At 32.7% G+C, this 72,089-nt stretch overlaps 1 protein-coding gene and 1 pseudogene across 1 annotated transcript; both read left to right on the top strand.

Moving 5' to 3' along the window:
• Nucleotides 1-30,479: 30,479 nt before the first annotated feature.
• Nucleotides 30,480-34,475, top strand: LOC120176254 (annotated as a pseudogene).
• A 3,824-nt stretch (nucleotides 34,476-38,299) lies between these two features.
• On the top strand, nucleotides 38,300-39,619 carry LOC120176201 (casparian strip membrane protein 6-like). Its single transcript, XM_039182673.1, has 3 exons — nucleotides 38,300-38,511; nucleotides 38,600-38,726; nucleotides 39,383-39,619. The coding sequence occupies exons 1-3, from the start codon at nucleotides 38,300-38,302 to the stop codon at nucleotides 39,617-39,619; spliced, it is 576 nt and encodes a 191-aa protein (XP_039038604.1).
• The last annotated feature ends 32,470 nt before the right edge of the window (nucleotides 39,620-72,089 follow it).

The raw sequence follows: 72,089 nt of genomic DNA, 5'->3' as shown, positions 1-72,089 counted from the left end.
ATGACTGTGTGATAGATTATCACCCGAGTAAAGGAAATGTTGTAGTAGATGCCTTAAGGAGAAAGTCGATGGTAGAGTTACGAGCCCTCTTAGCACGTTTAAGTTTAACCAGTGAAGGTAGGTTGTTAGCAGAGTTGTGAGTTGAACCAGAGTTGGTAGGCGAGACCCAAGAGATTATAGAGTTTAGACAATCAGTTAAGGGCTCAAATTGAGTTGGTTCGCTAGAACGAGGCCTCTGGTTTTAAGTTGCGTGACGGAGATGTTTTGTATTTCGAGGGTCATTTTGCGTACCCAAAGGCTCTCACTTACATAATAAGATTCTCCACGAGGCGTATTGCAGTGTACTTTCACTTTACCTAGGCAGTAACAAGATGTATCAAATGCTTCGTCAGTTGTATTGGTGACTAGGAATGAAAATAAAGTGTTAGAGTCTATTGCTAGATTTCTAGTGTGTCGGCAGGTTAAAATGGAACACTAGGTTCCCTCAAGGTTACTCCAACCTATTTAGATACCTCAGTGGAAATATGACAGGGTAACCATGGACATTGTGATCAGGTTACCAATGATCAGATATAGACATGATGTAGTATGAGTCATAGTAGAACGTTTGACCAAATCAATTCATTTTCTCCCAATCGAGATGGATTATATCTTAGAAAGGTAAGCTCAGTTGTACATCCGTGAGATAGTTAGGTTGCACATGGTACTAGATTCCATTATATCAAACATAGATCATCGATTCATTTCCTGCTTCTAAAACACACTTCATGAATCCTTAGGCACCAAACTACATTTCAACACAACTTTTCATCCTCAAACAAATGGCTAGGCAGAGCAAGTTATTCAAATATAAGAGGACATGCTCAAGTGTACCATTATAAACCTTGATGGTATTTATGAGGACCACTTGCCTTTAGTGGAGTTTGCCTACAACAATAGTTTTCATTTAATTATTCAGATGGCTTCGTATGATGCCTTGTATGTGTTTGAATGTATGACTCTGCTAAGTTGGACAAAACTCAGTGAGGGTAACATAATAGGTCCAAACTAGATAAGAGAAATATAAGAGAAAGTTTGATAGATTTAGAATCGGCTAAAAGAGACTTTAGAAAAGCAGATGTCTTATGCAAACTTGAAGCATAAAGATATTAAGTTCGCAGTAGGGGATAAATGTTGGAACAGTCGGCGTACCCCATGACGTAGTGAAAAAAATAATTCGATGGTTTCACCAGTGATCCAAGTACGAAATATTGAAATCAAGATAAAGAGATGAAAATTTTCACCTTTGGTTCCTTGAATAGTAGCAAAGAAGAAGCAATCACAAGTGGTTCGAATCGCAAAGCCTCCATGAAATCACACCTCAACCTCTACTTGGTTCACCCGGTTGAGAGCAAAAATTTTACTTTTCCCAAAACTCTTTTGAGAAAACGTGTAAATTATAAGAAGAAGAGAGAAACGAACTCTAGGCTAATCTTTTCCCTTTATAATATTGTTGCTCTAACACTTATGGTTTTATTAATTAATTAAAAGAAAATAATGACATTAATTATATTTCTTTTAATATCTATTTAGCATATACGGGATAATTAAAATCATATATATATATATATACTAATCTTAATTATATATATTTTATTTTAAGTACAATAAAATTGTACACGTGTAATTTATTATAATTTGCTCAACTTAACCCTTGGGTGTGACCCTTTAGGTTCCTATAACATTAGTAGTAATATTAGATCCATTCTAACACTACAAACAATGAGTGACATCTAGCAATATATCATTGTCATCTAAGTTACAAGAAATCATGATATAACATAACATCTTCGTTACCAACTCTATTATGTATTATATCATTTTGTCCTTTATATCTAGAATAGGCACAACACAAATGGTTAAGGATGATGCAATACAGGAGAACATATTTCACACCCGGTGCCACGTGAATGATTAAGTTTGTTTCATGATTATATATGAAGGAAGTCATACAAACGTGGCAAGCATTATCATAGTTGAAAAGCTTGGGTTAAAGACTATCAAGCATCCTAAACCATACAAGTTACAATGGCTGAATGAGGAAGGATAACTCAACGTGAACAAATAGGTGATGGTTTCTTTTTCAATTGGAAGATATAAAGATGAAGTATTATGTGATGTAGTGTCAATGCATGCAAGTCATCTACTTCTTGGAAGGTTTTGGCAGTATGGTAAATGTACTATACATGATGTTTTACAAATCAATATTCTTTCAATCATGAGGCAAGATAATCATCCTTACACCTTTGACACCCAAGCAAGTTCAATACAGCCAATGAAGCCAAGTGTTGAAGCCATGAGGAAAGGAAAAACAATAACAAATGTGAAGGAATTAGCCCAAAAAACAAGTGCTTATACAACTAAATGCTTGATTCGAGAGTGTCTTTTAGCAAGTATGATTATTGAAGGCAAACTTTCTAACCAAGAGTATGCAGAATTTTCTTTTGACTTGCAGGTTATTCCAAATGAGACAATTGGTCGGATTGAAGAACTAAAGGACGTGTCTATTGGATGTTTAAGGGAAATGTCTATTGAGTTTCCAAGGGATACAAATATTCATGATTCAAAGGATATGACTCTAGAAATACCAAATAATGTGACTATTAGAAGTCCAAAGGATATGTTCGGTCAAAGAATCATGACTCTTGAATTAAATGACATAATTATTGACTATCTAAAGGATATGAACAAGGAGTATAATTTTAATGTACTTATGATTGATAATTCCCTTACTTATAGAAAACTCTTTTATTTTCATGACATGGACATTCAAAACACTTATTTAACAGACCTGACTTTTAAGAGGAATATTTTCATAAAGGACACTAGAGGGAAGCCACTTTTCGATTTGAAGACAAATCACCTCAAAGAAGGGGGGTTATATGATACAAACTAGCAACCAAGGCAATATTCCATCTCCAACCTTTCATCAAAATCACGAGGGAGTTTTCTATACCTTATTCAATTCTTACTTTGCATTCATTGTTTTTATATTCGTTATATATATATATCATTCACTATGTTATTGATATATTAATATATTTACATTTTATTTATAGTTATAATAATAATCTTTAATTCATTATTAATATAACCTATAGTCCACATCTTTATATTATATACATTGCTAGTTTATATTAGTTCATATACTTAAATTAATTATTATGTTTCTTTTAGGTTCTAACATCTACAGCAACTTAGGAGCTGAATTTGAGTTATACAAAGGACAAAGAGCTGGGAAAACTTACATAGCATTATTCAGGAGAACATGAAGATCAAATGGTGAAAAGTTGTTTGTTGCCAAGTGAGCTCATAGCTGGATTGAGCTGAAGATTTAAGCTAGAAGGAGACTTCAATTTAGCTGGGACATTGCACCAACATGATTTATGACCAAAGGACATCATATTTGTGAAAAGTTAATTTTTCTCAACTCGTGCCTTTTCACGAAGAGGTGCCTTTTTGTGTCATACAATTTCATGAGGAGCTGCCACATGAACCAACACATTAAGGAGCATCAATGGTCAGCTCACTCACCTTGCAACCTACCTATTCATAAAGAGATGCCATCCAAACATCATGACCATTCATAAAAGTGCTTCCATGGAATGATGCCATTGAAGAGAGTTGTGCATTAGTGAAGTCGATTAGGTTAAAAGATGCTTAAATTGTAAAAATATATGAGGAAGACAAGGTGCATATTCATCCAAGTCACACACGTAATGCACAATGAGGAGTTTGGGGCCAAAGTGAAAGAGCACAAGTTTTTTTGGTCAAACCAGATGCATCCACCCTTAGCCAAATCATCATCATTTAGTTACTTAAAACATATAATATCCCTAAAGAGAATTTGATTCTAAAAATCACACCAAAATGTCTAACTTGTTTTTAAACTCATTCAATGCTTCAAATCTCTTATTTACTACTTTGACAAGTAAATTCTACCAATAAACATCAATAAACACTCATATATCAGCATATAACATTTCCTTAAGCTTACCTATTACTTAAGGTTGCAAGAACCAAACAAAATCAACCGAAAACATGAGCTAAATGAAGATTACCTTAAACCATGGAGGAGCACTCTAACTCACGGGAAGAAGAAGAAGAGAAAATAAGTGTTTCCCATTTCCTGTTTTCTTAAATCCCTAATTTAAATGGGTTTTAAATTCATTTCACCTAAAAGATAAAAATGCCCTTTCAATAAACTATCTCTTACAAATTGGTCTTACTTAATTTATTTCTTATACTTTACCAATTCCTCTATTTAGTATTCCAAATTTTTAATTCCTTTCAAAATAATCACTAACTTATTATTTGGGGTATTACACGTAACGCCCTGAATTTTAGGTTAGAAGTTTTAGACCAACCAGAGATGGACCTTGAATAAATCACTTAGCTTGTAGTAAACTTTGACCTAAGTTTGAGTGGATTTAGGCTTGTATTGATCCCAATTGGACTTAAAAATGATATTTTTAAATTATAACCAAAGCTTAAGGAACCCAGAAAGTAATTTTACCAAATTTTAAAATAAAAGTTGAATCACCGTTAAGGTTTGATGATATCACGTTTTGCCCTCCTCTTTTTCTTCTCATTCACTTTGTCTCCTTCCATTCCCAAAACCATCATCTTCTTCCTTAGTAAGCTAGTAAAAAGTGATAGATTGGTGTCCTTGCAATCCTAGTTTGACATTTTAAAGGTAAGAATCATAACAACTATCTCCAAAGTTTCATTTCAGGCCTTTCCTTACAAGTTTTGGTTATGGTAACTAAATATGGGTTTTATGGGGGGTTCCTTGGATATTTTAATATGTTTTTGTTTTAGATATTTTAAGCCCTAGGGAGTGTTCTCAAACCCTTCTTGACCTCTAAATCAAGCTAGCAGCTCAAGCCTTTGATTTTTTTCTAGTGAAAGATAATGGAGAAAGATCCAAGGCTAGGAGAAAAGAGAATCTCACCCTTGGTTGAGTGAAGCAGTTTCCAGCAACTTAGGATCTCAAGGTAACTCGCTTCTAACTCACCTCTACCACATGTATATCAGTAGATAAGTTTTGTTAGGTGCATGAGTTATGAAGCATGCCTATGGTAGATTACATCTTTTGATGTTCTTCAGTATGTGAAAAGCCCTTTTATGATCCTTGAATCATACATAAAACTTTAATAATAATTACGAGCCATAATAGGGTCTTTGGGGTAGAAAATTAGCATTTTTCGTGTCCAAAATAGGGTATTTTAAAGGCACGAGTCTAAGTACTAGAAGAATTGTACCAATACTGTTTGTCACATAGTTTAAACAAGGGGATTTTAGGTTAAGAGTATCGATACTCCTTCATTGGGTATCAATATGATCGAGTACTGATACTCTCAGTAGGAGTATCGATACTAGGATCACATAGCAGATTCTAGTAGCCTTGTTTGGTATCGATACTAATGGAAATACTGATACCAAAGGTAGAGTATCGATACTCCCAGTAGGGTTATTGATACTGAGACATTTTTCAAAACATTGAACCTAAATTCGGTATTGATACACAGGTCAGTATCATTACTCAACCAGGACTATCGATATTATCTTCCATCATTGGTATATAACAGTAAGTAGGTATCGATACCAAAATATAGGTATCGATACTGAAAGATCATTAGCAGTACCAACAGATAGTTTTGGATAAATAATCCAATAGTTAAGGGATTAGGATTGAGGGACTCAATAACATCAATATATCAGCAGATAAAACTACAAGTGAGAACAGTAAATAATTTTAGAATAGCTAGAAATAATAATAGCTATGACTATATAAAACTAGCCTTGTTTAATGCTTGAGAATCAGCCAGGACACCTTAGTCTTTTTAGTAGAACACGAAAGTCAGTTGGATATCCTAGTTAGTGCTATCGAGACGTTTCTCTGCCCTGGCGACGGAGAGTGCAAATAGTACACCCCACACGGTGTAACTATTCTCGAAAAAGTAAGTTCTTATCCTCCATGAATCAGATTAAACACCAAATTATAGAGTCACCACCAATCTTTTAATTTGGTGAGATTGGTCACCAAAATGTCATATTATTTTAATAAAAATCCTAAGAATAATATTAAAATAATACAACTCGGGTCTGCTCACCAGAAAAAATGAGTTTGGGAGTCAGGTACGTATGGGAAAGAATTAGCATTCCCACAATGCCCAAAATTGGTACCGGTATTTATTAACTAAATGTCTCTGCAGTAATTTATGAACTTGTTTTTTAAATTAAATAACTTAATATAAATACTAAATATTTAATATGAATATTATTAATGCTATAATAATATTTAATATTATAACTATATATATCAAATTATATATTATCATAATATATAAAAGTATATTAATATTATAATTAGTCTTAAAATAATAAATAGTAATTAAAATATAACATAGTAGGATTAATTAATCCTATTTCGAAATAATATTAAAGTTGTGTACTAATAATGTAATTTTTTCTGAATTATTATAAGGGACTAAAATATAAACTAATAATATTTAAGGGACTAAATATACAATTTATACTAAATATATATATAAACATGAGCAAGGACTAATATACAAATTAATAAAATATATGAACTAAATTAAAAAATGTAGGAACCTGATTTCGTGACCAAATTGTGAGATTACAAAGACAGAGGGACCACGTGTATAATTTTCCCATCCTCGAATTACACAGACACCCCCACCTTGAAAAGACGTAGTTTCAATTTGGGTATAAATACCCTTTAACCCAACCTTTAAGCCTTCTTTCTCTCATTTTCTAAATTTGCTTCTCTCTCTAAGGAAAGAGAAGCTCTCCCTTCTCTCTAAACTCCTTCACCAGAGGGAGAACCTGTCACCGGCCGGCCACCGTCGACCACTATTTTGACCACCGCCGGTCACTATTTCGGCCACCGGAAAATATAAAAATACCTAAAATCGTAGATCGAAACAAACTCTTTCCGAAACCGCCTCATTTCTTCCTAAAACCCCACTAATCGTAGTAGATCTAGGAATTTACCTTCGGTGAAATAGAGTTTCTGACGAGGTTGAAGACTTTGATGAAGGTGTTAAGTCTCTCGGCCTCTTCTACTTATTTTTTTCCTTTCTCGTAGGTTGTTTTCTATTTGTTTCTTTTGTTTCGGCTTTCCTTTGTTTTATCTCTCTATTGTTGTTTGGTTTCCTGTTGTTGTTGTTATGGTTGTTTACAAGAACGAGGCTATTTATAGCCCTCGTTGAAGCACCCTTCGGACTGGTTAAAGAGAAGTACCCCCGTGAGTCACCAAGGCTATGGTAGTGACTCACCTAGGGGTGGTGAGGTGTACGGCTCTCGTTGATTTTCTAGAGTCTTCCATAGGAGGTGGTGGCACCGTGGCAGCAGGTGATTCGAGGCGTTGGAGGTGGCGGCCGAAATCATAGCCCTAGGGTTATGATACTCTAGGGTTTCATCTAGATGAGCTGTGGTCCGTTGGATCTCTCCAGATCCAATTGTGATGGTTGCCGGCGGTTGCTGGAGAAGCATGGGAAACCCTAGATGGTTCTTGGGGTTTTCGGGCATGTTGGATTGTTGGGTCTGAACCGGACTATTTGGGACTTAGTTATGTTGTAATTGGGCCTTTAGATCTTCATTTGTAACGGGGCCCCAATTTTGTAATATTTGTAATATAATAATATAATAATACTAATATAATAATAATATAGTAATATAATAATAATAATAATAATACCGAACGAAAATGACCGTTGACACTACCCCTCTTTGCTTATTTTTGTGTTAACAAGAATAAAGCAAAGATAAAAAGACAAGAAATTTTCGTCTTACTGACTTATTATTATTAGAAAATCAAAATCATCCTACCCTAAGGTTTTACAGATGACCCGGACGTTTTACAAATCACCTGGAGGATTTAATTTTCTAAAACATTAAATGAGAAACTTTGAAAATCACTTTCTCATTTTTCATGCAAAAACATCATATCCTGAGGTTTTACAAATGACCCGAAGGATTTACAAATTCTTGGAAATAGTTTACTAAGTAAGAAACTTCTTACTTTTCAAAAATTTCATTTTTGGAAAAAAATGAATGAGAAACGTTGAAAATTGCTTTCTCATATTTCAAGACAACTTGTTGGTTTGGGCATGCCCCAAAAATAATGCTTCTTCTATGGATTGCGTTCATCTATTCTTCAAGTGTTTGCCTCTCCAAACATGACTCTTGTATTTGTGATTTGGATTCTACATTATACTCATAAGGTATCTTGTCCATGCATCTTTGTGAAAATGTATGTATGCAATCAAATGTATCAATATAATGAATGATAAATAATGTCCTTATGAATGCATGAGTTGATTCAAAGTGACAAATTTCATCTTCTTTTGTCTCCAAAGTTTGATCCTCTACCACTTGATCATTCCTTTCCATTTTTGAATAACCATATGGTCAACTTGTATCTTTGTATCTTCTTTTATCTTTAAGAAGAACTGTTTCATTTATGAGACTCTTGCCATACTTAGAATTATGACCTTGTTGTCTCATTTCTCTTGATAACACCAGTTGTCCTTACCTGAACTTGTGTAGAAATCTGATAAAGCTTTCGTCTTTGAAAAGAGAATATATTATCTTTGAAAAGAGAATCTATCATCTTTGCAGAATGTAAATATGAATATGCTAAATCTAACAAAGATTAATCAGGATATCAACCACGTCTGTTCTGATTTGACTCTTTAAATACTTCACAAGAAGGATTCATCCTAATTTTTTTCATGTCTCCACATCTAATCGGATCTCGAACAAGGTTATTCAAACCATATCATGTTCAGATGTTTGACCCATCGTTTAATCTTAGTTGGCTCCACTAGTTTCTTATTGTTAAAGTTCCAACGCTCCTTCGTGGAAAGAAATCTTCATCACTTCTAAATTAATAATATCACATGATCGCAACATTGGTTCAGCACCATAATCAATGGTTCGTAAAACATTTGACAACACATTCATCATTTCCTGTGGTTTCTGCCTATATTTCTCCACCATGGAACTCTTTGCATGATGTTTGAAGCTTTTGTATGATGTCACAATGATACTTCAAGTAAGATGAGATTAGGGTCTAGCATGCCCCAGCATTTGCTTCTTGTTGATATGAGTCTTCAAATATCCTACTTAGATCATTTTTGTCTAAAATGGGCCTTCAGCATGCCCCATATAGATCATTTCTGACTGAAATGGGCCTTCAGCATACCCCAACATTCCAATTTGTATTGTTTACTCTTTGATTAGAATCTCGTGATTCCCTCGTGATCCAACTTTGATAATGCCCTATCGTGGATACTCATGGCTTGATTCGTGTAAATCTCTTGATCTTGAATGTTATCATTCCAGTGTTACTAAACAACAATGTTGTTAAGTAACTTGAAGGATTCTTTTCATGTTGTCACAAACTTAAGAAGTGATCGATTCTTCTAACAGAAATGTTTGAGATACGTGCCTCTTCTAAATGAGATGATTATCTTGTTGAAATTTTGCCTTTTTTGCTATGCAATGAGATATGTGCCTTTCTTTCAAATGAGGCGATCATCTTTATCTTAACTGGTTGTCACAAAGGAATATTATAAGTCCAACTCCCCAGACTTTTAATTTCTCAGGCCACTTGCTTTCAAGAATGTGAAATATTTCATTATTCTGGCCTTGCTAATTCTTTTTCTCGATAAGAGTAGAATAGGCATCAACTTGCTTCAAGATTCTTTTATCATTTGACACCATCCTGTTTTAAAATGTTCTTCCTCCTTTCTTATCAAAGAATGAAAGAATTTCGTAAAATATTACACCTTACAGGTTCATAATAGAATCAAATCATAAGCATGAATTCAATGAACATCAAAAGAATCAACAACTTTTACTATCTCAGAATTATAGTTCTTTGACAAGTATCAAGATTGAGAGGTTAGTTTCAGGTTAGCTTCCCTATTTTCTATGGTTACATCTAAGTGAAGATGTTACTCCTCTCTCACTCTTTTCTGAACATTGTCACATGCCTAACTTTCTTGACTTGGTATCTTTAACCGGGTGTGTACAAAATGACACAATCTAGTATAACAGTTACTAGATCTTCTAGAGTACCTCCACTTCAATTATCTGAAATCTTTGATTCTATCCAAAGCAGTGTGAAAACATCGGTCTAATAATGAGATTAATGTGTGCACTTGTGTGAAATAGACTATAGTAGGTATTATTTCACTTTCTAATTTAGCTTTATTGACATTAGCCTACATTGGGATAGCTGAAAGGTTTATTTCATAATAAATCTTCGACTTGACAATTATAGTGGAGCAAACATCGAACTGCCAGGTTCCCGAACAATGTCATGTTTTAAACATAATCTATTCATAAATCCAGGGCTTTTGAGTTTCCTCTAGAACCAATTGCCTTAGTGGAATAGCTCAGCTTTTATTGAATACATGACTCTTACTTTTTACAGAGAACCTATTATAGTCTATGTATTAGGTGGAAAAAATCTCATTACCAAATTTCAATTTACTAGCAACTGACTCTAGACTAGATTTGTCAAAGTTTCATCGTCGAATCTCATCAATAGAAAATAATCTAGTTAGCTTTGCAAGGTTACAAAATATGCCCCACGTTGTATGCTTCTGAATATCAATACCAAGCCTTTTGTCTAATTCCTTGCATTGGAGAAGGCTTTCTCAAATTTGTGAAAGGGTAGTGTGTTTGGGATTCATTTCTTCTGAGGTAAGGTCAGGGTCATTTTTTCTAGTATTCAATCTTGATACTTAGTCAAAGATGTATAACTCTAATTGTAAAGAGCTTTTAATCTAATGATACTTAAATAATTTCAAGATTGAAAAATTGATTCAATGCTCATAACCTTAAAAGCAACATTCTTTTATTAAAAAAAGGTGGAGAAGGGAACAAAAACATGTCCAAATAAGATAAAGCTCCATGACTGATGAAATGATCTCTTCTTTGATCAGGATTCCCCATTACTCATCCAATGTGATGACAATTGACTTAACCATGCTTTGATGCCCCACTTGAGTTTGTCATCCATTGTTCCACTAATTCTCGTGTCAATGTCCCTTTGTCAACAAGTATATCTATCTCCTATAATAGTGACCTATAATTTCCAATAGAATGCCCAGGTATCCCTAGGTGGAAATCACAAACACTATCTTGATCATAGATATGAGAAAAAGGGTTTGGTGGAACTTTCATTAGCCTTGATATGATGTATTGACTCTTAATCAAATGAGGGTACATATCTGAGATATAATTTTGGAACACCTCAAAAGTATTTCTTGATCGTGGGATCTTCTTTGGTCGGTTCGAACCAATAATTTCTCCTTTTCTTTTGTGGTTATAGGGACTCTGGATGTGACATTCATTCACATCATCAGCTTTCGCTTTTTGATCAGATGAGCTTTTGGATGTGACTTTTAAGTTTCCTTCTCTGATTACATTTTCAAATCAATTCTCCACTTGCCATAAGATACTTAAATCCATCCTTTGAACTTTCCAACATTAACTCATAAAAAGGAGCTGGAAGGGAATCATGAAACATATATGATATCTCTTCTTTTATCATTGGAGGGTGAACTTGTGCTGCCACATCTCTCCATCTTAAGGCATAATCTTTAAATCTTTCATTAGCTTTCATCCTTATTTCTTGAAGATCCTTACGTTTGGGAGCTAAGTTTTTAACATATCGATATTGTCTCAAAAATGCATCAGCTAAATGAACCCATCTCTTGATCTATTCTCGATCCAAATGATTGTACCATACTACTGTTGGCCCCATAAGACTATCATGGAAGGATTAAATTAACAAATTATTAAAATTTAGGTACCCTTCCATTTTTCTGTAAAACATTTTTAGGTGGACTAAGGGACAACTGGTTCCATCATATTTCTCAAAATCAGGCATCCTTAATTTATAAGGGATAACCAAATTTGGAATCAAACTGAGTTCTCTTGCTTCTAGTTCTTCGTGAGAGATATTAACATTTTTTATAACTCTGAATTATTCCTCCACCTTCTTGAAGTCATCCTCATATTGTGCATAGTTAATGAGGCTATTCTTTGGATTCGAGTGGGATTCCCTAGGGTATGTTATCATCCTCGATGCATTAACCTGAAAACATTGTTGCTTTTTAACATCCATCTCTTCTTCATTATCAATCCTAATTTTCATTACTTGGACCATAGGATTCGATCCATCTTGTAAAGATTCCAATGTTTCATTACTCGTATCTTGATGTACCCCGTCAAATTGTTCTTGCAGCTAATCTTGTGATTCCTCATGAGATTGCCCCATTGTTTCCATGATGATGACACAATAATATGAATGAATGATCTTGGTTTTACTGTTACAAAACCTTTTATGAATTATTTACATGTAATACTTAAACAAATAAATGCAAAAATAAAAAATTAGAACGCAAATGTATGCAAAAGGTATAATTCGAGAGTGATTATCTTAAAACAACTTTTATTGAACACGAAAGTTTCAATACATCAAACAAAACTTTACATATAAGGGATAGCTTTAACTCCTAATTTCTCTATTTCCTTAAAAATCCAAGTTGATTTACACTCGTGCTTAGGTGTAGAGTTGTCAATCTGCTTTAACTCTTGAGTAAAGCCAGCTAAATCAATCAGTTTACAAGCCACATTGCTCGCTTGGGCGGTAACTTCCTTTATGACATTATCCTTTTCTTTCAGCTTATATGTCAATTCCTGAACTTGTAAACAATACTGTTCATTTTTCCTTGTAAGGAAATCTTTACGATCAATAAGCTCTTGTACAAGATCCAAAAATGTCATTAATTTCTTATTTTTGGCTTTAGTGTCTTCTAGTTCAACTTTAATTCCACACTGATGAATACGATATGAATCCTCCATTTTGATTATGACTTTATTCAAAATTTGATTTTCGGTCTGGCATCTTTCCAACTTGATAACGGTTGTATCGCATATTTCTTCTACAACCTGTAGATTATGAAAAAACTTCTTGCCCTAATCTTCATGTTTCTTGCAATTCTTTTTTAATTTAGTGACCCTGTTATCCATTTTTCTGGGATATTTCCCAAACCAAACTTTTGAAAAGCTTGACTGATCCTTTGGAGATCTTCATGCATAGTTTCCATTTCTGCCTTCAATTTATCATTTTCAGATTTCAAATGACGTATTTGAGCCTCATTCTTCAGCGGATTTCCTTCCTTCTAGATGCGCCTACTGATATTCTTATCTTTGAATACCTTTGGTATCGATATACTAGGATAATCAGTGACCAAACTAGATTGATCCTGAATTTCTGAAGTTCGGAAATGACTCTTAAATGATGATGAGTTCTGACTACAGGGTTTCTTTTCATCTCTAGGAACTTTTATAATTATTTCCTTAGGGTCTCCTGACGAATTGTTGGTATGAATGGTGACTGTGCAAAATTTCTTACATTGGTTAAAATTAGAAGTCCCTTGTATATCTGAGATTGCAGGATTAGGTTCATTGAGCTCTTTCTCTTTTTGTGCAGAAGTTTCTTTTTCATTGGTCAAAACAGATATTCTATCCATCATCTTGGACATTTGCTCATTTATCTCTCGTATCTCCTTTTGCTCTTCAACGGACATACGATCTTTGGGCACATAGCTTTCTTCTATCCTTGGATTTTTATCATGATGTAGTTCCCTATCTGTGTTATTGTTTACTTGATCATGAAACCCTTTGTCCATAATGAAATCCTTTGATTTTTGATAATCACTCTTAAATCAATACCTTCTAGTTATGTCATGATTATGCAATGTGAGCAAAAAAAATTAATATAAACAAGTTAAGGCACAATAAAATCCATATAAAAAATCATATTTGTAAATACATCATATCTTCATGCTTTCTAGTTCCAGGCTTTGTTCAGGAAAAATAAACCTAATCACATGATTTCTATTTCGCGTACATTTATTCAAAAATAAAGTAATAATGCGTAAATTAAAAGACTCAACATGCTTTTCCTTGTGTGTTAACCTTACAAAAATTATTTGGGTTAGGTTTCACCTAAACTCCAGTTATAGGTTTGCTATATGTTGAGTTTTGGCTCTAGAGTAAAAGGGTCAACGAAATGTCCTTTGTTGGTGTCCCCTTGGATTGCCAAGCCCTCAATCCCGGTCCATTACAGACTTTCGGATTAAGTTCAATTCAAAGGAACACACTTCCTTATATCCATACGAAGGTGAAAACCACATGAGGAACATAAGGTGTGAGCTCAAAGAATGGTCCCCTATCCCATACGGAGGTGAAAACCACACGAGGGAGTAGTTTCTCATTCACTTAAACAGGATAAGAGTGGGGTTTTAGCTCATGTCATTAATGCAGTGCTCAGTATATGAGGAAAAACATAAAATAATAAATAATATACAATCTATTATTCTATTTTAATGACCCAAAAATTAAATCTATACATATAAAAAATAAAAGTTAGTGAAATAATAATAATAATTAAAACAAAATTAAAAAAAAAATTATTATTTACTGCAAAGATGAATAATTAATAAATTGGTGGTTGGACTCTCATTTTTTTTAAAATTCCCCAACGGAGTCGCCAAGCTGTCGAGACGTTTCTCTGCCCTGGCGACGGAGAGTGCAAATCGTACACCCCAGACGGTGTAACTAGTCTCGAAAAAGTAAGTGCTTATCCTCCATGAATCAGATTAAATGCCAAATTGTAGAGTCTCCACCAATCTTTTAATTTGGTGAAATTGGTCACAAAAATGTCATATTACTTTAATAAAAATTCCTAAGAATAATATTAAAATAATACAACTCGGGTCTGCTTACCAGAAAAATGAGTTCGGGAGTCAGTTACGTATGGGAAAGAATTAGCATTCCCACAACGCCCAAAATTGGTACCAGTATTTATTAATTAAATGTCTTTGTAGTAATTTATAAATTTATTTTTTAAATTAAATAACTTAATATAAATACTAAATATTTAATATAAATATTATTAATGCAATTATAATATTTAATATTATAACTATATAGATCAATTTATATATTATCCTAATATATAAAAGTATACTAATATTATAATTATTCTTAAAATAATAAATAGTAATTAAAATATAACATAGTAGGATTAATTAATCCTATTTCAAAATAATATTAAAGTTGTGTACTAATAATGTATTTTTCCTAAATTATTATAAGGGACTAAAATATAAACTAATAATATTTAAGTGACTAAATATGCAATTTATACTAAACATATATATAAACATGAGCAAGGACTAAAATTTTTAAAACAATGTTCTTACAAAGTAACAACACATTTGAACTTATATTAATAAAATACAAGTACATATTGATGAATTATGTTTGTTATAACAAATTTAAAAAAAATACAAGTATCATCTTTCTTTTTCACAAATAACACAGGTGCTCCACAAGGAAAAACACTGGGTCTGATAAATCCCTTATCCAGCAACTCTGGCTATTGTCCTTTTAATTAGTTTAACTCCGTTGGAGCCATTCTATACGGAGCCATAGAAACAGGTTCAGTACCCGGATAAACCTCTATTCTAAATTCCACTTCGTGATTTGGAGGTAAACCCGGTAACTCTTCCGGAAATACCTCTAAAAATTCCTTAACTGTAGGAATATCCTTTAACACCACTTTTGGTATTCGAGTATCTGCCATATTAGCTAGGAAAGCTACACAGCCTTTTTTCATCATTTTCTTAACTGTCATGGCTGATATCACACTCGAGGGTGATTTCGCATTTTCAGCAATCACTGCTATTTCGGAACCTTTCGCATCCTTCAAAAATAAACTCTTCTTACGAAAATCCACTCATCCATGATGCAAAAACAACCAATCCATGCCCAGAATGATTTCAAATTCATCAAAAGGAAACTCCATTAAGTTTGCTAAGAACGCAACCCCTTGAATCTTAATTGGACATTTTCTACATACTTGAGTTACCCTTGCACTATGTCCAGAGTGGTTTACTGCTATCATTTCACTATAGATTGGTTTTAAAGGAATTTCTCTAGTTTCAATCAACCCGGTACTAATATATGAGAGTGTCGAACCAGGGTCAACTAGAAGAAAAATGGGATCATCGAAAAGATGAAATGTACCTGTTATAATCTTCGGATCATCCTGATAATCTTTAGTCTTTATATTATATACTCGGGCCACTCCCCAAGTTTCTTTTCTCTGGCTAGCCTCATATTGACCGCCTGATTTTCCTCTCCCTCTGCTTCTATTAGGTGCTGCCACAGATCTCTCAGACTGTACGGATTTACCACCATACTTCTTTGGGCAATTTCGAGCAAAGTGACCATATTCACCACAATTGAAACAAGTACCAGAAAGCAACCTACATGCTCCCTCGTGTGACTTGCCACACTTCTGACATAAAGGTTTCTCTCTAAGAGCTCCTTCTAAGCTAACAGCATAGGAATGAGACTGCTTACTTTTCCGCGAAGCTGCAGAATAATCAGTTCTATTTGTGAATTGAGAACCTAAGCCCTTTCCCCTTTTTACATACTGTGCAAATGAAGACGTTCCGATTCTTTTTCCCGCCTGAATACTATGATATGTTGCTAACGTCTCCTCTTGAGCTCTTTCAATGACCTTTGCTCTGTTTATAACCTCTTGTAAACTGGACAAGTTTAAGGCCAACATCATTTCTTTCAACTTAGGCCTCAAACCCTCAATAAACCAATCCCGACGAGATTTGTCATTAGGTACTACCTCTGTAGCATATCGTATAAGTTTTTTGTATTCAGCTTCATACTCATGCAGTTCTCGATCACCTTGTTTCAAGTTTAGAAACTTAAACAACATCGATCTCACAAACTGCTCCCCAATATACTTGTTTTTAAATTCGTCCAGAAAGAACTGCCAGTTCACTTGTTCTGGCGATGCATACATCGTCGTGTTTGTCCACCATACTCGAGATGATCCTCTGAGCAATGATACTTATCCATCTAACTTTTCATGATCGTAGCATTGCAAAATTTCCATCATTACCTTAACGTCATTCAACCATAATTTTGCGTCCATCGGACCTTCACTTTCTTCCCCCTTAAACTCAGGAGCTCACAAACTTTTTAACTCCTTTGGGATTAACATCCTCAGTACTAAAGGAGCAAGAGGGGTTGGAGAAGGTTGAAGTCATGCTAGGATAGCATCTAGAGCTTGCATAGAAGCTCCAAACTCCGGAACAAGCATACCCTGAGGTACCTGTGCGCTTGCATTCTCCGATGAAATCGGATGTTCAATATTCTCTTTGTAACTTTCGCTACCTGATCCATCTCTAATCTCTTGTCCAACCGTTCTTCTCGAATTCGTAGAATCCGACATCTTTAATAACATACATGCAAATATTACTTAAGTTAGTAAGGAGAGACATCTATTATATTTTTTTCTATAACCTATCAGTAATCTTGACATTCTAGTGGCATGTAAACTCTTTTTTACATAAAATACAGTAGATTTTGGCCGAGAATCGGCTAAACCTATAGCTCTGATACCATTAAATGTAACACCCCAACCCGTACCCGACCCAGATACGAGTCCGAGATATCACATTGACTTTTTAAACAACGTTCTTAGAAAGTAACAACACATTTGAACTGATATTAATAAAATACAAGTACATATTGATGAATTATGTTTGTTATAACAAATTTTAAAAAAAAACTTTTTTATGAACAGTAATATCCGTATGAACAGTACCGTGAATAGTTATGAACAATGAACAGTGCATGGATGCACCAAAATGTCGAATCAAAAATGTGTATCGATGCACTGCTACAGTAACTTCGGCAAACATGTATAAAACTCATAAAAATTTAACCGTTCATCACTATACAGTTACCATTTACATAAATACGTTTAAATTTCTTTAAAATAATTTTTTTTATTTAAATCTACTACATGCCGACTAAAATATAACTAAAACAGTTCCTTATGTCATACGGTTACTGATAAGGCGACCTTGATTGAATATCCAAATATCTCCTTACAAGCTGTATTCAACCTACGCGTGAAATAAACAAACGTTAAGTATTACTTAATAAGGCATAAATAATCACGAATAACATTTCTACGTACAAGTAAATTATGATATTTAATCTCCAAGGAATCTTTAATTCCAATGAATATACTACAATCTGCATTATTGATGCCATTAACTCATTTATCAATCATTATTGGAATCCATACATTCTATAGGAAATTCATAAAATTCATGTAAATTCCTTTTAATATTAGCACTCTTAGTGCTCTATCTGGAAAATCATACGCTTAGTATGCTTCCCCTTTCATTTTAGCACACGAAGTGACCTATTTCAAAAATTCATACCATTAGTATGATTTTGCTACCATTTTAGCACATAAAATGCCCTATCTGGAAATCCATATTTTCAATATGATTTCCTTATCATTTAGCACACTAAGTCCTCCATATGAAAATGTATACACTCAGTATGATTTTCTTATCATTTTAGCACACTCAGTGCTACATATGAAAATCTATACACTCAGTATGATTTTCTTATCATTTTAGCACAGAAAGTGCCATTCGGTAATCACTATACATACATCAATAAATTATGTTATTTTAACTATTACCACATGTACGTACATAATTAAATGCACTCACCTGGTTCGCCTTGCCATTATTTCCAATACGCAATTCTGATTACTCAGCTACTTTGTCTTTGCCTTTCGTTTTGCTAGACTCAGGAGCTTGATTTCGATCTACTCAAGCATCCATTAAAGACACATTCAATATCACTTATTAGTATATTGAAATCTTTCATTTCTTAAACTAAAAGAAAGGCTATTTTCATTTATTTATTTAATGTATGCATCGGTACATTTTAGAGTGTATCGATGCATCCTCTCATTGGTGCATCGGTACACAGCCTATGCATCGATGCACTATCTGCATTCAATGTTTATTTATTTAAGTGTGCATCGGTACACTCCTTGTGCATCGATGCACTTTGTCCAGAATTTATATTTTAAGCAAAAAAATCACTTAAGTCCATCTCAAATGCTCCATATTCCAACCCCTTTCATACCCTTAACTCCAATACCTTCATCTAAACTCATTTATATGCATTTACTACATCTTTAACCTCAAGATCTTTTCTTCTACATGAGATTCAAGAATCATACCCAATTTTCAACATGTTCTAAATCCAATTCTAACACTTCATATCTCTTAATTAATTTGAGTCAAATCTACCATAAAACATTCATAAACCTTCATATTTCATCATGTCACTCAAAAAACCCATTTTCTTTGATCTCTAATATCTTATCAATAACTTAGTTTTAATCTCATTTAAACCTTCCTTTAGCTTCTATAATATGCAAAGCTTCAATCCTTATAAAAAATCAAAGGAAATAACCATTAAATTGGAAACTTACCTTTGAGCTGAAGGGGAGAGTTTTCCACGGCAAGAACAGAAGAAGATGAAAGGGTTGACTTCATTTTCCCTTCTTCATCTTATCTCTTATCTTAATTCCCCACTAACTGAATATTAAATTCAATTTAATCCAAATGACCAAAATATCCTTTTAATCATTATTTCTTACAATTTAGTCTAAGCTATGAATTCTATTCATCCTCGTCTTTCACTATTTAATTTAATAAATCCTCGTATTTTTATATCATTTCAATTTAATCCTTCAATAAATTTTTGGGGCGTTACAATTCTCCCCCTTAATAAAATTCCTCCTTGAATTTTAAAGGAGTACCTGAATTAAAAAGATGTGGAAACTGCTTTTCCATATCCTCCTCTCTTTCCCAAGTAGCCTCTTCCACCTTGTGATTCTGCCAAAGCACCTTGACTAGCGGAATCCTTTTGTTACATAATTCATTGATTTCCTTAGCCAAAATTTTTACCCGTTCTTCCTCATAAATCAAGTCTGGTCGAATCTTTATCTCCTCAAGGTTGATAACATGCGAGGGATCTGATTTGTACCTTCTAAGCAATTGATACATGAAAAAAATTATGAATCTTGTCCATGTCCGGAGGTAGGGCCAATTGATAAGCCACGGGTCCGACCTTTTTCAATATCTCGTACTGTCCAATAAATCTCGGACTCAGTTTTCCTTTTCGCCCAAAACGTAATATTTTTTTCAAAGGTGATACTTTCAAAAACACTTTGTCTCCCACTTGATGTTCTATTTGTTTACTTTTCAGATCTGCATAGGACTTCTGTCGATCCGAAGCTGTCTTTAGATTTCTCTGGATAATTTTCAGTTTATCCTCCATATCTTTCATCAAATCTGGCCCAACCAGATCTCGATCTTTTAATTCAAACCAATTTAATGGTGTTATGTATTTTCTCCCATACATAGCTTCATATGGAGCCATCTTAATACTTGATTGATAACTATTGTTACGCAAATTATGTTAAAGGCAAATATTTTTCCCATGATCCCATAAACTCAATTACACATGCCCTCAGCATATCCTCTAGTATCTGAATGGCTCTCTCTGATTGCCCATCTGTCTGCGGATGAAAAGTTGTACTAAAATTCAATCGAGTACCCAATTCCCAATGTAAAGATTTCCAGAATCTTGAGGTGAACCTTGGGTCTCGATCACACACTATTGATATCGGTATTCCATGCAATCTAACTATTTCTTTTATATATATCTCAGCATACTTATACATAGAGTACTCTACTCGAACTGGAATAAAATGAGTTGTTTTGGTCAATCGATCTACAATTACCCATATCGAGTTCTTTTTACCTGGTGACAAAGGTAGCCCCGAAACAAAATCCATTGTAACTCGCTGCCACTTCCATTCAAGAATAGTTATTAGTTGTAGTAATCCGAAAGGTACTTGATATTCAGCTTTCACTTGCTGACATGTCAAACATTTTGCTACATAATCGGTTATAGCTCTTTTTATACCTGGACACCAATAACGACTTTTTAAGTCTTGATACATCTTATTTCCACCGGGATGCATCATCAACGGACTGTAATGTGACTCGTAAAGAATTTCTTTCCTCAATTCCTCATCCTCAGGGATACAAAGTCTTCCTCAATAATATAAACATTTATTATCCCTTATTTCAAAGTCTCTAATTTCCTCATTTTTAACTTGCTTCAACCTCATTAAGCATTTCTTATCTCGACCTTGTAGCTCTTTAATTCGATCTAGAAATATCGGCTTTAATTTTAATTCAGCAATTAAAACACCATCATCATTAAATGACACATGTGTATCTAAAGCCCTTAGAGCTACAAAAGTCTTTAGACTAAGCGCATCTACTACCACATTAGCCTTTCTCGGATGATAGTCAATAACCAAATCATAATCCTTTATGAGCTCAACCCATCTTCGTTGTCTTAAATTCAACTCTTTTTGAGTCAACAAATATTTTAGACTTTTATGGTCCGTGTAAACATGGCAACGCTTACCATACAAATAATGTCACCAAATTTTTAGAGCGAAAACTACTACAGTCAATTATAAATCATGCGTCGAGTAATTTCGCTCATGATTCTACAATTGTCTGGAGGCATAAGCCACAACCTTTCCTTCTTGCATCAACACACAACCCAACCCATTATGGGATGTATCACTATAAACTACATATTCTTTACCCGACTCAGGTTGCACAAGCACTGGAGCCTCGGTTAAAATTTTCTTTAACATCTCAATGCTTTCTTGGCCTTTTTTTGTCCAAACAAATGGCACATCTTTTCGCAACAGTTTGGTTAGACATCGAAAAATTCTTCACAAATCTTCTGTAATAACCCGCAAGTCCTAAGAAACTTCGGACTTCTGTAATATTCTTTGGGGATTGCCAATCTACTATGGCTTGAATCTTCTTATGATCCACTTTAACGCCTTCTGCCGACACTATATGACCGAGAAAAGAAATCTCAGATAACCAAAATTCGTATTTGGACAATTTGGCATATAACTTCTTATCACGAAGTATCTGAAGGACTACTCGAAGATGAGTATCATGATCTTTCTTTGATTTGGAATAAACCAAGATATCATCTAAAAACACTACTACAAATTGATCCAAAAATCGTTGAAACAATCTGTTCATTAAATCCATAAATGATGCAGGAGCATTCGTCAATCCAAACAGCATTACCACAAATTCATAATTTCCGTACCGAGTCTGAAAAGTCGTCTTGGAGATATCCTCTCTTTCTATCTTTAACTGATGATACCCCGATCTTATATTTATCTTTAAGAATACTGATGCGCATTTAATTGATCAAACAAGTCATCAATCCTCAGAAGAGGATACTTATTCTTTATCGTCACCCTATTTAATTGACGATAGTCAATACATAACCTCATAGAACTATCTTTCTTTTTCACAAATAACACAGGTGCTCCCCAAGGATAAACACTGGTATGATAAATCCCTTATCCAGCAACTATTGCTATTGTTCTTTTAATTACTTTAACTTCGTTAGAGCCATTCTATACGGAGCCATAGAAACAAGTTCAGTACCCGGATAAACCTCTATTCTAAATTCCACTTCACGATCTGGAGGTAAACCCGGTAACTCTTCCGGAAATACCTCTAAAAATTCCTTAACTGTAGGAATATCCTTTAACACCACTTTTGGTATTCGAGTATCTGCCACATTAGCTAGGAAAGCTACACAACCTTTTTCCATCATTTTCTTAGTTATCATGGCTGATATCACACTAGAGGGTGATTTCGCTTTTTCAGCAATCACTACTATTTCGAAACCTTTCGCATCCTTAAAAAATAATTGCTTCTTACGATAATCCACCCATCCATGATGCAAAAACAACCAATCCATGCCCAGAATGATTTCAAATTCATCAAAAGGCAACTCCATTAAGTTTGCTAAGAACACAACCCCTTGAATCTTAATTGGACATTTTCTACATACTCGAGTTACCCTTACACTATGCCCCAGAGGGTTTACTACTATCATTTCACTATAGATTGGTTCTAAAGGAATTTCTCTAGTTCTAATCAACCTGGTACTAATATATGAGTGTGTCGAACCAGGGTCAACTAGAATAAAAACAGGATCATTGAAAATATGAAATGTACTTGTTATAATCTTCGGATTATTCCGATCATCTTTAGTCTTTATATTATATACTCCGCCCACACCCCGAGTTTCTTGTCTCTGGCTAGCCTCAGATTGATGGCCTAATTTTTCTCTCCCTCTGCTTCTATTAGGTGCTGCCATAGATCTCTCAGACTGTACGGATTTACCACCATACTTCTTCGGGCAATTCCGAGCAAAGTGACCATATTCACCACAATCGAAACAAGTAACAGAAAGCAACCTACATGCTCCACCGTGTGACTTGCCACACATCTGACATAAAGGTTTCTCTCTAAGTGCTCCTCCTGAGCTAACAGTATAGGAATGGGACTGCTTACTTTTCCGCGAAGTTGTAGAATAATCAGTTCTATTTGTGAATTAAGAACCTGAGCCCTTGCCCCTTTTTACATACTGTGCAAATGAAGACGTTCCAATTCTTTTTCCCATCTGAATACTCTAATCTGTTGCTAATTTCTCCTCTTGAGCTCTTTCAATGACTTTTTCTCTGTTTATAACCTCTTGTAAACTGGACAAGTTTAAGGCCAACATCATTTCTTTCAACTTAGGCCTCAAACCCTCAATAAACTAATCCTGACGAGCTTTTTCATTAGGTACTACCTCTGTAGCATATCGTATAAGTTTTTTGTATTCAGCTTCATACTCATGCACTGCTCGATCGCCTTGTTTCATGTTTAGAAACTTCAACAACATCGATCTCACAAACTGCTCCCCAATATACTTATTTTTAAATTCGTCCAGAAAGAACTGCCAGTTCACTTATTTTGGCGACGCATACATTGTCGTGTTTGTCCACCATACTCAAGTTGATCCTCTGAGCAATGATACTGCTCCACCTAACTTTTCATGATCGGAGCACTACAGACTTTCCATCATTGCCTTAACGTCATTCAACCATAAGTCTGCATCTATCGGACCTTCACTTTCTTCTCCCTTAAACTCAGGAGCTCCCAAACTTTTTAACTCCTTTGGGATTAGCATCCTCGGTACTAAAAGAGCAGGAGGGGTCTGAGAAGGTTGGATTCATGCTAGGATAGCATCTAGAGCTTGCATAAAAGCTCCAAACTCCGGAACAGGCATACCTTGAGGTACTTGTGCGCTTGCATTCTCCGATGGAATCGGATGTTCACTATTCTCTTCATAACTTTCGCTACCTGATCCATCTCTAATGTCTTGTCCAGCCGCTCTTCTCGAATTCGTAGAATCCGACATCTTTTATAACATACATGCAAATATTACTTAAGTTAGTAAGGAGAGACATCTATTATATTTTTTTTCTATAACCTATCACTAACATTGACATTTTAGTGGCATGTAAACTCTTTTTACATCAAATACAATAGATTTTGGCCAAGAATCGGCTAAACCTATAGCTCTGATACCATTAAATGTAACACTCCAACCCGTACCAGACCCGAATACGAATCCGAGATATCACATTGACTTTTTAAAACAACGTTCTTACAAAGTAACAACACATTTCAACTTATATTAATAAATAATATTGATGAATTATGTTTGTTATAACAAATTTAAAAAAAATACTTTTTCATGAACAGTAATATACGTATGAACAGTGCCATGAGCAGTGATGAACAATACCCGTGAAAATTGTACCGATCCACAGCTACAGTAACGTGAACAGTTCATCGATGCACCAAAATTTTGAATAAAAAATGTGTATTGATGCACTGCTACAGTAACTTCGCAAACATGAACAAAACTCATAAAAATTTAACCGTTCATCACTATACAGTTACCATTTACATTAATACATTTAAATTTCTTTAAAAAAAATTATTTAAATCTACTACATGCCGACTAAAATATAACTAAAACAGTTCCTTACATACGGTTACTGATGAGGCAACCTTGATTGAATATCCAAATATCTCCTTACAAGCTGTATTCAACCTACGCATGAAATAAACACACGTTAAGTATTACTTAGTGAGGCATAAATAATCACGAATAACATTTCTACGTACAAGTTATATTATGATATTTAATCTCCAAGGAATCTTTAATTCCAATGAATATACTACAATATGCATTATTGATGCCATTAACTCATTTATCAATCATTATTAGAATCCATACATTCCATAGGAAATTCATAAAATTCATGTAAATTCCTTTTAATATTAGCACTCTTAGTGCTCTATCTGGAAAATCATACGCTTAGTATGCTTCCCTTTTCATTTTAGCACACGAAGTGCCCTATTCAAAAATTCATACCATTAATATGATTTTGTTACCATTTTAGCACATAAAATGCCCTATCTGGAAATCCATATTTTCAATATGATTTCCTTATCATTTAGTACACTCAGTGCTCCATATGAAAATCTATACACTCGGTATGATTTTCTTATCATTTTAGCACACTCAGTGCTCCATATGACAATCTATACAATCAGTATGATTTTCTTATCATTTTAGCACACAAAGTGCCATTCGGTAATCACTATACATACATCAATAAATTTTGTTATTTTAACTATTACCACATATACGTACATAATTAAATGCACTCACCTAGTTCGCCTTGTTATTATTTCCAATACGCAATTATGATTACTCAGCTACTTTGTCTTTACCTTTCATTTTGCTAGAGTCGGGAGCTTGATTTTGATCTACTCAAGCATCCATTAAAGACACATTCAATATCACTTATTAGTATATTGAAATCTTTCATATCTTAAACTAAAAGAAAGGTTATTTTCATTTATTTATTTAATGTATGCATCGGTATGTTTTAGAGTGTATCGATGCATCCTCTCACTGGTGCATCAGTACACAGCCTATGCATCGATGCACTATTTGCATTCGATGTTTATTTATTTAAGTGTGTATTGGTATACTCCTTGTGCATCGATGCACTTTGTCCAGAATTTACATTTTGAGCACGAAAATCACTTAATTCCAGCTCAAATGCTCCATATTCCAACCCCTTTCATACCCTTAACTCCAATACCTTCATCTAAACTAATTTATACGCATTTACTACATCCTTAACCTCAAGATCTTTTCTTCTACATGAGATTCAAGAATCATACCCAATTTTCAACGTGTTCTAAATCCAATTCTAACATTTCATAACTCTTAATTAAGTTGATGACAAGTCAAATCTACCATAAAACATTCATAAACCTTCATACTTCATCATGTCACTCAAAAACCCATTTTCTTTAATCTCTAATATCTCATCAATAACTTAGTTTTAATCTCATTTAAACCTTCCTTTAGCTTCTATAATATACAAAACTTCAATCCCTATAAAAAAATCGAAGGAAATAACCATTAAATTGGAAACTTACCTTTGAGAGGGAGAGTTTTCCACGACAAGAAGAGAATAAGATGAAAGGGTTGACTTCCTATTCCCCTCTTCATCTTATCTCTTATCTTAATTCCCCACTAATTGAATATTAAATTCAATTTAATCCAAATGACCAAAATATCCTTTTAATAATCCTTTCTTACAATTTAGTTTAAGCTATAAATCCTATTCATCCTCGTCTTTCATTATTTAATTTAATAAATCCTCGTATTGTTAAATCATTTCAATTTAATCCATAAATAAATTTTTGGGGCATTATATTTTCCCATCCCTGAATTATACAAACACCCCACCTTGAAACGACGTAGTTTTAATTTGGGTATAAATACCCTTAAAACCCAGCCTTTAAGCCTTCATTATCTCATTTTCTCATTTTGTTTCTCTCTATAAAGAGAGAGAAGCTCTCCCTTCTCTCTAAACTCCCTCACCGGAGGGAGAACCTATCACCGGCAGGCTACCACCGAGCACTATTTCAGCCACCGCCCACTATTTCAACCATCGTCGGTTACTATTCTAGCCACCAAAAAATATAAAAATACCCCAAATCATAGATCGAAACAAACTCTACCCGAAATCTCCCTCCTTTCTTCCTAAAACCCACTAAATGCATTAGATCTAGGCTTTTACCTTCGGTGAAATGGAGTTTTCGACGACGTTGAAGACTTTGATGAAGGTGGTAAGTCTCTCAGCCTCTTCTACTTATTTTTTCCTTTCTCGTAGGTTGTTTGCTATTTGTTTCTTTTTGTTTCGACTTTGCTTCGTTCTATCTCTCTATTGCTTTTTGGTTTCTTGTTGTTTTTGTTGTGGTTGTTTGTAGGAACGAGGCTATTTATAGCCCTCATCGAACCACCCTTCGGACTGGTTAAAGAGGAGTACCCCCGTGAGTCACCAAGGCTATGGCGGTGACTCACCTAGGGGTGGTGAGGTGTACGGCTCTTGGTGATCTTCTGGAGTCTTCCATCGGAGGTGGTGGCGTCGTGGCAGCAGGTGATTGGAGGCGGCGGCCGAAATCATAGCCCTAGGGTTATGATACCCTAGGGTTTCGTCTAGATGAGTTGTGGTCTGTTGGATCTCTCCAGATCCAACGCTGATGGTTGTTGGCGACTACTAGAGAAGCATGGGAAACCCTAGATGGGTCTTGGGCTTTTCGGGCCTGTTGGATTGTTGGGTCTGAACCGGGCTGTTTGGGACTTGGTTCTATTGTAATTGGGCCTTTGGGTCTTCATTTGTAATGGGGCCCCGATTTTGTAATATTTTTAAAATAATAATATTAATATATAATAATAATAATATAGTAATAATAATAATAATAATAAGACCAGACAAAAATGACTGTCGACAAGTGCCAAGGTAATTCAGTACCTGAATGGGTGCAGATACCCCAAGACTCGACGGAGTAAGTTGGCTTAGTGTATGTTCCGATGCAATTCCGATCTCACCCCAGATACACGAGGGTATTTTAGAAAGGTTAAAGAGGTGTGTGAGCTCCAAGACGCAGAACTCTCAACCACAACATGATGCCTACTTAGCAGTTCATGTCAACATTTTCATGTGTTCATACCTATGTTAGTTGCATACTCATATAGTGAATTCATGTAGTATAGTACAATTATTAGTGTGGAATTGAGTTCGTAAGCTCAACGTTTGGAATGTGTTTTCGTGCACAGGTTTTTATAGAGGACCAGTAGTGGAGTATTATTGTCAACAACTATTCCAATCCAACCTAGGCATCAGAGTACGTCTTGAATTATTTTAGAGGGCATGTACTATTGTAGACATGTTTAAATTCAGATATAACTCTATTTTGTCGTAAACTCAGTATTGTATTATTTTGAATGTTTTGGGAGCTCCCCACGTTTATAAACTTATTTATTATGTTTTATTTATTTTACCATGGATGGATTTTTATTAGATGTTTTACAGTTAGTTTTTAAATAAAAATTTTGGGTTAACCACTTCAGTGGTCTTGTGTGATAGTCATACTGGATTAGGGTGTTACACTTAAAGCTTTTTGATTTGGTAAATTTGTTGCCTATTGATTTTATGCATGCATGAGCATTGAGCATGAATGTTTACATATTGTTTGTTATCTCATTTATATTGAAAATATGTTATGATGAACATGTTTTAAAGTTAAAATTAATTTTTTTTTTAGTTTCATTATAATGATTTTTGGTTAAAATATGTCTTTATGTGTTTTAATTTTTTTTACCTTAATTTTGGATGTTTATCCATATGTTCTTTATTGCCTAAGATGCCCCTCTAACAATTGATATCTATGTTGAATGCATTACATTATGCATATAAGTTGTAATGCCTAATTTTTTTATATTGCATAAAGTAGAATATACTTGGATTTATTGAATTTCATGTGTTACTAACATGTTTGTTTATCATTGTTGAAATTTAATATTCTTTAAGTGTTAAAATTTTTGTGTCAATTTTTTTGGAATGTTTTTGTTGTGGGGAAGTTTTTTAATTTTTCAAATGATTTTATATTTCATTTTTTTCTCTTACTTTTCCATTGTTACTTTGAACCTAAGAGTTTGAATTATTTTTATAAAACAAAAAGGAGGAGAAGTATATGTTTGAAAAATTCAATTTCGATAATGAAAAGAGGGGAGCTTAAATATTTTTCCAAAATATTTCTTTTTCATGAAATGTTTTATTAAGAGGGAGTTTTGTCAAAAACCATTTTTCAAATGTTTTGTTATATAAAAAATGAGAGATTATTGAACTTATTATGATATAATAATTTAAGCGCAAAATGTTTTTGGATTTAATTGGATTTGTTCAAAGTTTTCAAAAATAATTCAAAGTCCATAAAACTTGAATTTGAACATAAAACAGTTTTGTAAATTAGTATCGGTTCTGTTCTTATGGTATCGATATTGCGTGAACAATAACGGTATTGTTCTTGCAATACCGATGCCAAAGGTAAGTTAAGTATTGATACTCTCATGGTAGTATCAGTACTACCTATTGTTTTCCGAAGTATTCAAATTCTAGTAAGCAAAATTGGTATTGATACTCTAGGAGTATTAATACTCTTTTACATAATATTATCGATACCATGAAACCCTAGTATCGATATTGGTCAAATCCATCGGTCAATAACGACTATTTAAATATTACAAAGGAAGTACCGATACTCTAAGCCCAAGTACCGATACTCCATATTTTGGATTATTTTGTTTTGTAGAAATTTAATCCCTAATGACTAGAAATAACTACAAACTCATTCTAACATATAAAAATAAGTTAAAGACACTTGAATAAGGTTAAAACACATATCCTAGTAATCAAGATAAAGAGAAAAGCCCTTTCACTCTTTCACTCTTTCACTCTTTCACTCTTTATTGTGAGTTTAATTTTTGTAAACACATATCCTATGAAGTTTTCTTGTTTACCTCTTTTTATCCTTTGTAAAAGGAGATTGATTTTATCTTAACATTTAAAAAGGTAAAGAGTTGTGAAGTCATATAAAGCAAATAAGATATATTCTATCTTTTCAAAAGGTTAATTCACCTCCTCTTAATAATATTTTCGATTGTTTATATAACCTCGTATATCTTAATAGACTAAAATAAATAGGGTAGGTTATGATCATGTGTGAGTGAATTTTCTTTTAATGACTAATTTGAGATAACAAGTTACCACACAAGAACGATAAACGATGAAACCAAATAATTAATAGAAAGCTTAAATTTATGACAATCATAAAAATGAATATGAACACATAGTTAATGTCTATACAGTAAAAATATTAATAAAATCAATTAAACCGTCACACAATCATAGAGATAATGACTATTAAAAAAATATAGAGAGATAATGATGAATGACAAAAAAAATATTAATTTTTAAAGTTGAGCGATCAAATTAAAATTTATATAGAGACCAGTATATGGGAAAGGCTGATAAAAAGCGTAGTTTAACCCAGTTATTTTGACACGGGTAATGAATTTAAGCGAGAAACAAAACCTAAAATCAAAAAATAGGGGAGACGAAAAGACGAACTGAGTATTTTTCTAATATACCGTTGTCATCTCTGATAATCGGTTCTATTCGTCTGGTAAACCCCCATATCTTCCCTATAATCAATTTCCTTTATTTACATTTTAGCATGTTAGTTTCTTTTTTCAAATTTTATGTTTTACCTCGAGAATCTTTTTTTATCAGATCTACGTTTTTCTGCTATTTTTTTATGTTCTCTCTGCATGCATTGTTCGGGAGTGAATTTATGGGTCCTTTTCTGGGTCCAAGTTATTGCATTTGAAGATAGATAGAGTATTATTTTTTTTCCGATTCCAAATTTTTTGGTTAATTTTAGATGATTATTTATATGTATTCTGTTTGAGATTTTGATTTTTATTTGGCTGCTTACCTGTTATACAATCTTTCTGATACTGTTACCCCCATTCATAATGTGTTGTATGTTTATTTTTGGATACGTGATTAGATGTAGATTTTAGTTCGTTATAGAATACAAATTTGTTTGTCAAAGTTGTAATTAGTAGTTTACTTTTGATTTTGTGTTGTTCTATGGATTTGAGAGGTTAACAATTTATTTAGCTTCATTGTTTTGCAATATAGTTTTGCTATTTTCTTTTAACTTTCTTGAAATTTATGAAGAAAAAAAAAGGTAAGATCTCATACAAATGGTTTGAGTTCTATTATTTATTCAAACATTTTCTGTTCTTTTGAAGTAGTTTTCTTTTTCATGCATTTGCTATTAAGCGTTCACAAATGTGAAGTTTTGATTCTTTTAAAATTGCTTTCTTTCACTCGTGTCCGGACATGCCTTTTGCTATCTGTAAGAACTAAGAAGTAAATGGTAAATCCAACAATCAAGCGGTGCTTTATTTTTCATTTTATGAGCTTTAGTTGGTACTTTAGTTTGTTGAATGGTTTGGTCTGTGAGATTGGGTGTTGACATTTTCATGATCAGCTTTGAAACAGGTATTTATTTTGCTGATAATATGGTGGGTCAAAGAAATAGTTATGGGAAGCGGGATCATTCTCAGTCTGTATATTCTGAGCATGGAACAAATAAGAGGAGAAACATAGGTGATGACAGGGAACAATTTGTTATTAATTCAGATGATACCGTTTATCGGTATTTATGCCCTGTAAGAAAGATAGGAAGCATTATTGGTAGGGGTGGGGAGATTGTGAGGCAATTAAGAGTGGACAGTAAATCAAAGATCAGAATTGGTGATATAGTTCCTGGTTCTGAGGAGCGTGTGGTTACTATCTACAGCTCACGGGATGAAACAAATGCCCTTGATGATGACGATAATTTTGTTTCTCCTGCCGAAGATGCTCTATTTCGGGTGCATGACAAAGTTGTTGCAGAAGATTTGCATGGTGATGAAACTGAAAGCCACCAAAATACCGCTAGGCTTCTTGTACCTTCTGATCAGATTGGATGTATCATAGGAAAGGGTGGACAAATTGTTCAGAACATACGCACCGAAACTGGTGCTCAGATTCGCATTCCTAAGGGTGATTTACCGCCTTCCGCCTTGCCCACAGATGAACTTGTACAGGTATTTTACTATATAGTTGAGGTGGTAATTTTGGATAACGCTGATTCATTTAATGTTCCAGTCTCCCCTCTAATAAAAATCTTTGGCCGTTGCCATACGTTGATATGGAGGGTATTTGCAAGATTTTTTCCTAGTGGTCAGAGGCTTTCATCATTTCCTACAATGTTAAATTCAACACTTAAATTTTTAGTCTTGAGATTGATTTTAATTATTATTAATAATTTTGTTGTTGTTGGCTTTAGATATCTGGGGAAGCTTCGGTTGTGAAGAAGGCTTAGCATCAAATTGCATTTCGTCTTCATGAGAATCCTTCACGATCTCAGCACTTGCTTGCTTCTGCCATGTCAAATGCATATCCTGCTGGTGGGGCACTTCTTGGTCCAGCTGCGGGTGCCCCAATTTTACCAATAGCTTCATTGGCGGGTTCTTATGGAGGATACAAAGGTGACAGTGGAGAATGGCCACGCTCATTGTACTCTGCTCCGAGGGATGAAAGATCGTCAAAGGAATTTTCTCTTTGCATAGTTTGTCCAACTGCTAATATTGGTGGTGTAATTGGTAAAGGTGGTGCAATAATCAACCAAATCAGGCAGGAATCGGGTGCAGTCATCAAAGTTGATAGCTCAAGCACTGTTGGAGATGATTGCTTAATAACAATCTCAGCCAAGGAGGTCAGCGTTTAATCTTTGATTATAATTCTCTAAAAATCTATTCTATGCCTTGTGCTAAGCTTGTGATGATGTTTCAAAACTTGGCTGTATTAGTTCTTTGAGGATGCATTTTCACCAACAATTGAAGCTGCTGTGAGGTTGCAACCAAGATGCAGTGAGAAGGTTGAAAGAGACTCCGGAATTTTATCATTATCAACCCGTTTACTTGTGCATACCTCACTTATTGGATGCCTTATTGGTAAAGGAGGATCTATTGTAACTGAGATGAGGAGGACAACAAAAGCTAACATTCGTATTTTGTCAAAGGAAAACCTCCCGAAGGTTGCATCTGAAGATGATGAGATGGTCCAGGTGATGAACCTTTAGTGTTTTGATAGGCTTCTCTTAATCGTTACTTTGTATCTGTTGGTTCATAGTTGTTTTAGGCGATACTTAGAAAGTGAGCTTGTGACTTTCTATTATCAGATTGCTGGAGACCCTGATGTTGCAAAGGATGCCCTTGTACAAATAACAACACGGTTAAGAGCAAATTTGTTTGACAGGGAAGGTGTTGTTTCTCCATTAGTGCCAGTTTTGCCATGTCTCCCTATGCCAACTGAGGGAACAGACACTTTGAGTTACAAAAGTAGAGAGAGCAAGAGGCATGGACGAGGGCATACTTATTCTGGTAGTTTTGGCTCCAGTGACCTAACTCTTAGTGAGAGTTACAATTTAACTCTTTTGAACCTTGTTCCCTTCATTATTTTATTAGTTCTCTTGCAAGTTGTAACTGCTAAGTTGCTCTCGTATTACCACACTGCTAATGAGTAATAACTACTTTTTGTATATTTGTAGATTGGTTGTAATAGCAATGCTTATGGAGCTTATAGAGGTTATTTGTCAGGACGTGGTGGTCCCTCTGGGTGAGAACCTTTTCTTTCCTTAAAAGAACATCTTTGAGATGAGTGAGCATTGCACTTTTTATATATTAGTATTTGAACATGACAGTTTTCTCCAAGGATAACAATGCCAGCCTATAGTTTATCTGTACCCAAGCATGTCTATGACTCTGTTTGATTGATTGTATCTGAATACTCTCTTAGGATTCTTCAATAACCATCCCCTAATTCTCTTACCAGGTTATCCAGCTATACCTCTGTTTCTCGACGCAAAAACTATGGTTACTAGAATTTGGTGATTGGTACGTGCACACACACTATAGTTTTACTTTTGGTAGTGTCGTGTCTATTGCCATTACTTGCAAATCTCTCTGATGTGACCAGTACATACTAGTCTATTGACAGTTTGATAACATAGTCCATCCAATCTTCTCTATTTAGGGTTCTGATGCTCTTGTTTTCCCTTTGTTGCCTATCCATTCCCATTAAAACAGCTGAGATTTACGAAGCCTGAAGCCAGCTTACTGCCTACTTTGATGAAGCCTGCCTAAACTAGAAGACAAGATGAACCAGGGTCCACCCTGATGATGCTACTACTTGGAAGGACCAAATATATGTGGAGATGTTAATTTCTCTTTGAAATTTACCATGTCCATGCCACCAAAAATATCAAGCCCTATTATACGTGCTCTTAAGAACCTTGCTACCTTGTAGTTACCTTTTTGTTTGACCTTTTTTCTTTTTTGTAGTTTCGTTTGTTTACGGGTTCAAACCTTGTTGCTTCTTCCATCCACTGACAGTTGTACCCCGAGTGCTGGGTTTATTATGTCTTCTGCTTTCACTTAATTATCCATTTGTCAGAATTTATGGTTGGATCTTATTCTGAACTTAATCCGTTTACCCTGAAAAGTACTGCCAAAGGCATAATCTGTTTTGCAGGCATTTCATTGATGTGATGATATTAACATCAAAATGGTCCTCGAGTCTTTTGACGGTCATCAACCAATTTCATCTATTGGTATCTGTACTTAAATTGATCATAGAAAAACCATTGAGAACGTATCTAGCAAAAACTTGAGATGAAATACCAATTTTCCCCTCAGCATAATCCTGAGAGAAATGGACTGCCAATGATAGCACTCGATGACTGTTTCCAGTGATATATGCTCTAGGATATTGCTAGTTCAGGGAATTTCAGAGGTGCTTGCAGAATGATTATAGGAAAGGGGAAAGACTAATCTTGTCATCTGCAATTGAGTAAATTTTTGGATTATGGCATGCAACTCGAATAAGAGGAAAAAGCTTGTTTCTTATTGTTGTTTGTAACCCGGAGAATACAGTAGCTGATGGCTCTGTTACCTGGATGTGGGGTGAGGATATGACGTTCGATTGTATCCGACTTGGGTTATGACCAATTCTTTTAAAAGAAGATTTCTATTTATTTGGAGTCTTACGTTATACCATGTCCAAATAGATGTTGATCATTGGTACTTTAGCAAAAATGAAGGGTCACAGTAATGGTAACATCGTCTATCGAAGGTGTCCAAGTAGAACCTTCTGAGAAAGCTATTTTGCATAGCCTGCTAATATTATTGTGTATTACATTTTGTCCATTTCTTAGTGTTTATGAGCAACTGACTTGGTGACAGGTTCTGGGACACATGCCTGCTAAGCTGGAGAGCTTATAAAAACATGGCATTTATCATTGAGAAGTTTAATTAGTATTTGATATATTGGATTGAATGATATATAATATTTATATCACAACGGCAAATATCGTAAACAAGTATTACATTCAAGTAATCCCAACACAATGGGCATCATCTTAGGCTAGATATGCTTGAAAGCAAGAAATATCGAAAGATTTCTCAAGGGAAAATAAAAGGAAACCATAACTTATATCAATTAGTGAAGTTTGAGTAGAGGTGGTGGGTTTGTGCGTTCTGTTTTTCAATTTAGTTTTTAATGAGTTGAGGCTTAATCAATATATGAAATATGTATAATTAATCTACAAGAATGATATATTAGAAGAGATGAAGTGAAATATATATATTTTTGAATTTTTTTCATAAATAATCTTCGAAAAAATGCTAATACTAAGTTTTAAAGTTACGAGGAGTAAATACAAACTATAATTTATGTAAATGATAACCTATGATTCAATATAATTATAAAAAAAATGTATTAATATGATGAATAAACACATTTGATTGATCGATCAATCTATGTTGATTTTCGTTCTTTTATAATTTTTAGATCATGAATTTTGGAGTATTTTCTTTCCTTTGTTTAGAGTCTTCTTTCTTCTCTCTTACAATTATGGGTATGTGTGCTATTAATACTTACAAAAAAAATTATGAAACAATATTACCTTATAATAATAATACATTATTTAAAAAATGTATTGAAATGATTTATCCATTAACTATTAATTAAACCCGCTCAGATGCAATATGATTTCAACACGTTTACGGATGATAAAAGCCTTGGAAAGCAAACTCTATTTTGATCTAAAGAACAAAAAGCTGCCACAGAAGGAAGTGGATTGGTTCAGAGGTTTAATAAAAGCTCCAACCAATGCCAACTCAACTGCCCCAAAAGATACTTTGTCACTCCTCTAACTCGGGATAAGAAGATACCACTTTATGTTGTAATGATAGTGTCTTTGGATTGGTTGATTAGGGTTCTATAGTATCAAATAAAAACATAAAATATGGGAGGCAAGTACAACAGCTTCTATTTGTAGCATTCTTATCATTGCTGCTTTAGTAAGTACGGTCACGTTTTAAAATCACAACCACCCTCCATATGGCTCCCTTGCTGTTCAAACGACTTACCAAAACCACACATTCTTTACAATTTTATATATTCTCTCTCATCTTCCAAAAATAGTTAATCTTATTTAGATTGGTAAATTTGACTCATACTCGATTATCCGAATCGATTTATCTGATCTGAGGCCTAACATAGACCCGAATATGTAACCCGAAATTGATCTCAAATCTGAAATAAACCGAATCGGATCATAATTGACCCAAATTATAATTGAATCGAAAGCAACTCAAATCGAAAGCAATCCGAACGGAAGTTAACCTGAATTTAATTTACCCATATCTGATCCAAATTGAATTTTGACTCAATTTTAACCTGATAATTGAGTCTAAGTGAACGAATAAATTATTATTATTATTATTAATTAGATAACTAGTAGAATGATATATATTTTATACTCATTTTATATTATACAACTAGTTAATCACCACCTTTAATAATAGTTTAATAGTTCAATATAATATTTTATCAGTTAAGATATCATCTCTATATCCATAACTTCTAAATCATTCGAAAATAAGGGGTTTAAAATTAAAGATAAAATCCCCAAATTCTAAGGTTTTTAATTTGGAGAATTTTTGGTGTGTTAGAATGCAGATATAAAATAATATAAAAAAATAAATTAATATATATATATTATATATTTTTTTAAATATTATAAATGATAATAGTTATAATAAAAGTAAAACAAAAATTATAGAGAATTAATACTACAATCAATCCTAAAATTTATTAGGATTTATAAAGTTATTCTTATACTTCCAAATATTATAATTTGATTTTCAATTTTGGATTTTAAAAGTTTCTTGATTCGATTCATTTAAAATTTAAACTAAACTTCTAGCCCCATATTTAAGATGTGATAATATATAGTTTCACAAAATTCCTGAATTACAAGTAATGAAGAGCAACATCGATGACTATGACGACAAAGAGTGATGATTGTTGAAACAAACTGAAATCAATACGAATTGACCTGAAAATCTAAAGGTTGATCCAAACCAAAACTAAACCGAATTGACCCGAAAATCTAAATATTGACCCGAATCGAAACAACAAGACTCGAAACCAACCGATATGATATTAACCCGACCTGAAAACCAACTGATCCGATATTAACCCGACCCGAAAACCAACCGATCCGATTTTGACTTGACCTGAAAACCAACCAATCTAATATTAACCCAACCCGAATTGAATTTCCATAGATATTAACTAAACCTAATCCATATATATCCCGACCCGACCTGAACCCTGAATATAGTCCTAACCCGAAATGACCCGACCCGAACCCGATCCAAATGACCCGATACCCACCTCTAATATTATTCCTCATTTCAACGATATTTGCTCTTCTCATTGCACATTTTAATTGCCTTAATTAGAATCAACTTTGCTTATACCATTCTGGAATATACTTATTATTTTCTTTGATTCTTAATGATTTTATCCAAGGTGAAGCTGGTAGACTGATGGGTCAACAGGGATGAATTGATAGGGTTTTCGCCTTGAAAATTTTAAATTTTTATATAATTTAAGTATTTTCTTTATATATTTTTTTATTAATATTCTGTTTTTGTTCTCAAAATTTTATAAATTCACGCTTACCGTCCTTCGTCGTTTGGTCTAGGACTTCACCTAAATGGTAAAGAGTAAATTACTCCCTCTATAAATTAAAGCAAGGTTTATAACTTCTCCCATGTGTCATGACGCTGCTTACATCACATTTTCAAGACATGCATCTATAAATACCCTCTCCAAGTTCATCAACTTCAACACTTTCAAACTCAAAAACACTTTGAAATCCCAAAGGTAACAAGCAATTTAGCATACCTTCAAAAAAAAAAAAAAAAAATGGCCAAGGCAAATGCTATTGAGCTTGGAGAGGGTCGAAAGTCTCGTGGAGTGAACAAAGGCGTGTCGATACTAAACTTCATTTTCAGAATACTGGCATTCATAGGCACCTTGAGCAGTGCAATTTCAATGGCGACGGCAAACGAAACGCTGCCGTTCTTTACTAGGTTTTTCCGGTTCAGAGCCGAGTACAATGACCTACCAACACTCATGTATGTTCAATCTTTCCTCAAAACATCAATGGCATGCTTGTTTATATCTGTCGGAAATTTCTAACACTCAAGCTATCTATTATGACAGTTTCTTTGTGGTTGCCAATGCCGTTGTAAGCGGCTATCTGCTGCTTTCTCTTCCTTTCTCAATCGTTCTCATCTTAAGGAGCAATGCTCAAAGGGCTAGGATGGTCTTGATGATGTTCTTTGACATGGTAACGATTTTCAGCTTGACAAGCATTTAATTTACATTTTCGTTGCATGTTTCTTCCAGTGTTCAGTGTATTTGTAGGTGTGTCGGATGGTATTTAAGTCGATTGATACTATAAAAATTAAAACATAAATAAAAAGATAAAAGAGTTTGTTTACGTAGTTCAGATTGATCAACAATTTTTTCTCTATGATGCCTTATTCACAGAGAAATTCACTATAATATCGTCGGTACATGAATCCTCAACCTAACTACACATACTACTTGTAGGCGCTTCCTGTATGATATTATCATACTTATTCCCCTTTAACAACCTTCCATAGATCATTTAACACTTGCAACAAATATTTCTCAACAAACTAATATTTGATTCAACACTAAAGCCCTCTCAAATAATATAATAAAAGTACTAGTCGAAACTAGACACTAACAATCATTGATCTTATATTATTTTCCAAACAAAAAAAAATACTTGTAGTTCAAGTAAATTTCACAAGACAAAGTCTTTTATTATCAGTGTATATCATCAAGAATAACCTTGTTACACCTTTATTTGGTTGGTTGAATAAAACACTTTATGATAAACGGGAAAAGTTTCAGTTTTCAAACCAATGGATAATATGTTAATCTGAATTAACATTAAAGCTTGTTGTGGTATAGGCAATGCTGACTCTTTTTGACAGCGGGACTCTTTTGACAGCGGGAGCTTCGGCAGCGGCAGCTATTGTGTACTTAGCACACAAGGGGAATAGCAGGGTGAACTGGCTCGCCATCTGCCAACAATTCAACGCCTTCTGCCAGCGTACTTCGGGTTCTCTGATTGGATCCTTTGCCGGAATCGTCCTTATCGCGCTGCTGATTACATTATCCGGTGTTGCCCTTGCTCGACGTCCTTAGATCCGGTTTGATTTGATGATGGCTTGATTTGCAAAATGTGTATGTATTTGTTTTCAATGGCCTTGCATGTGCCTGTAAGAATCACATCATTATGCGTGGCTTTAGGTTTCCTTGGTTTTTACATGCTGTGGATTATGGATCAGATTTATTGTTGTTACTGAAGTGGATTGAAATCATTGACAAAAACTTTTCAATGGATTTTTACATCCTGTGGAATATTCTGGGTTTGGGGGACCACAATTTAATTCATTTGGTATAAGGGACATCACAACCTAAGAGCGTAACATGCTCCAGCATAAGCCACTAGCCCACAAGTTCCGTTCGGAAAAGAAGAATCACTATTTTTAAACGGAATTTGGATATTCTAATTATATCAACAACAAAAAAATTAACAGTCTTTATGAAGTCTTCATCTACGATATATCATACCACTTGGAAGAAATGTGTTGTAAAACCATTCGAGGCCTTGTGCTTTGTCACCAGTCCATGCAACAAAGAATTCTTATTCTCACTATTTTCAATAGGAATAGCCAACAAGTGTTACTCCTCTAAATGGTAAAAAACCCATGGGTTTGATGACTTGTCCATGTATAGGTTGAGCCAAATTTAGAATGGACTTGTTTAGGTTATATTTCTTTATTTTTTTAAGGTTAAAATAAGGTTATTATGCAATATGGCGGAGAGGATAGTTCACTCTCATTTTCTGAATAGTCTACAATGATTTTAAGGTAACAATATATAGACACCCTGCAAATGTAATTGTTCGAACCTAGAACTTCTTAAGAAAACAACATTTTCTTTTACCACTTGTAACACCCATAGCCCGTAAACATCTAAGAATACGAGTTATATATGTCATACCAAACAGACTAACGATCACTATTCACAGTTGTTTAAAATTTTATTTCCTTTAAAAATTCCTAATTTCAACTTTTAAAACTATTTTTTCTACTTAAAATTATGTATAATTTAAAAACATGATATTTTAACTACTATATATTCAAGCATACTAAAATACTGAGAAACTAAACTAATCAAATTAAAACAGTCCTAATTTATTATTACAGACCATTTAGTCATAAACGAGAAAACATGTTAATCACATAAATATACATGTCACTACTAGTCAAAAGAATCATCGGTGATGTTTTACTGATATTGATATTACAGATGATCTGCACACGATGCTTGGGAAGCTCCTCACAAAACGTTTGTGTCTTAATCAGAACCCAACCTTGAAAATTATCACGCGTTATGTATAACTGAGTGAGGAAGTAATACTAAAGGTGAGAACAAATAAATAAAGTATCAAAATATATAAAATCATTTAAAATAAAACAGTCAAAACTTTCAAAACGTTCAAACCAAATATCTCATGTTGTTTCTTTAATAGGAAACCTGAAAAGAATTATCTGATAATTTTCATAAGATCATAATAAAGCAGATCAAACAAAATAATCAGTCAACATTCCTTTATATTCAGACAATTTTCAAAACTTTCATATTTCATTTTTATAGCCCAGAGTATATTTAAGAGAATATAAGGCACGTGAGTCAGACGAGTGTGCGCAATACAAATCTCAGTGCCATCATCAGAATCGGAACACATAAGCACACACAGTGCTATCACATCAGAAATAACAATATGCACACAAAGTGCATTCAGGTCGGAATATATAAACTAGTGTACACTCCGATACACCATGATATATCAGAATCAGAACATATAATCACTCCACCGCATGGCATGCTAATTATACCTTTGACTCTCAATATAACATACAGTGGGCTTTCAGTTCATTTTGAAATCATTTAAAAAAATCACATCAGAATTAGAAATATATCTAATTCACATTCGTAAAACATGACATTGACAGTTCATACCCAAAATCATTCATTAAACTTATTAAAATATTACATATATATTTCCAAAATCAAAACATAATTCATATCTTTGAAAATTAACAAGGTGAGGTTGACTTATCATAAGTCGTCCTCGATCATTATAAATAAATAAATAAATTGCACTCACCTTTGTCTCACTACAGAACTTGCATACAATAGTCCTAGTCATGAGCTTTGTCCTTTCCTTTCGGTTTGTTCGGATTGCTAGATTTATCGTAGTCTAACAATATTAAATTATAACACAAAATGTTCGAACTACATATTAGTATCGTACTAACATAAGCTGATTTTAACATTCGAAAATCTATAAAATAAAAATCAAGATTAAATCGATATCAACTAAATCACATTTCCATTATAATTTCCAACTTCTCAAAATACTCATCAAATCCATGAATATTTATTTTCATCCTTAACCCTTCATCTTTTGCTAATTTACACAAATAAACTACAAATTATGAATTCCTTTTAGAATTCACATCCATCTTTCCATTTAATTCATAATGGTCATTCACCATTATGATCATTATACATAAATTACTAAAATTCCAGCACTTAAATAAAATACCAAATCAATACTTCAACATTCAAAACATTATAAATTTCAACCCAAACTTTTCTAAACTTTCAATTTTCATCATCTAACTTTATAAATTTGTAATTCAACCCCAACTCAATATTTAATTCAAAATTCAGCATACTAATAAATTTTCCAGCATTCAATAATTTGCCCAAATAATACTTCTACATTTAATAACTTACAAACAAGTCCCCAAGGTTTTGGGACCTTTCAATTTCCACCTCCAAATTTTCCAAATTTGCAATTTGGTTCCAAACAACATTCCAGCTTAATTTCCAGCATTACAAATATAAAAAATCAACATTAAATTCCTCAAATATTACATTCTTACAATAATATCCCACAATTCCAAGAACTTGTAAACTAGCCCTTTTTCACTTCCAAGGTTCCAAATTTATCCAAACCAATCTCCAAATCACATAGAGTATTAATATCATTTCTAATCCATAGGAAAATTTTCAACATTTTCCCCCAATTTTCTTCCTTATGGTCGTATACTTTATCTCACATAGGGAAACTTTTTATTCAATTTCAAACATGAATTCAACCTCCTATTATTAAATTCATGTATTTCCAATCGTCACAACATCGAATTTAATCAAAATCCCATGATTCTCCATAAACCCTAAAATGGACAAATCTTATATACACATGTACAATTAATTCTAATCATTATACATACTTTAGAAATAATAACTAACATCAAAATCATAAAAATCCTTCAACAACTCTTTAAAATCACTAAACTCTTCAAAACCCTAATCATCAAATCTCATCACACAATCATCTTCAGCATGAAATATTTATATCAAATGATATAGAATTTCATGTAGATTAATTCTCTATCTAATAGCTAAATCCAAAAATCAAGTACATTGCTTCAAAAATCAAAATAAAAATCTTACCTATCTTTTCAAGGGAGGTTCGGTCTTGGAGAAGAAAGAAGCTGAAAATGGTTTATCTTGAGTATTCTAGCTTTTAAAAGATAAAAAACATGGCATTTTCTAATTAATTGAATTTAATATTCAATTAATGAAAATTTTCAAAAATACGCTTAATAAATCTTGAAAATTACCAAATGCCATTGTATTATCTTTCACTAAAATATTCCTTGTTCAAAGATGAATCAACTTGGCTTTGACTTTTGAATTTGACCATCCAATTTTCAAAAATTGCATTTTAGTCACTAAAATTCTATTGTTCGATTAAATCTAAAAAATTGCACTGTTCTGAGCCAAATTTATCTGATCTAAAATATGAAAATAATATTTCCAACCATTTTATAACATCCTTCAATTTTTTTGTAAAATTTCGGTTCGATCCGATTATCCGATTTCAATACTGAACTTTACCTCTTTATAACTTTTAACACAAATATCGTACCAAAAATCCGATTCCCACTAAAATATCTGTTTTAATCCAAACTATTCATTTACACGCTAAAATGTATATAACTTTTAAAAATTACAATTTTGATCCTTAAACTTTTCAAAGTTTATACTTTATCCACTAAACTTTCTAAACTTATTTTAGTCACTAGTCAAAATTTGGGGTATTACAATTTCTCCCCCTTAAAGAAAATTTATCCTCAAATTTTCCATACGTATATACATACCTGCATTAAACAGATGAAGAAACTCTTTTTTCGTACCTTCTTCTCGTTCCCAAGTTGATTCTTCAATTTTATGGTTCCACCAAAGAAATTTTACCAGTGGTATCGTCTTATTTCTTAGTTCTTTGACACGATGTGCTAGAATCCTTACTGGCTCCTCTTCGTATGATAAATTCAGCTAAATCTCAAATTCATCCGGTGTAATCATATGCGAAGGATCTGACTGATACCTTCGAAGCATCAATACATGAATTACATTATGAATCTTATCCATCTCTGGAGGTAATGCCAGCTGATAAGCTATTGGTCTAACTTTCTTTATAATCTCGTATGACCCGATGAATCTTGGACTCAATTTCCCTTTGCGCCCGAATCTCATAATCTTTTTCCAAGGTGAAACTTTAAGAAATACTTTATCACCTTCTTGATATTCAATCTTTTTTCTCTTTAAATCAGCATAAGATTTATGTCTATCAGCAGCTATCTTGAGATTATCTTGAATTACTTTCACTTTGTCTTCCACCTCTTTAATCAGCTTTAGACCAATTATATCTCAATCTTTTAGTTCATACCAATTTAGTGGCGTTCGACATTTTCTTCCATACAACGCTTCAAAATGAGCCATTTTGATACTCGATTGATAACTGTTGTTATAAGAAAACTCTGCTGAGGCAAATACTTTTCCCATGATCCTTTGAAATCAATAGCACACGCTCTTAGCATGTATTCAAGTATATGAATAGTTCGCTCAGATTGACCATCTGTTTAAGGATGATAAGCTACGTTGAAATTTAGTTGAGTTCCCCATGCCTCATGCAAAGACTTCCAAAATCTCGAAGTGAATCTCATATCTCCGTCTGAAACTATTGAAATGGGTACTCCATGAAGTTGTACTATTTTTTGACATATAATTAAGCATATTTGTTCATAGAATAATCTTATCAAACTGGGATAAAGTGTGTTGTCTTCGTCAATCTATCCATAATCACCCAGATCGAATTTTTCTCACTAGCTGTCAAAGGTAAACCTGTTATGAAATCCATGGTAACTCATTCCTATTTCCACTGAGGAATGGAGATAGGTTGCAATAACCCCGAAGGTACTTCGTGTTCTGATTTTACCCGCTGACAGGTTAGACATTTAGAAGCAAACTCAATAATAGCTCTTTTCATACATACCCACTAATACCGACTCTTCAAATCTTTATACATTTTATTTCCTCATGGATGAATAGTCAAAGAACTATAATAAGCTTCAGTAAGAAGATCTTTCTTCAGTTCTTCGTCATCTGGTACTCAAATTCGATTCTAATAATACAAACATCCATCAGACTTAATTTCAAAATCTTTCATTTCTCCTTTCTTCAATTGGTCTATTCTATCTAAACACTTTTTTATCCTTATTCTGTATATCTTTAATGTGATCCAATAAGGCAGGTCTCATTCGTAATTCTACAATCAATGCACCATTCTTTTTCATTAATACTTGTGCATATAAAGCTCTCATAGCAACAAAGATGTTTTGGATAAGTGCATCAACTACCACATTAGCCTTCCCTGGATGGTAATCAATAATCACATCACAGTTTTTGAGAAGCTTAATCCATCTTCTTTGCCTTAGGTTTAATTCTTTCTAAGTGAGTAAATATTTTAAACTCTTATGATCTGTATAAATATAACATTGCTCACCATATAAGTAATGACGCCATATATTCAAACCAAACACCACAGTTGCTAATGCCAAATCATGCGTTATATAATTCCGTTTGTGAACCTTTAGCTGCCTTGAAGCATAGACTACCACTTTACTTTCTTGCATTAAAACACATCCCAGACCATTATGGGACGCATCACTATAGATTACATAATCCTTTCTTGACTCTGGCTATACTATTAACGGTGCCTCTGTCAGAATCTTTTTAAGCATATCAAAGCTTTCTTGACATTTTTCAATCCAGGTGAATCGTACATCTTTTCGAAGTAGCTTGGTAAGTGGAGATGCAATTATTGAAAAATTGTTCACAAATCTCTGATAATATCCAACTAACCCCAAGAAACTTTGGACTTCAGAAACATTTTTTCGGAGGTTTCCACTCTACTATCGCTTGTAATTTCTTGGGATCTACTATAATTCCTTCTGCTGAAATCACGTGACCCAAAAAGCGACCACCGATTGCCAAAATTCACATTTTGATAATTTAGCATATAATTTTTTTATCTCATAACGTCTGAAGTATGATACGGAGATGTGCGTCGTGATCTTCCTTAGTATTAGAATACACCAAAATATTATCAATGAACACCACCACAAATTGATCTAAATAAGGGTGAAATACACGATTCATAAAATCCATAAATCCTATTGGAGCATTGGTAAGTCCAAACGACATCACAACAAACTTATAATGACCATATCAGGTACTGAAAGTCATCTTTGGAATATCTTCCTCTTTTATCTTTAGCTGATGATACCCTGATCGAAGATCGATCTTCGAAAATATTGAAGCACCCTTGAGCTGATCAAACATATCATCAATCCTCGGAAGAGGGCATTTATTCTTTACCGTCACTTTATTCAGTTTACGATAATCTATACATAATCGCATCGATCCATCTTTCTTTTTAATAAAAAATAATGGTGCATCCCACGGTGATACACTAGGATTAATAAAACCTCGATCAAGTAGCTCATGTAATTGCGCCTTTAATTATCTGAGTTCCGTTGGAGCCATCCTATACGGAGCCATCCTGTACGGAGCCATTGAAATAGGTGTAGTACCCGGGAAAATATCAATTTTAAACTCTATTTCTCGATCAAGAGGTAATCCGAGTAAATAATCAGAAAATAAATCTGGAAATTCTCTAACTATCGGAATATCCTCCAATCGAGTTTCAAATGTCTAGGTATCAATCACATTTGCTAAGAAAGTTGTACAACCTTTTTCTATCATTTTTGTTGCCATCACTGATGATATCATATTGGGAAAAGATCTTATTTTTTCTCTAATTAGTATTATCTCGATGCCCTCTACATCCTTTATAAATAGTCTCTTCATGCAATAATATACCCAACCATAATGTCGAGATAACCAATATATGCCCAATATAATCTCAAACTCATCAAATGGTAACTTCAAAATATTCACCAGGAATACAACTCCTTGAATCTTGATCAGAATTTTTTTACTAATTTGTGTAACTCTAGCATTATGACCCATTGGATTAACAACTATCATATCACTAGTGATGGGTTCTAACGGAATATTTTTATTTTTAACTAATTCCGAACTAATATAAGAATGCATAGAACCTAGATCAATCAAAACAAATACAGGTTCATCATAAAGATAGAAAGTACATGCTATGATCTCTGGGTCGTCACGATCCTCATTAGTCTGGATGTTATAAATTCTCACTGGAGCACGAACATAGGATAGGGATGATGTCTCTGAATATCCCCTCTCTCTACCTCATCCTCTACCGCCTCTTTGAGACACTGCTATAGACCTTTCGGTCTGTACTGATCTCTCCCCTACTAATGGGCAGTCTATGACAAAATGATCGGTATCTTCGCAATGAAAACAGGCTCCAGTCTTCATTCTACAAACGCCAGGGTAATTTTTTCCACAATACTGACATTGTAACATCTGATCTTGTGATTGAGTTGATCTTCTGGCTACTAAAGTTTTCATCTGAGTTTGTCAGCCTTTTTCTTTTTCTTCTGATCCTTTATGACCAGAAGCACTAATTTCAGATTTATTTTGGTAACGATAATCGGAGCCTCGACCTCTTTTAGACTGAAACGAGAATGATGCTTCTAATCTTTTAGATTATCATCTTCGCTCTATCATATAACTTTCATTTTGTGCCATTTCCAATTTTTTTTTACTTTGATCACCACTTCTTGAAAAGTGGTAAAGTTCGCATCCAACAGAAGTTCCCTGAGTCTGGGTCGGATACCTCAAATAAATTTCTGACATATGTTTATTTTTGTGGGAACCATATTTGAGGCATATCAAGCAAGTTTGATAAACTCACATTCATACTAGTACACAAATTGACCACCTTGAATCAAATTAAAGAAATTCTGCTTCATCTGAGTAATAAACCACTCTATGATATACTTCTTCTGAAATGCTTATAGGAAAAATGGCCATGTGATCTGATATGGAGGAACACGTGTCGTCACTTTCGTCCACCATATACAATAATGGCCTCGTAACAATGAAACTACTCCCTCCAATCTTTCATCTTCAGAACAATAAAGACTGCCCAATATTACTTTCACATCATTCAACCATATATATACCATTACCAGTCCTTTGTTTCCTTTGCCTTTAAATTCTACAACTTCTAAACTTTTTAATTTTTTTGGAATTGATATTCTCGAAACTAGAAAAGAAGGTGGAGGCGGAGGAAGGGGAGGTGCTGCTACCGGCTGATATCGAGCCAGGATAACCTCCAGATCTTGTAAAAACATTCCTTGATCTGGAGCAGGTACTCCATGATGTACCTGCTCTCCTTGTTGTTGAGGTACGTGCTCTACCTCATTACTACTCCCACTACCGATTCCCTCGAGAACCTCTTGTTCGGTGGCCCATCTTATGTCTTCTGAACCCGACTTCTAAACAAAATCACAAATTTACGTTAGTAAGGAGCAATATCATAAATAAAATCATCAAACCATACCAGATCAGTAATTTTGACATCCTATTGGCATGTACACATTTATGATATAACATAGGCTCGGTTTAGGCTGAGAATCGACTAAACCTACAGCTTTGACACCAATAATTGTAACACTCATAGCCCGTAAACTTCTAAGAATATGAGCCATAGATCTCACATCAAACTGACTAATGATCACTATTCATAGTTGCTTAAAATTTTATTTCCTTTAAAACATTCCTAATTTCAAATTTTAAAACTACTTTTTTTACTTAAAATTATGTATCATTTAAAAACATAATATTTTAACTACTATATATTCAGGCATACCAAAATACTGATAAACTAAACTAGTCAAATTAAAACAGTCCTAATTTACTATTACAGATCATTTAGTCATAAATGATAAAACAAGTTAATAACATAAATATACATGCCACTACTAGTCAAAAGAAACATCGGTGATGTCTTATTGATACTGATATTACATATGACTATTACAGATCATTTAGTCATAAATGATAAAACAAGTTAATAACATAAATATACATGCCACTACTAGTCAAAAGAAACATCGGTGATGTCTTATTGATACTGATATTACATATGATCTGCACACGATGCTTGGGACGCTCGTCAAACAATTTATGTGTCTCAATCAGAACCTACACATGAAAATCATCACGCGCTAAGTATAACTTAGTGAGGTAATAATACTAAATGTGAGAAAAAATAAATAAAGTATCAAAATATATAAAATTATTTAAAATAAAACATACAGAACTTTCAGAACGTTCAAACCTGATATCTCATGATGTTTCTTTAACAGGAAACCTAAAAAGAATTATCTAATAATTTTCATAAGATCATAATAAATCATATCAGATAGAATAATCAGTCAACATACTTTTATAATCCGACAATTTTTAGAACTTTCATATTTCATTTTTATAGCCTAGAGTATATTTAAGAGAATATAAGGTACGTGAGTCAAACGAGTGTGCTTAATATAGATCTCAGTGCCATAATCAGAATTGGAACATATAAGCAAACACAATGCTATCACATCGGAAATAACAATATGCACACAAAGTGCATTTAGATCGGAATATATATACTAGTGTACACTCTGGTAGACCGTAATATATCAGAATCATAACAGATAATCACTCCACCTCATGGCATGACAATTATACCTTTGACTCTCAATATAACATACAGTGGCCTTTCAGTTCATTCCAAAATCATTTAATAAAAATCATTTCAGAATCAGAAATATATTTAATTCACATTCGTAAAACATGACATGAGCATTTCATACTCAAAATCATTCATTAAACTAATTAAAATATTAAGATATATTTTCAAAATCAAAACATAATTCATATCTTTGAAAATAAACAAGATGATGTTGACTTATCACAAGTCGTCCTCAATCATAATAAATAAATAAATAAACATCACTCACCTTTGCCTTACTATAGAACATGTATACAATATTCATAGTCACGAGCTTTGTCCTTTCTTTTCGGATCGTTCGTATTGCTAGATTTATTGTAGTCTAACAATATCAAATTATAACACAAAATGTTCGAACTACATAATAGTATCGTAGTAACATAAGCTGATTTTAACATTCGAAAATCTATAAAATCAAAATTGAGATTAAATTGATATCAACTAAATCACATTTCCATTATAATTTCCAACTTCTCAAAATACTCATCCAAATCCATGAATATTTATTTTCATCTTTAACCCTTCATCTTTTGCTAATTTACATAAATAAACCACAGATTATGAATCCTTTTTAGAATTCACGTCCACCTTTTCTTTTAATTCATAATGGTCCTTCAACATTATGATCATTGCACATAAATTACTAAAATTCCAGCACTTAAATAAAATATCCAAATCAATACTTCAACATTCAAAACATTATAAATTTTAACCCAAACTTTCTTAAACTTTCGATTTTCATCATCTAACTTTATAAATTTATAATTCAACCCCAACTCAATATTTAATTCAAAATTCAGCATACTAATAAATTTTTCAACATTCAATAATTTACTCAAATAATACCTCTACATTTAATAACTTGCAAACAAGTCCCCAAGGTTTTGGGATCTTTCGAATTCCACCTCCAATTTTTCCTAATTTGCAATTTGGTTCCAAACAACATTCCAACATAATTTCAAGCATTACAAATATACAAAATCAGCATTGAATCCCTCAAATATTACATTCTTACAATAATATCCCCTAATTCCAAGAACTTGTAAACTAGCCCTTTTTCACTTCCATGGTTCGAAATTGATCCAAACCAATCTCCAAATGACATAGAATACTTCTAATATCATTTCTAATCCATAGGACAATTTTCTACATTTTCCCCCAATTTTCTTCCCTATGGACGAATACTTTATCTAACATATGGGGAACTTTTTATTCAATTTCAAGCATGAATTCAACCTCCTTTGATTAAATTCATGTATTTCCAATCATCACAACATCGAATTGAATCAAAACCCCATAATTCTTCATAAACCCTAACATGTACAAATCTTATATACACATGTACAATTAATTATAATAATTATACATGCTTTAGAAATAATCACTAGCATCAAAAATATAAAAATCCTTCAACAACTCTTTAAAATCATTAAACTCTTCAAAACCCTAATCATCAAATCTCATCACACAATCATCTTCACCATGAAATATTTATATCAATTGATAGAGAATTTCATGTAGATTAATTCTCTATCTAATAACTAAATCTAAAAAACAAGTATATTGCCTCAAAAATCAAAATAAAAATCTTACCTACTTTTTCAAGGGAGGTTCGGCCTTGGAGAAGAAAGAAGCTGAAAATGGTTTAATTATCTTGAGTATTCTAGCTTTTAAAAGATAAAAAAACATGGCATTTTCTATTTAATTGAATTTAATATTCAATTAATGAAAAAACTCAAAAATACGCTTAATAAATCTTGAAAATTACCAAATGCCATTATATTATCTTCCATTAAAATATTTCTTGTTCAAAGATGAATCAACTTGGCTTTGACTTTCGAATTTGACCATGCAATTTTCAAAAATTACATTTTAGTCACTAAAATTCTATTGTTCGGTTAAATCTGAAAAATTGCACTGTTCTGAGCCAAATTTATTTGATCTAAAATATGAAAATAATATTTCCAAACATTTTATAACATCTTTCAAATTTTTGTAAATTTTTAGTTTGATCTGATTATCCGATTTTAATAGTGAACTTTACCTCTTTATAGCTTTTAATACAAATCCCGTACCAAAAATCTGGTTCCCACTAAAATCTATGTTTTAATACAAACTATTCATTTACAGGCTAAAATATATAACTTTTAAAAATTATAATTTCGATCCCTAAACTTTTTAAAGTTTATACTTTAACCACTAAACTTTCTAAACTTATATTTTAGTCACTAGTCAAAATTTGGGGTTTTACAATTCTTCCCCCTTAAAGAAAATTCGTCCTCAAATTTTCCATGTGTATCTACATACATGCATTAAACAGATGAAGAAACTATTTTTTCGTATCTTCTTCTCGTCCCAAGTTGATTCCTCAATTTTATGGTTCCACCAAAGAACTTTTACCAGTGGTATCGTCTTATTTCATAGTTCTTTGACTGGATGTCATAGAATCCTTACTGGCTCCTCTTCATATGATATATTCGGTTGAATCTTAATTTCCTCCGGTGTAATCACATGTGAAGGATCTGACTGATACCTTTAAAGCATCGATACATGAAATACATTATGAATCTTATCCATCTCTGGAGGTAACGCCAACTGATAAGCTACTGGTCCAACTCTCTTTATAATCTCGTATGACCCGATGAATCTTGGACTCAATTTCCCTTTGCGCTTGAATCTCATAATCTTTTTCCAAGGTGACACTTTAATAAATACTTTATCACCTTCTTGATATTCAATCTTTTTTCTCTTTAAATCAGCATAAGATTTCTGTCTATCAGCAGTTATCTTGAGATCATCTTGAATTACTTTCACTGTCTTCTACCTCTTTAATCAGCTCTGGACCAATTATATCTCGATCTTTTAGTTCATACCAATTCAGTGGCGTTCGACATTTTCTTCCATACAATGCTTCAAAATGAACCATTTTGATACTCGATTGATAACTGTTGTTATAAGCAAACTCTGCTAAGGAAAATACTTTTCCCATGATCCTTTGAAATCAATAGCACACGCCCTTAGCATTTCTTCAAGTATATGAATAGTCCGCTCAGATTGACCATCTGTTTGAGGATGATACGCTGTGCTGAAATTTAGTCGAGTTCTCAATGCCTCATGTAAAGACTTCCAAAATCTCGAAGTGAATCTCGGATCTCTTTCTGAAACTATTGAAATGGGTACTCCATGAAGTCGTACTATTTCTATGAAATATAATTAAGCATATTTTTTCATAGAATCATCTTATCAAACTGGGATAAAGTGTGCTGGTTCGTCAATCTATCTATAATCACCCAGATCGAATCTTTCTTACTAGGTGTCAAAGATAAACATATTATGAAATCCATTGGTAACTCATTCCCATTTCCACTGAGGAATAGAGATAGGTTGCAACAAACCGAAGGTACTTCGTGTTCTACTTTTACTTACTGAGAGGTTAGACATTTAGAAACTTGGCTTTGACTTTCAAATTTGACCATGCAATTTTCAAAAATTGCATTTTAGTTACTAAAATTCCACTGTTCGGTCAAATCTGAAAAAATTGCACTGTTCTGAGCCAAATTTCTATGATCTAAAATATGAAAATAATATTTCCAACAATTTTCTAACATCCTTCAAATTTTTGTAAAATTTCGATTCGATCCGATTTTCTGATTTCAATACTTACATTTACTGCTTTGTAGCTTTTAACACAAATCATGTACCAAAAATCTTATTCCCACTAAAATATCTGTTTTAATCCAAACTATTTATTTACAGGCTAAAATATATAACTTTTAAAAATTAAAATTTTGGTCCCTAAACTTTCAAAACTTATATATTATGCACTAGTCAAGATTTGGGGTATTACACCACTAAAGTCAATTGATGGATTTGATAGTCCATTCTCGTTAAATCGTGGGTCTAAGTGGATGATATGATCCCGATTGTGATGTTCCGGCTCATATGAAGATGCTCGATCGTGATTCAAGTAAGAGTTTGAATTTGCTTGCTATAAACCTGAAATTGTAACTGGTAAGATGATAAGAAATATGGGAATGTAATGGTGATAAAGGAATGATAATGAAATGAAAATCGTGAAATTGGATAAGTAGGGAAGGTAATGGAAATTATAGTGTGGAAAGAATGGAAATATGGTAAAGGTATTGGACATTAATAGCGTGGGAAGTGTAAGATGGAATGAAGGAGTATGGACTGTGATCCACTAGCTATATGGAGCTAGGAACCAACAATATAAAATAATATATTGAAATGGTACGGGATGGAATGTGACCTTCTAGCTATAAAGGAGCTAGGAACCAAGTTATAAACAAATGAAATGGATGAAGACCACAAGAACAAACTTTAAGTCGATAAAGTTCTTCAAAAGAACTAGAAAGAATAAAACTCCCAAAGAGGATTTTTATATATCTCAAAATGTTACAATGAAGAAATGGTGCCTATTTATAGTGTTCGTAAGTTGAATATGAAGAGTCTTACAAAAGGAGATGAATGCTTCATCTTAATGGAGATGAATGTACTTAAATTGTTTGTCTCTTCTCTTCTTCCTTGATGTCGAAATATTCTAGAGTAATTAAGATGAATATGAAATTATTTTAGGTTAAGTGTAGAAACAATTTTGTCCAAAAGGGGAAGAAGACTCTTGAACTTCCTTGGCTTGCTCACTTATGAAAGAATGGAGGATGAATGTTGACACTTGATGTATGTAGACACTTAGGCAGCCCAAAAGTGGAGTGTGTCTTGATATTCTATGCCCATCATGTAATTATTCTTCTTGAATGCCTTGATGATAAGAATAAAGTAGGTATTCAATGTACGTCTCCTTGAAGAATTCGAAAGGTCTCTCACAAAGGTTGATAAAGAAAGTGATAAAGAATAACTTGAATGCATATCCCCTTGTAGAATTCAAATAGTCTTCACATAGGATGATCATATCTCAAGCTCCCGATATCATATTGATGTGATTCAAAAGGCGATGGAAAGCAAAGAGATATAGGATTAATATACAATTGATTTCAAAACCCAAACATATTTGTATCGCATCCAAAATGGAAAATATATTAACCGATATTCTTATATTTGATGTGACTGTTAGTCTCCCTTCATTCACCTAGACACAATAGTATAAAATGTTCATGCTAAAATAAAATTAAGGAATAAACATGTCATGCAAGCTTTAAATGAGCTAGGTTTATTAAATGAATCAACGTGCTTAAATAAATTAACATGCTTAATTGAACTACATGCTTTTAATGTACTACATGCTTAAATGAACTGCATGCTCTAGATGAAGTAGCATGCTTATTTATTCATGCAAAATTATGACATAAAAATTTTTAATATCCAAGCAAATTCATACACAAGTAAAAGATGGAATAAGGAAGAACTCTTTTAGAATTAGCCTTGAATAACTTCGATGTTGGTGGAGGTTCTTCCTTCGGGTTAAAATAAACCTTCATTGATTCAAACTTCCTTTGCTCACCTAGGATTAAACTAGGGTGAGTTCCTTGAGATCTCTTAGAGGATATCAATTTGCCTTGATGAAATGGTCTCGAAAAAGGCTACCGAAAACTTAATAAGGTTTGTAGTCGTGCTCACATCAGTGGGGATGTGACTTTAATATTATGGATTCAAAGTTTGTAAGAAAGGTCCACACCTACAAACTATAGTGAAACTATCACGATATATAAATAGATTTAAGATTAGTTGTGTATTATAAGTTAACTTCTATCTTAATAAGTTCAAGATTCATGCACTTATTAAAGAGAAAAATTACTCATTTCACTATGGATTAGTTCAAATCTAATAAATATTAGCATTTAAACGACTAATTTCATTGCTTTCCTTTTTTCTTAATTCTTTCTGTAACCCCTAAATTTGACCAAGAATGAATTAGGTCAAATATGGATAGTCATATTAAAGCCTATCCCTCACGTAACCGTTTTTTATTTAAAACTTTAAAACAAACATTTAAACCTCAAGTTCATTTTCAATTCCAAATACAATAAATATTAAGTAATAAAAGTCAAGGAAAATCCAATATGAATAATAAATATTTAAAGCATACATAACAACCCAAAATTGATAATATTGTCAAAAGTCCCAAATACAAGTAATAAAATAAACCTCGAAATATTGTAATTAAAGTTCGATAAATAAAAGTCTATAAAAATTTCATCCTAAATAAAGTTTTATTCTGAATGTGGTTTGAGATTCTCTAAATATCAATTCTCCTAGAGACGAAAAACTGGAGAAAAAGAAACTAAGGGGGAGTAAGCTATAATGCTTAGTGTGTCTCTAAAGTGCAAACGAATCACAAGTCACAACATAGTCCGAACTAACCAATATAAATCATAGAACGAATCAACAGTGATAATCAAAATATCGAATGTTTTGTTAATGCTCATGCACCCACACATATTCCTGTCATACCATCCGAAGAGTATGATAGCCAAAACCACACCATAAGAAGTAGGGTTTGCCACAAAGGCAGAGGTCACTAAATCTGAAAAGTTACATTCATCCCGTTGAGTAAATGCACTCAACTTCTCCTATCAAAATTAATTCCAAAATGACAAGCAAATGACATACATATCTGATTAACATATATCCAAATAACATATATCCGATGTTTGATCCGATCCGAATAACAATATTTCATAACCAAACATTTCGAAGTACATATTTTGATTCCAATAGTTCAACATAATCACATGTCCTGAATGCACAACATATAATTCAATTCGGACAAATCAACATGCATCACATGACATTTATTTGAGTTTTCCATCCACTGATTTTTAAAACCCAATAAGCTAACTCAGAATAAAATATTAATTTACGACATGTAACTAAAATAATTCCAGGTTTGATGGGGGATCCGATAGCAGCTTTCAACCATGGTTTTCAGAACCGGACCGGTTAGTGGATCGGTTAGTGAACCGGTCATGCTATCGGTTCACTGGTTCAATCGGTCGAACTGGTCCGACCGGTCGGAAGAACCGAACGACGTCATAATTATTTAAAAAATTAAATAAAAATATCAAAAATATTTAATAAAAAATAATTTTTTATATCACAAGTTATATTCAAGCAAGTCATAACATATATAAGTTAAAATCATAAAATCAAGTGAAACAAAATGATTCAAATTAACTACAACATAATATTTAAGGTAAAACATATTAAATAATAAATATAATTATATAACTATAATTTAAAAAAATTAGGGTTAAAAAATCATAACAAAACGATATTGTTTGGTTTATTTTTTTTAAAAACAATCTCACATGGCTAAGAAACATAGAAGAACATCCCAAAAGTCTAAAGAGTAAAAATATGAGAACAAAACAATCTCACATTGTTAAGAAACATAGAAGCGCATCACAACTAACTTCTATAAATAATAGAGGTAATTTGACATTCAAAATCATTGAGCCTTTTGGTGAGCATTGAGTGAACTATTCTTGCACTTCAATAAAGCTCGAATTTTAAGCTTCAATCGAGCTTCTAATTTTATTTTGAGTTCAAACCTTTTTGAGTTCAAGTTTTAATATTATATTTCGAGTTTGAGTTGAACTTGATAATTTTTAGCTTGTGAGTTTGAGTTGAGCTTACTTTTAAAGTTTTCAAATTCGAGTCGAGCTCAACAATACTCGAGTTTGACTTGGTTCGTTTAACAAACGACGTTGTTTGGTTTAATTTAAAAAAAAAAAACAAAAATCCCGGTTTTTTCCGGTTTTCAACCGGTCCGGTTCGAACGGTTCAGCGGTTCTGGCCGGTTCACTAATAACGGTTCAACTGGTTTAGATTGAACCGGACTAAACAACGGTTCCCGGTTGAACCGGTTAAACCGGCCGATCCGATCCAGTTTTCAAAACAGAGCTTTCAACTCGAATATAAATAACTAGCAGTACACAAAAACGAGACTGCCGGCGAAGAAACTACACCGGCAGCAGTCCCAAGGGCCGGGAATGTCACGGCCGACCTTGCCGTGACTTAAAACGGTCGGCCACAATGCAGTCATACATCAAACGGCGACGGTAGCACAAAACAGAACCTACGGGGGGTGTTTTCACGACTGACGTCGTCACCCAGCATCGACTCAGGCCGCTTGGACAACCCCCGACCAAGGTCTGACCTTACCACGGATATAAATGGCCTAACACGGCGACAACAGAGGCGAAATCGCCATCCAAGGCTCGCGACTTGTCGCTCGAGCACTGCCCATGTCGACGGCAGCGAACGGGATACGATGGGGATCCCAAATGGTGCTCAAAAGCTTACCTTAGGGGCGAACGGCAACGCGACAAGGCGTTGACGGCGTGGGGAATGAGTGGCGGCGAGGTCTTCTAAATAGGGGGAAGAAGCGGGGAAGAGGGCCGTACGGTATTGAATTAAAAAAAGGGTAGGGTTTTTAGAAATAAATGAAAAGGGCATACTTCTCGAATTGGTCCTCATATTCCCTAGGATTTACGAAAATGACACCAAAACATTAAGTATATATATTTTGGTCACCAAAATAGAATTTAGGGTTTTGAAGGAAAATCCCCAATTTCTAGTGTTTCGAATTTGAGAAAAAATTAGAGTGTTACACTTTCTTTTTGTAAATTCTTACTTCTTTGCATTGTAGAAGATTATTGGTAAAGCAGTGTAATGCAAAGAAGTTGGTGGGATACAAACTCGATGAAAGGTTTATAAATCTATCTCTGTGAAGCCTCATGAAGAACTTTGTGTTCTATTGATTAAACTAGATAAGTTATAATTATATTATATTTTTTTTAATAAAACATATATTTTATTTGATAAAGATAAATTTTATTTGAATTGTAATCTCAATTCATATTTGAGAGATTTTCTTTTATCTTTTTTTTTTACTGATTTCCCCCTCCATTTTCAGCTATAAGACGAGGATATCTCCCTTAATTTTACTCACTCCTCTTCTCCACTCAATTTCTTCATGGGAGATTACTTTTCAAAGAAAGGTTTTTGATGTTTCTTTTCTTGACAATGTTTACTCCTAAAGAAATCTCGATTTTTTTCATTTTGAGGAAAAAAAGCAACATTATTTGGATATCTAAATTTTTAGTTGGCTTAATATCAAAATAAGTGTCCAAACTATATCGTTTTCCCGAATAGGTGCCTACACTATTTTTTTTATCCATTCGGGTGCCTAACATTACAAATATTACCATTTTAGGTGTCATGGACATCAACGATGTTAATTTTCCCGTTAAGTGACACATGTCACAATATGGTATTGTGAATTTTTTTTAAATATTAAAATATCATGATATCTATAAAAAAAGTAACTTTTCTTATTTTATAAAACAACCCCAAAATCCAAAATCTTAACCTTAATTTATCGCCTCCGTCCTTTCAGGCCACGGCTACCGCCTCTAACGTAGTCACTTCCATCCTTCTAGTCATAGGCTGTTGTAGTTGTCGTCGATTGACCGTCGAAGTCGCGTGGGTTCACGACATCCTATGGTTTGCAGGGTATCAAACGTTGATTCATTGTCGACCGACCATCGATTGGTCAAGATTTCATGGGGATTTTGGTCGTCGGGGGAGTTATGGTCGGGTGGAGCTTCGCAGATGGCAAAGTGTGGAGGGCGACGTGGGTTTAGGGGTTGAAATAAAGGTTTTCAAAGTTTTGAGGTTATTTCAAAAATATTATGTTTTCTTTTCTAAAAAATATATAATTTTAATTTTTTAATTTTAAATAAAATTTTAAAATTATCAGGTTGTGACACGTGTCACTTAATGGGAGAATTAACACCGTTGACGCTCCTAGCACTTAAAGTGGTCATGTTTGTAACATTAGACATCAAGATAAGTCAAAAAATAGTTTAGGCACCTATTCAGAAAAAGAGGTATAATTTAGACACTAATTTTGATATTAAGCCATGTTATTTTAGGTATATGACTTCGGAAGATAATGTTAATCTTAAGAGAAAAACCAATTTTAAAGACTACACTAGTCTAGACAAAATCATTTTCAAGACAATTACTAATTTTACATGTTACAATAAATTTATTCTATTATTTTTAATTTTCATTTTTTAATTAAAACACCTTTATTTAATAAAAAAATTCTACAATGCTCGATGAGTACTAATGAGCATCTTTAGTTTAATTTATAAAATTTAAAATTCTAAAGGGCTTAACCTATATTTATAAATTAGTTGAAAATTTAAAGGTAAATGATTTAAAATAAAAAGGTAAACTATACCAATGACCACCAAACTATTGCCCCTTTTTTATTTTGACCATCACTTTTGAAATTTTGTCAATCAGGTTACTCAACTATTTAAATGCATTCAATTAAGCCATTTGCTGTTAATATTTAATGGAAAAGCTCGGCAGTTAAAATATTTGATATTATTACACATTTGGTCCATGTTACTTATATATTAATCAATTTGGTCCTAATTTTAATAAATTAAAATAAACTTAACCCTCAAATAAATGGTGTCAATGTATTCTTTATTCATCTTATTCTTTCAATTTGTAGAAAAACAAACAAGAAAGAAAAGAAAACTTACAAAAAATTGATTTCATTTTTGAGAAATTAAAATAAATTAAATATCAAATGCTTTGATTTCAAAAATACATCTATATTAAGTAAAATCAAAATTTAAACTCTTAACAATTAATCCAAAACAATTATATTTTACCTATAATGCGATGAATTACGTAAAAGTACAGTTATAATACTTGGATATCTGAGTAATAAAATATAAATATTTTTCAACAAATAGTTTAAAAGTAATTACAAAATAAAATAAAACATCTAATTTAAACTCCTAAAATAGATGAAAGATATAATTTAAACACATGAATTTGTCATTATAATTGTCTTGCGTGTATCAATGTAAAATATAATATTTTAAGCTAAAAAGAAAGAACATGGAGAAATGCTGACACATCTCATCACAAATCATTAGCATGTTTATAAAGAGAAAAGAAAATTTGTACTGGCTGGCATTAAATTGGATTCCACTCTAGTTAACTACTTTGGCATATTTGAAGGTTAAATTTATTTTAATTTATTAAATTTAGGACCAAATTGATAGAATATGTAAGTAAAAATGATTAAATGTATAATTATACCAAATATTTTTAACTGCTACATCAACTTTTTCATTAAATATTAACGGCAAGTGGTTTTATTGAATGGATTTAAATAGTACTTGAGTGACCTGATTGACAAAATTTCAAAAATGATGGTCAAAATAAAAAGGGAAATTAGTTAGGTGGTTACTGATATATTTTATCTTTTATTTTAAATAATCTACCTTTAAAATTTCAACATGTAATACCTTAATTTAGGGGCTAAATTTTAGAAATTATAAAGTATTGGATTTAATTAGTATTTTGGAAGAAATTGAGGATTAAATTGTAAAATCACAAAGTTAGAATACTCTTTTATAAGGTGCATAAAATTCAGTGGCTAAACTATTAGTTTAGCCATTTTTATTTTGGAGAGAATTATAAGTTCTCTCCCCCGTTAGTTTCCAGAGTATTTTCCCAGTTTTCCCTCCCTTTTGACCCTCTTTTTATCTCCGATCTCCTCGTCGTCCGACCTCTGTTCGATGAACTGAAACCACCATCATGTTCGTTGTCGAACAAAGAACAAAACCCCTCAAACCTTTCATCGTGAATCGTTGTCGTTCATCGTTAATTTCAGTCGGAAGTATCATCGGTTTTAACTCAATCTCCGTCGGTTTTTCATCGATTCACATCGATCCGGCCACCCATTTTCGATACCTCCCATACCATCGTGTTCTTTGCATCGTTTCGAGTCCACCGCCAATCTCTGTGTCTCCGTAGTCGCCAGCGAGTGAAGGGGTGAGAAAGTCAAAGTTTTCGATGTTTCGGAATTGAGCTCTCTGCCGTTCAAAATTGTGAACCGAGCTTGGTAAGTGTCTCAAAATACCATAAAATAATTTTTAGAAAATTTTCTGGTATTTATAGGGGCTCCTAGGACGCCGCACGCGTCCCATGCACTGCCCCCTGTACGTGGGGATTGTTCTACATTGGTTAACAGAAAAAAAGAACTCGGGTGCTAGTTTTGTAAATATTTTTAAAATGGTGCCTAATATGTAATTAATTTATGTTAGGTTGATAGTTGTGTAAATCCGTTGACCCCAGTTGACCGTTGACTTTGACCGAAAAAGTCAAAATTTTTGAAAAGTCATATTTTACGTTTTTTAATGTCATGAGTTCGTTTTTGGGGTCCGTTTCGCCAAATTCGAACCCATTAAACTATTTTTAACTGATTTATCACACGATTTGATCCGTTTTTCAGAATTAAGCTCCATTTTTTAGGGAATTTCTGTTAATATGTATATGAGGAATTATTGGGAGATGATTTCAAGATCGATGGCGTTCGAATGAAATTTATATGGTCAATCAGTATGGCACGAAAATCGAGGTAATATTTTACTACCTCTTTATGCTTTATGAAATATGTTGATAATGGATAAATGCATGGATATATATATGAATGGTTTATTATGCATGCTTGATTATGGATGGATTCAAACCGAATAAGGTTTAAGTGATAAATTAGTTAAGACTCTATTGAATTATAAGTTCTGTGATTGAGTGATAAAAGAATCAGTCCTGAATATGAAAATTATAATTTATCTTGTTAAAGGTACTTGGATGATAAAATATATGAGTACTTCGATTAGGTAAAAATTACAAAAATACCCTTATGTTGTAAAAAGACAAGAATTGATTCTGGAAGTTGGATAAGAAGTTTGTAAAGACATATTGATCTGATGAAACTACTAATGTGCATAAGAAATGCTAGTTTTTCTTAGAAAATTTGGATAACCGGTTTTTAACCCCACGAGAGTTTATGCAAGATACTAGAAGTCTGTTAAAGAATCATTTCAAGATCAGAGAATGTTCGGGAAATCAATTAACTATATGATCTCTAAATTATATTATTTTCGTTAAGAGTTAATACTGAAGTTGTATGGTTAAGAAATTATGAAAATGCCCTTGAGAGGTAAAAATAGTCTGAGTTAACCCTGAATGAGAAAATACTTTGAGGATTCGTACTTAATTCGATAAATTATGGATTTAATGGTTAAGATCCGTCTTTGTAAAGAAAATTCCTAATAACCTGTTTGTAACATCTGAAAAGGCAGTTGACTTGAAAATCTCTGAGTTAAGAGTATATACTTGAAGAATAAATTATTGAGGGTGCTCCTTTATAAGAATTGTTAGAAATGATTGGAATAGATGATAAGTTTAAATTAAATAATAAGATCGGACGGAAGGAAAGGATTGAAATACATTAGATTTGTGAAATGACCAAAATACCCTTGGAATGAAAATGACCCAAGAATATCACTAAGCTTAGGAATGATTGGATATCCTCGAGCTCTGAAATTAATGGAATAAAACTGAACACCAAAATAAACCAAAATACCCTTATGGCCTAGACTAAGTAAATGTTTTGGATTAATTAAGGAATCCAAATAAACATGGGTGTTGAACTACCCTTAAAAGTTATGGAATTCAGTTTAAGTGAGTTGACCAACGTTAATGATATGTTAGTACTTGAATGTCATAGATATCATTTGAATGTGTGTTCATCTTCTCAAGTTTGGTTCAATGATAATTTTGGAAGTACTTAGCTCAACTCAACTCTAGATCATATTCGGTACTAAGATATGGATATTTGTTAGAGAAATCAACCATGAAAACCAAATTGAACTGAACGGAAGTACATTATGTATCAAAATTCAGAAACGTCTGAATTACTCTGGAAAACTTTGAAGTAACTAGAATAGACTTGACTACTAAGTGAACTAAGTAAGCTCAATGATTGAGGATTAAATAAGTGATTTGGATGAGTCTGGAAACGTTAATGAACATACATGATGTAATGTTCTTGTGGGTCATGAACTACAAATCGAGCACGTCAGCATTTCATGATATCTTGGAAGCGTGGAAACGAAATTAAGAGCATTGGAATATCTGTTAGTTTCCTTAAGATTTATTCAGCGATGATTCCGAATATGATCTATGGATAATAATTTTTGGTATTAAAAAGTAAATACCCTAGAATGGACAATAAATTTACCAATCGACAAGCATTAATTCTGGGAGATATTCATCTGGAGTTGTTTGATAATGAAATCAATCGACATAGATTGTAAATGTCATGAACCTTCATTTCTTCTTTATCGGCTCAAGTCATTTTCTGAATAACTGATGATTCTGTCAGTTATTGAACTCTTCCTATAGTGATTCTAAATTCTGACATTCTAGCGGTATACTGAAGATCCGTGTTTCTTTTCATGATAAGATTATCCAGTCTTCTGAATAATATATGTAAACACTAGTGTGTTCCCTAATCTCATGAATGTTTTATCTGATTTCTGACCTGGATTCTGATTTGATACCTGACCTGGATTTTGTTATAATACCTGATTTGAATTCTGTTATGATATGATACTTGACCTGAATTATGTTTTGATTTTTGGTATATCCGTATACGGACGAAACATGTTTTTTTGGGGGGTAATATTGGAGGAAGTATACCTGGAGGCTCCTCGGCTGTGTGCTCAGGGCCTTATTTACCGGCTCATCGGCTTTGTGCTCAGGGCCTTACTGGACTTGACGGTGGGTGTATGGTTCTGGGAACCTACACATTTTAGACTTGAAGGATGGGGGTAGTGTTCATGTTTTTAAAACATGTTACATAAACCGATTTTATTGAAATATTTTATCTGTATCTTTTCACTGGTTTTACGGGAACACACTAGATAACCTATTCTGACCTCCTGAACCCTGTCATCCAAAAATATTTCCCTGAACTAAACGCTTACTATTTGTTACTACCTGAAATATCAATGGGACCTCCGCTCAGCATAAAATCTATAGATGTCTGAACCAATAAGGAAATATATGCTTATCTGTATCTGCATGTTCTTCAGCATCATCTGGTAGTTCTATATTACTGAGCTTTCTGAAGTTCACTCTATTACCCACAATTGCAGGTTAAAAGAATTGAACCAGTGCAGCTATCGACTTCAGTAAGGGAGTTCTTCCGGCGTTGGTTGCTGAGTATGGTACATGTGATTAGGGGGCATGTAATTGTATTTTGTTTTATATACGAGTCTGAATATTTGTTTTATTTCTGCATACTGATAAATCATTTTATAAGTTACTTGTTTAAATAAAAATTTTAAATTTTCCACTATTTTTACAGTGGGTTGCTCTGGTGGCCCTAATGTGACTTCTCGAATCAGACCGGGTTACCCGCATCGGTCTGAGAAGGTTACACAACCAATTTATAATTATATATTAAGTCATTTAAAATTTTAACGTTTTATAAATTAATATATTGATACTCATTATTAGTGTTGTTCATTGCCACTCGTACATAGAAAAATCATCCTATTTTATAATAACTAATAATTTTAATAACATAAGTAATTGTATACAAATATAATACGAAAAAGAAAAATCAAGCTTCAAACTAATGTTTCCCATTCGTTATTTCTCCGTTTGCTAGAATGTTCTCCCCGATTTGATGGTCACGAAAATAACACAAGGGTATTTTAGCCATTTAGTCTTGAAAAAAATTCACGTCAGACTAACGCCTAACTACAAATAATTGAATAATAAATTAAAATACCCATGCATTATATCGATATGATTTTTTTTTAATTTTGTTGTCAGTTGTCACCTTGATTCAGTTTTCTTTTTCATATTTAGAAGTTAATTATATTATTCAGATAATTATATAATTAATTTAAATAAAATTATTCATTGTTTTATGATTAATAGTAGAATAATGAAAATTATTCAGTTATCTTGTCCTTAAACATTTTTATAATGAATTAGCTACAAATAGATAAATAAAAATAAATATTTTAACTTTCTCCTAATATTTTAGTAATATGACTTAACATCTAACATCAAGATGACCAACACAAGTATATTATTAGCCCACAAAATCTCAATTTCTGATTTTGTTTTATATATTTAGTATAAAGTAAGATTTAAGAAATCTATTCTAATTAGTCATCTCTCCTTTCTTTTAACCTAGTTTTCTTTTATTATTTTTATGTCGTCTTCTTCTCTCTTTGAATTTTGTTTAGCTGACAGCGGCACTAATTTTATGGTTAGTTGCCGACTGTCGGTGACTATTAGTTCTCTTGTGTTTTTTTATATATTATGTCTTTTAATTGTTTTTTGCTTGAATCTTTTTAATTTTGAATAAGATTATATCATTGTGACATTATTTTTCTATGCTCTTATGCCATGCGTTTTCTTTGCTCTTGTGGCATGATCCTCATGGTTGTTGGTACGTTTTTTGCATATCTCTACGGTCGTTTTGGTTCTCACACAAAAACTATCACGACATTTATTTTCTGATTGGTTAGTCGATGGTCACGTATAGTCAAATCTCTTTTTTGGTAAAAGGATGTTTGCTGATATAACCAGATTGTGTAGTGAAACAGCCTACCAGATTATTTGGTTTGCTATTCACTCCTTTATCACTTCGTCAAGCTTCTCATTCGACATAGACAATGAGTTTTTATGAAGGTTATTGTGTTTTGATGTTGGGCGTCAATCTCATTAGAAGGTTTTAATTTTCTTTGTATATTTAGTTTTAATGTTTTTTTGTATGAGTATTTTGATGACTATTATCTCCAAATTTCTCTCTATATCTTGATGAGTTGTAATTTTAATTCCTTCCAATATTAATCAAATCTAGTTGCCATTGTTAAAAAAAATCTATTATAACTTTGCCTATAAAGGTTTTGCATCATGATTGAGGTACAATAATTAATTTGTAACTTAAATGCAACTATATGTAAGGTTAGGACAATATTACAAGACAAATAGTCATATTTAATAATGATTCTTTAAGTATAATTGTATATGGAACATAAATTTTTTGTAGGTTAACATTTACTAAAATTGCTATGATCCTATATAGATGTAGTTAATGGACGAGATTATTATAAAATATATATTATATGATAGTAAATTATTAGCTAAATAAGGTTATATATTGTCAGAAAAATATATGTTGTACAAGTGAGAGATTGTTGGATTAAAATCTATAATTATGGCCACATATGTATTGTGTGCAATGTTATCATAAAGTATGACACAAAATTAATTGACCAATTATGTTACTTGTATTATAGACACTAAAGTGTCTAGAATTAAAATGTACATATCGTAAGTTATATTTATAATTTGATGAGGGACGAAATTATAAATATTTAAAAGTTTGAGCTAATATTCAGTCTATATAAAGAAGTAGTGGTCCTCAAGAAATAGATTAACTTGTATTACATTTATCCTTGGCATAAATTACCAAATCGAGCCAATTTAATGGAGATACAAGTTGACTAGACAAAAACGCACCTTGTACTTCGACACAAACAAACGTTTCCTGATCATATGCCTAGTCTCTCAAGATGTGAATGACCGTCTCTTTTTCCATTTCACACATTGACATATACCATCACTTATTTCGGCCTCATGCAAATGCTTACCAACTGGTAAACCACCATGAGTCACTCGCCAAGCAAAGATCTTGATCTTGGGTAAAACCTACAATTTAGCAACTAATTTACAAACTCTGGACGTGATTATCGTAGAATGAGATGGTCGTTGAAGCCACCAGTATCCTGATTGAATTGAATAAATAGCTATGAATGGCTAGAAGATCTTAACATCATGCTCGAAATATTTATTTTAGACTAAAATATTCACTTTTTTAAATATGCAAAGATTCAAATATCTTTTAAAATAATAGAAGGACTAAAACAAATTTTTAATATAATACAAGGACTGATACTAGACTTTAAATAAGAATATATCTATGTTATTATAAAGTTAATCTTGAAAATACACACAAAAGAATGCAATTACAAAGTTTAAGATTGCAACAATCCCTAAACCATATACTCCTAAAAAACTAACCCAAAATATTTTTTATCATTTAGTTTGTACCCAATGATATTTTAAATAAAAAATTATTATTTGAGATATTGACAGTATTTTAAATTCTAAAAAATAAGATTATACAATCTTTTTATAATACATATTTAAAAAAAAACGTTTGCTTTTGTTTACCTAATATTTTTTTAGTACTAGGATCTGTCCATACAATCATTTTCATTAACAAAAAGGTCATCTTATCCTATCCAATGTACACAATTGTTTGTCATTATGTAAAACTATAATTAAGACCTATTATTTACAGGAATGAATTGATGAACCATTCCACAAAAACACGTAAGCCATAATTATTTCTCCAATAATTTTGGCTAATATTTCCTAAATTTTTAGACTTTATAATAGTCAATTTCAGGGTTATCTCTTAGCTCATATAAGCAAATGCTAATTAAGCTAAGGGAAAAAAACAATAAAAAATAGAATTAATTAAAGCTCAAATAAGTAGATGTCTCTTATACTATTAATTATTTCCAATGCCAATTTAATATTTGGTATTTAGATTGGACCAGATGAATACATAGGCAGGAACATATATTAAATGAGAAAATGTCCTGTGAGAGTGGGGTGTAATAGACTGGTAATTTTTTTGAGTTCAACTAAAAATATTTATTTTCTCGTATATATTACGAATCTAATTGGTCTTTTTTTATAACTGACTTGAAAAATTACCCTAGGATACTGATCTATATTATATAATGGGAGCAAGGATGGATTTAGGGGTGATTGTACTCCTAAAAATTTCAAACTCTCTTATAATTTAGATATTTTTTTTAACTTTTTACTGATAATTTTGTAGACACTCATTTTTTTATTGGGATTAAAATATATATTATATTTATTATTATTATTATATTATAATTATTATTACTAATATCATTTTATTTATATTTTATGCAGGCCAACAAGTGACAATTATAAGTCCAGAATATACACTCACTGCCCACACCGCCAACCCCAATTAGCCTTTGTGTCAACGACAAGATCTTATCCTCACCAAGAGCTCGGGCCATTTCAATCGAATTCATCAAGTCGCATGCACCAAAGTCAAGCAAAATTAATGATTTCACCTAACCTATCAACATCATACCAAACATAAAGAAAATGCAGATGCATCCAATGAGATTTGGTGAAGATTTCAACAATAAAATCGAAGAGGAATCGAGCAAAAAAAAAGAGGGGGGGAACATTCGGTGAGAACAAAAATATTATCAGGGGAAGCGAGAGACAGAAAAAACGAGAAATTTTCACCAACGATAGAACGATAGAGGGGTCTTGGTTTTCAACAGAAAAGCAAAGGAGACAAGGAGAATTTTCATTCACCCTTCGAAAAGCAAACAGAAAACCATTGTAGCAAGAATCTCACTTTTGTATTCAAAAAAAATCTAAAGCAATAGAAATACAATTTGGGTTCAAGGTATTTTTTTTATTGTTTTCATTTTCCCGTTTTCTCTACGTGTGCATGTGTGTTTCAAAATAAAAAGATAATTGAAAAAGGGAGGAAAGAGATTTTACCTTAGTGTTGTGAGCTTTAACTGCCGGAGTGATTGTCCTCATGTTTAAGGGACTAGGTGGTCGGTTCCGAAACAGTGAGTCTTGAGTAGATTCTAAAAGGATTCGGATGAGAGGATTAGATTAAATCAAAATAAAAATATAAAATAAAGAGTGAAATATAGTTTCGATTTAGTTTACCTTATGGTGTTTGGGTCTTTGCTGAAAAAGATGGGAGTCATCGTGGAGGAGAGCATCGCCGTTTAAGAAATAAGGAAGGGTTTAGCAAGTCTTACCTGGTTAACGTGGTATGTGGTCGGAGCAAGGAACTTCCTTCAGAGAAGCTGCCGGCGTTGTGAGTGTTAACCTTGAGCTTCTCGGGCATGGGAAGTAGAAGAGAGAGTTGAGATTTCTTTGAAGTTGAAAACGGCTGGGTAGTTTAGTTTAAGTATTAGGTTTAGGCTAAAATTAGATTTTATATTAAAATATTTGGAATAATTAATTTTTAGGTTACTTGTACATTTACCTTGGAAACTGATTCTTTGTTCATATATATATTTGTTTAACGTGTCTGTAGGAAGAATAGCTTAGTTGGATATATATATATATATATATATATATATATATAATTATTGGAGTATATATTATATTTAATTAGCCCATGCATGAGCGATTTTAATATATTTTTATTATATTAGATGCATACTTGTATTTACTTTTACATTCTCTATATCATTTATTTAATAAGTATAGTGGTCCATTACTTGTTCATAATATGCGTACATGTTTGTATGATAGTATGTATATATGATTAGTTAATATAAATTCATATAGTACCTTACATATATTTGTGTATCCTAGATTGAATTAAATCTTTATATTTTAATATTGAGTATTAGTTATGGTTCAAACGTTCAAAACTTATTTATGTTAATCATATATAAGATATAGTTTATAATCTAAATAAATGCATATAATTTTTGTATCAGAATGTCATGGTAATTTTCATGAGTTAAATAATCATTTGTTTTATTTAATTATATAATTTTTGTATTAGAATGTCATGGTAATTTTCATCAGTTAAATAATCATTTGTTTTATTTAATTTTTTGTATGATACTTCATGTGCATAACTCGACATTATTACATGTTTTAGTCCTTGTTTTAATTTGGTTTAATTGTAATTTAGCCTTCAGGTTTTTGATTTGTTGCAATTTAGTTCTTATAAGTTTAACTACTTATTTTATTTTTTTTTCTTTAAGTTATTAATCTGAAGTAAATTAATTAAATTCCAATAAACGGATCATATTTTAACTTGAAATTTGATTCAGGATTTTCACCATTTACGACAACGTATAAGCGACACAGTACCAATTTTGGGCACTGTGGGGGTGATAATCCTTCTCCGCGCGTAATTGACTCCTGAACCTGTTTTAATCGAATCTTTGATAAACACATACCAACTTTTGTCTTAAAAAATAATTTTTCTTAAAATTGTTTTTAAAAGACATTTTTAGGTATTCGACCTACCTAACCCAAAGGTTGATGGTGACTCTTTTCGATTTTACCCAAATTCAATCCAAAATACCCAATTTTCCAAAATTAAAAGTTGTAACATGTTTTTTTAAAACAATTAAATTATTGTTCCCTTCGAAAAGCGGTTACGACAAATTTTATTTTACATTCTTTGAAATTTTGTAATTCTACACCCCTAAATTTCTAATATAAGTTCATAAGTTCACATTTTCTAGTGGAAAATCATACATCCATCCCTTAATAGAGCATGGATGTGTATTCGATTAAAATGAGTCGAGTCAAAGTAAATTTGAGTTAGACACGTTGACAAAACATATTTTATAACTCATACTTTATTTGAACGTTTTTAGTCAACTCGAGTTTATGAAATTCGAAAAAAGTTGAGTCGAGTCAAGTTATTCGAGTTTTTGTTTAAATTTATGGGTAAAGTATACAAATGGTCCCTGACTATAAGGTGCTATTTTATTAAGTCCCTCGACTATTAAAAATTACAAAATGATCCTTTGACTATAGAATGTTACTTTGTTGAGTCCCTTGACTGTTAAAAGTTACAAAATAGTCAACCGAGTATTCATTTTGTTCCAAACTCGTCATTTTCATTAAAAAATTATGACATTCTGAGCTAAATATTAACCTATTGACTGTGATATGATAAATTATATCCCTAAAATCTAAAACAACTATCATATTTCAGTAATCATGTTAACGTTCACCTCACACGACCACTATTTTTTAACGAAAAAGGACGAGTTTGGAACATAATGAATAGTCATGTGATCAGTTTGTAACTTTATAAAGCATCACCTTATAGTCGGAGGGTCATTTGTGCACTATACCCTAAATTTAATTGTAAATATATATATATATATATATATATATATATATATATATATATTATATGTAATATACATATATCATGTAAAGTTGAGGGATTTAATTACAAACTTAAAATCTAATCCATTAATTACTAGAAAATTCGAATTATTCAAGTTGTTCGAGTTCAATTTTATAACTATAACTTTATTTGAATTTTTTTTTAAGTTGAGTTGAATTTTGTTCACTCTTAATGAAACCGAATGAGTTAATGTTACGAGTTGGGTAAAACATGTATTTTATTAGAATTAGAATCCATTTATATGGTGTAAAATATTTTTAGTTTTACACAGATTTAGGACCGTTGGACGAGTGACGATAGAGATTAAGTCCTTATTTTTTTCAGTGATTATCTTATTATTTTATGTCGTTAGTCTCAATCGTATATTTTCACTAATTCAACTTTCCTAAATCTATTTAAAATTTAAAAGTTTTGTGTAATTAAATCTTATCTCATTTTATTATATGAAAAGATATATTAAAGACCTTTTACGCTATCACGTTTTGTGCCACTTGTTTACATAGAGCAGCATCTTTTTTTTAAAGTAGTTAATTTTAACA

This window comes from Hibiscus syriacus, unplaced genomic scaffold, assembly GCF_006381635.1.
Source record: "Hibiscus syriacus cultivar Baekdansim isolate YM2019G1 unplaced genomic scaffold, ASM638163v2 tig00112231_pilon, whole genome shotgun sequence".
NCBI lineage: Eukaryota > Viridiplantae > Streptophyta > Magnoliopsida > Malvales > Malvaceae > Hibiscus > Hibiscus syriacus.
This window is presented reverse-complemented; position numbering and strand designations above follow the sequence as displayed.

Excerpts from the sequence above, each read along its gene's own strand:
- LOC120176201 (XM_039182673.1), top strand. The coding sequence starts at position 38,300 with ATGGCCAAGGCAAATGCTATTGAGCTTGGAGAGGGTCGAAAGTCTCGT. Across the intron at positions 38,512-38,599 it reads AATGACCTACCAACACTCAT|TTTCTTTGTGGTTGCCAATG; the intron begins GTATGTTCAATC and ends CTATTATGACAG. Across the intron at positions 38,727-39,382 it reads TGATGATGTTCTTTGACATG|GCAATGCTGACTCTTTTTGA; the intron begins GTAACGATTTTC and ends GTTGTGGTATAG.